The 72089-nt window shown below is 40.5% G+C and overlaps 1 protein-coding gene and 1 pseudogene across 2 annotated transcripts; one reads left to right on the top strand and one right to left on the bottom strand.

The window, feature by feature from the left end:
- Nucleotides 1-36684: 36684 nt before the first annotated feature.
- On the bottom strand, nt 36685-56568 carry LOC308611041 (centrosomal protein of 78 kDa-like; annotated as a pseudogene). The gene is made up of 7 exons: nt 56547-56568; nt 51607-51737; nt 42488-42565; nt 40859-41025; nt 39626-39797; nt 39255-39302; nt 36685-38716 (listed from the first exon to the last, which is right to left on the bottom strand). The product of its transcript is annotated as a centrosomal protein of 78 kDa-like (transcript).
- Nucleotides 56569-57256: 688 nt separating this feature from the next.
- On the top strand, nt 57257-59342 carry LOC308611027 (transcription initiation factor TFIID subunit 7-like). The gene has a single exon (XM_081259976.1). The coding sequence runs from the start codon at nt 57428-57430 to the stop codon at nt 58475-58477; it is 1050 nt and encodes a 349-aa protein (XP_081116102.1). The 5' UTR covers nt 57257-57427; the 3' UTR covers nt 58478-59342.
- Nucleotides 59343-72089: the final 12747 nt, after the last annotated feature.

Raw genomic sequence — 72089 nt, 5'->3', positions numbered from 1 at the left:
GTAGGACGGATGTGACTGCAGACGTACCTCCTACTGTCCCCCCCTTTCTGTTGTCACCCGAGGACTCTTGTGTTACTCATTTCCTGTCTGAAATACTTCTCTATTCCAAAAAGAATATTTAACAATTGCCATTTAAAGTAAAACTACCTGAGGTTGCAGGTGAGCCCCCTCAGGTGTCCTTTACCCCTTGGTCAAAGACTGAACTGAGAGCTGTAGTCAAAGAATTCTCTAAACCTTGGAGGAACCTCCAACATTTTTTAAAGAACTTAGAGTCACTGTCAGGGCGTATGTCCCCAAACTGCTAGATCTTTATCCACTTGTACACTTGTTGGTAGGACTGGGGGAAGCCCCAGAATGGATGTGGGAAGCAAAATGACATAATCCCTAGGATGATATTCAAGATCCTCAACCTAAAAAGGCTTGCAGAATAACAACTAACCTTTTATAAGCTATTCCTAAAATCTTCCCTGCTCACACTTCGTCTGTTATTAATTGGCCTAATGATTGCTCTATTATTCACGCATACAAACAAAAGAGGGGTGAATCTGTGGAAGACTTTAGAGCCAGTTTGGAAGCTCTCTTTTTACAGCAGTTGGTGTTCCAAGGAATAAAAAGGCCACTCAGCCTGCTTTAACTGCCCTCTTTGTAAGTGGATTATCTTCTGAGATGACTGGATTGATAAAAGGGCAGAAAAGAGGGTGGGAGGCTATAGGCCTGACTGAACTCGTGACTATAGCTGAGCATTTTGAAAGGACCTTGGAGCAAGACCACAAACAGAAATCCACCAAGCTCATAGCCTTACAGTTGCAACAGCTCTAAGGCAAGGGACACAAAATGACACCTGGGCCTCCCCCATTACAACCTCCTAGGGGTCCATGATCAATTTGATGACCCAAAGTTGATGTTTCATTTGTAATCAGTGAGGACACTGGAAAAAGAGGTGTCCTCAAAGGTCCTATGCAAACTCTTCACAAATGCTCTGATATCTGTCTCAAAGGGAGGGCCCCCCATGACCCTCTCCCCTAGTTGGCAGAACTCCAGAGGTTCTCTGGTAAACTATTAGCAGCAATGACCTTAAACAGCCCAGAGGAAAATATAATGAAAAACGGCCAAATTTTAGTTGATACTGGAGCTATGCTTTCTACTTGAAACCCCACTCTCATATTTTACTTTGAAATCTACATTAAACTCTAACCCTAACTGTAAACATAATTACCTAACCCTTTAACACCCTACCCCTAGCCCTAACCAGAGCTGTGCTTTCTACTCTAAATCCCACCCTCAAAGAACAACAGGTGCCTCTGAGTAAAGAGGATGTTTCCATAGTGGGAGTACCTAATACAGTTCAGAGAGAATTTTTATCTCAACCAAGATTCCTTTCTGCTATGCAGTATAGCCCCAGTTAATCTATTCAGTAGAGATCTCTTTTCTAACTTCAAAGGGCCAGTACATTTTGCCTCCAGTGGAGATCTCACCTTAAAATTTCCTGATCAACGTGAACCTGATCAGTTATGTTCCTTACAATCTGTCCTGGACCTAAAAGCGGAAGTTCAACAAAAGTTCCCTAATTGGATGGAGATGCCTGCAAATTTGGGGGCTACTTCTGACAGTGTTAACATGAGAAGAATAAAAAAATGCAAACCTATAAATATTCAGATAGATGTAGCTAAACCTCTCCCTAGGTTTCCTCAACAGCTATTAAAGCCTGCGGTCATACAAGGTCCCATAGCTATTGTAGAAGACCTAATTGCCCAGGAGGTAATCATTCGTGTACTCGTCCCTGCAGCATGCCAATCTTGCCTGGTTGGAAACCTGGCAGGATGGCGATTTGTCCAGGACTTGGGAGCTGTTAATAAAAATAGTTTTTCCCTGTTTTCCTGTTGTTCCAAACCTAGCCACCCTTGTGTCACAAGCTTGAACTGACTTGAAATGGTTTACAGTTGGAGACCTTTGTTCACCTTTCTTCAGCATCCCGGAGACCCAACAGCCAATATCTACATGGCTTTACTTGGAACAATCAACAATATACCTGCACTTTTATGCCTCAAGGGTTCACTGGGACTCCTTTTTTCCTCCCAAGTACTTCACCAAGATTTAAGTACCCTCTAGTTCCCTGAGAAATCAGCCTTTTTACCATATGGAGATAACCTCCTGCTGTACTCAGCTACTGTAAAGGTTCCATAAGGCATTCATAAAAGATTCCATTTATTTGCTGCAACAGTTAGCTGAGAAAGAACAAAGGAAAAATTACAATTATCCGTAGACGCTGTTCATTACCTAGGACGTAATCTAAGCACTGAAGAAGGAATTCAGCTATCTCCAGAGAGAATTAGGCTGATACAGGAACTTCCTAGACTCACAACTAAGTGCTAGCATTGTGGATTTCTAGGTTTAGCTGGTTATTGCAAGCTCTAGGTTCCAAATTTTTCTGTTACCTCTTCCACTCTATGAACTTATTAAAGATTTAGTTCCTGAATCCTTTGCTTGGGAAGATAAACATAAGCAGGTTTTTATAAGGCTAAAACAAGCACTGCAAGAACTGCCTGCCTTAGGGTTACCCAAATGATCAGGTTCAGGTTGATCCGGAAACTTTTTTTGTTGTTGTTGCGGTACGCGGGCCTCTCACTGTTGTGGCCTCTCCCGTTGCGGAGCACAGGCTCCGGACACGCAGGCTCAGCGGCCATGGCTCACGGGCCCAGCTGCTCCGCGGCATGTGGGATCTTCCCGGACCGGGGCACGAACCCGTGTCCCCTGCATCGGCAGGTGAACTGTCAACCACTGCGCCACCAGGGAAGCCCGATCCGGATACTTTAAGGTGAGATCTCCATTGGAGGCAAAGTATATTAGCCCTTTTAAGTTCGAAAAGAGATCTCTACTTAATAGATTAACTTTAGGTTATTCAAAACCTTTTACTTTATTTGTGCATGAAAGGCATAATCAGGCCGCGCAGAACTGTGTGAGCATGGTAGTAAACACAGGCCTATTGCCTGTTACAGCATACAACTTGATTCAGTTGCTTTTGCCTGTCTCAGGTGTCTTAAGGTTATAGCCACAACTGCAAATTTAGTGGAAGCCTTGGCAGATTTGACTCTAGGAAATGAAGTTTATTTGCAAACTCCACACCTTGTCCACAGTCTTCTTAACGCTGAATTGACAACATTTCTCCGCAAGTATCACTGGATTAACTTCCTGTGAAATCCTGCTTTCACCACCTAATCTTTAAACGTCACACCGTTCTCAGTCCTGCTACACTACTACCTCTGCCTCACAAAGGTGAGGGCCGTGACTGCCAGGTAACAGTGTCCCATGGGAATTCCCTGGGAGTCCATTGGTTAGGACTCCGAGCTTCCACTGCAGGGAGCGCGGGTTGGATCTCTGGTCGAGGAACTACGATCCCACGAGCCACTTGGCGCGGCCCAAAACAAAAACAAAACAAACAGAAAACAGTGTCCCACTTTGTGACACCGTGTCCTGAGTAAAGATGTTACCAAGTCCACGGTTGCTCTGCTTGCCGCACGACAGGCCATAAATCGGAGATGAGGTGTTGAGGCAAGGAATATGACTTTATTCAGAAAGCCAGCAGACCGAGAAGATGGCAGAGTAAAGTCTCAAAATAACCATCTTATCGGGGTTTGGGTGCCAGTTTCTTTTATAATACAGAGATGGGGAGGAGATGAGGAGGTAAAGTAAGAAGGCCAGAAGTTTTGCGAATAGCCCCTGGAATGGCCAGCCTCGGGGAGGAGATGTGTTAATTTCTTCTTAATTGTAGCCATCCACAGGTGGAAGGAGTCCATATGTTTCCCTGAACAAAGGCACTTTGGTTTAACATTCAGACAGAGGGACAGGGTTCCCCGAGGCAGGCCATTATGTACAGGAACAGACAGTATCCTTTTAGTGAACAAAAGCAGCAGAAGGCAAAGGTTAAAGTAAAAGGAACAGATCCCATGTGGAGTCCGATTTGGCTCTTCCCTGTTACAATTCCCTACTGTCAATGTCCATTCCACAGTCTTGTGGATAAAAGGGGGTGACGGCCCTTCTAATTGCTTCATCAGATGGATCTTTCCGGGAGTGTCCACCATTGGTGCCAGTGTTCCAAACGTTGGGTTTTTGTTTTTTTTGTTCCTCTCTGGAAAGTGTGTCCTTTACACCTGTAGCCTTAAAAAAATATTCTCAGCCTAAAAGTTGAGAGTTACGATCTCTTTGATGGGAATTTTGAGGGCTTCAAGCCTGGGAGGCAGCATCTCAAGTTAAGGAATTCAGCACTTTTCTATGGACGGGAAGATGCCAGAGTCTGGGCTCACCGAAATCATTCATTTGATATGTGCCTCAGCTCTCCGGGGCCTGTATCCTATATTCTCATATCCTGAGTTTCGTCAGGGCTCACCGGCTCACGTTGGGGGGCTGCAGTCGCTAATGACTGATGTGTCAGGAAATATTCCATTTCTCAGATCCTCTCCTCTTGGTCAGGATTTTGACCCATATTTGGGAGACGTTTCAGGATCAAATTTTGTCCCACGGCGCTGGGAGGCTCATCCCAGGTCAGGGGAGAATTCTTGATATGCCACTCCAGGTGCTAGTTTTTGGATTAGGCCCTATTGATAATTAAAGATCTTCTGGATCCTCTATCTAATTAAGACCCAGGAGACATTTTCCCTTGTTGCTTCCTCCTGTACCTAGAATCACACTATTACAATTATTTCATGTTATAAATGTGGTCTATTTCCTCAAGATGTTTAGCCATTGAAGTATTGTTGGAGGCCTGGTTCCATACTGGGTACTGTAAGAGACACCAGTCTTATAAAGTAGACAGGATATAAGTAATGCAGCTAGTAACGTTAACAAAGACACAGTACAGCAGGGAGACACAAAGAGCAAACAATCTGGAAACAAAGAACAATGATCAGTATAACTACTTGTAATCCAATTGCAATAGCGAGCGACCAGAGGTACCATAACTGATTTAGTGAGCCATCCGCTGTTTCAGTGTACCAGCGGTGCGTACTTAGACGTGCATGGCTTAATCTTTGAGACAAGCATATGCTACTGGCAGGATCACCCAGGTAGAGAGAAAAAGATAAATGTTTCAATTCTGCTTACAAGGGTATAATTTAACAAATGACTGTAAATCATAATGAGTTTAAGGGGAGCGTTTTGCTTACACCTGGAAAACACAGATTGAAAACAGTCATTTTTCAGATAGAAACCATAAAAATTATAACCATAATTATAACCAAAATTATAACCATAATTATAACCCTTTTACCCAGGCATGTGCAACTAATCGTTTTTGTTAACAGCTTTATGAAGCCATCAGGTTTCCCATTAGAATTCTTCAAGTTCTTACCCAGTTCACCTTTGTGGTTTGAAAATCAGAAACTTGTATTTATGCAAAGGTCCTTTCTATAAACCTTCTTGAAGAGGAAGCATTTTTGCAAAGGCATCAGCGTGAAACCATGACTGTGTACAATGGTGAAAGACTTAAGAAGGCACGTTTCAATCTGATTACAGTGCAATTGAGAAAGTAACGTGGTTACTGCGGTGACATGCAACACTTTCAGATAATAAAGAGAATTCTGACTGGTAACATTTTACCAGGACATACCAAATTTTAGGAACTCCATAGAATCTGTAGAATACCTGTGTCATTTGGCATACAATAGAACCTAAGAAGATTTATTGCTTATTTGACAACATTTCCCGTGTCATTCAACCTAATTAGTTAATATCTCTCTTTGGGGTGTTTCAGGGGCCCTTTGAAGCACCCCAAAGTTAGCTAGAGGTCAAAGGAACTTCATTATAATTTGATTTGGGAAGTTTTGTCAAAAAAATAAGAAAAGGGTTTAAAACAGTCAGATAGGATCCCATGTCACTGTGAAACAATAGTTATTCACTTAGCCAAAGTAACAATAAAAGATTTCAAAGGCAAGTACAGAACAGATCTCTTAAAAGGTAGAAAAACTTAAAATCTGGTATCAAAGGCAGTCCGAAATCTTAAGAAACCTTGTCTTCTTAACAGAGAGAAAAGCGAAATTCAAGTTGTGCACCAGCTTACTTTTAAAATGTATTTACTCAATTAAACTTATTTTAAACTTAGTCCTGACCACGTACAGAACTCTTTTTTTCAGTGTCCACTTTCCATAAACCTTCTGTCACTTACTTTAGCACAATTCTGACTTTCAAGTGTTCAAATATCTGGAGAGATTAATTTTAGATAGACCTTCCTAAAAGATAAGTATTTTAAAAAGTTCACCTAAAGCTCTTACCTCATTTGCCTTTTCTTTCCTTAAAAGTTTCTTCACATCAAGTTATTTCCTTGCTGACAAATTTGCAACAGATATAACAAGATTTTATTTAGCTTATATTAAATGTAGGCACAATAAAAGTATTATACTTAATGTTGATGACTCTAACAGCATGTCTATATTAATTAGATCAACAAACGAACGTTAATAGCAGGTCTTAATTAATACTGACTATTTCCCAGTTCACATGAACCTGAAGCTCATGTAGCTCAGTTTCTCTTGTATTTAGAATAGTTTGGTGTGTAAGTGCTTACTTTTCTTTAAGCCAATTAAATAGAGCTCATCCACAAATCAACCTCAGCAATGTTATCCAAAGACAAAGACACATACAAGGACACAAACATACAGAGACGTCATGGTTGTCATTTCAGAATTTCAGCACTGAGTCAGGTACAGCCATGTGAAGCCCATCAGTTTAGAAAAAGAGGTTGGATTCAAATTAGGTTTCTGGCAGATGGAACAAATCCAACTCACTTGTCTAGATGGCTGAATTTTTACAGAAAAGACACTTAGGTTTTTTATTTATCCTTGATAAGTCAGTTTCTAAATTACTTTACCCTCTTTCAAAAAGGTGCATTTTAGGGCCTCCCTGGTGGCGCAGTGGTTGAGAGTCCGCCTGCCGATGCAGGGGATACGGGTTCGTGCCCCGGTCTGGGAGGATCCCATATGCCGCGGAGCGGCTGGGCCCGTGAGCCATGGCCACTGGGCCTGCGCATCCGGAGCCTGTGCTCCGCAACGGGAGAGGCCACAAGAGTGAGAGGCCCACATACCGCAAAAAGAAAAAAAAAAAAAAAAAAAAAAGGTGCATTTTAGAAAGATGGCAGAGATGAGAGTTCCTGAGAAGACCAGAAAGGACATTTGCATCTCAAAGATACAGGCAAGTTTTTCCTAGGATGACTTTGTTTCCCCTTTGTTTAATATTTACAAGCCTCTTAAGATAAACAGGGAGGGTTTGGGGAGTGGTATCTATTGGAGAGTCAATCAACTCGTTCCCCACTGTCAAAGTTCCCTGTGGGGAAATTAGAATCGGACGCCTCAAGGCCAAGGGAGTCCCCTGGCCTCTTATAGGATGTCCGCACAAGGGAACTTGCCCTGCTGTGGATGTGGCTCCCAGTCCAAATTGGGTGGCTTGTGGAGTCTTAGATGGTGATACTAAATCAGGCTCCTGTCCTCTGGGGGTTAACACAGAAACTTCTATTTGATCTCCGTAGGTAGGGGAAACAGGAGGTGGTGAATATGATGGCGGCATGGGGAGAGGGTGGGCAGGTGGAACAACTGCCGGTGCAGCTTGCTGTTTTGCAAAACACTTCTAACTGCGAGATCCTATAAAAATTGAGTGAGCCATTTAGGGGCTACCGCCCTTCTGATCCTATATTTTGGGTCCACACCCTATTATAATAGTATACATGTCTTTCTTAGTCATAGGCTCAGGGCTATGTTACACCCATTTATCTACTATAGGCCCCAAAGGGCTCTCCTTCAGGGTTGATGGAGTATTTCCCATTTTGTACACCCAAACGCAAAAGACGCAAACAAATTCTGGCATCAGTGCACACAAAACCAAGACCAAAACCAAGGAACCAGTTCCCAAATCGGTTCTGAGGGGGTGTAGTGGTGTAGAGAGCAGCCGTCTGGTGCAGAAGCCCACAGGCAGCTAGGAGGAGCTGTGTTAGTCCAAAGGGTCCGGGACACATAGTCCATTCTCAGCCCAGAAGGAGCAGCCAGGGGGAACCAGTGGGAGGGCTTGACTAATTGAGCTTTGTGCCTGCTATAAAGCTTATTGTTTAGCTCTTGGCCAGTAAACTATGGAGGGTTTGTACGTGGCTGCATAAATGGGTCTAAGAATGATGGACAAGTGTGGTATTCGTTGCCTCCAAAGTGTGGAGAGACCTAAGTAAGATGTGTTGGGCTTGCTATAGTGTGTTGGGGGGCTGAATAGTTAACAGCTGAGGTTTAGCTGCAAAAGGAATTTCCTGGCTTTTAGAGGATCAGTTAATGCCCAGAAATTTAATAGTTGTGGACAGCCCTTGAATTTTATGTGGGGCAATAAATAGCCCACCTGTATGTTATAGATGGGTCACCAACCATGTTAGGGCCTTGTGCACCAGTCTCCTGAGGGGCTGTGGCTTAGAACCTCAGTTTAGTACCAGACAGTGCAAGGGGACCCCAGGTCTTGCCAGCAAAGACTGTGGGCAATAGCTGGGCTGTTAAGATAGCCAGTAGGCAGACAGGTTAAAACATACTGGGTGCCTTCTGAAGTAAAAGTAGACTGCAGCTGGGACTCCTTAATAACTGGTACTGAATAGAACATAATAGCTAGATTGTCACAGCAAAGTAATTCCCTGGAGCCCTTTGGATATCCTTAATGAACTGGACAATGTTGGAAATGGGAGCCTTAATAGTGGGGATCAGCATTTGTATTTCAATAGTTGATTATAAGTCACCACTCATTAATAGCAGGCTTTAATAGCAGCCAAATGGGGAAATTGAAAAGGAGAAATGGTGTGTTTAATGACTTCTTCTTTTCATAAAATCTGAATTATGGGCTGCAATCCCACAGCCCCCTGTCATACATGTTATTGGGAGATACTTACTGTCTTAGGTGTCAGTCTTATGGGCTCCCAGTTTCAGCTTCCACCAGGAAGGCCAGGAATTTGGGTTTGTTCCAATTGGCGTTGCAGTACATCAAGGCATCCATAGCTGTAACGGGAAAGGGTAGGGCCAAAGGGGCTACCACCACTAAAAGATTTTTAATAAAGATTGTTTCAATAGTGACATTCAATGGAAGTTGAATGCTTTCTACTCCCCTGACTACTATGCCTTGTAATCTAAAGTGTGGCCCTTGCTTATAATTGGAGGGGTTCCCAGGAGGCACTGTAATTTGAGCTCCCGTGGTCAATGAGAGCCATAAGAAAATTTGTTTATGTGTGTCCCAAGGAAAATTAGAGAAGTATATGGGCAAGTGTCCCAGAGGAGGGCCACGCTCCAGGGATCTGCCAGGTCCCTAAGGCAGAGGCGTTGGCAGAGGTCAGGGTACAGGATTCGGAGAGGTGACGGCTACCCATCACTCCAGTCTCCTGAAGAGTCTGCAGCGCCTGAGCAAAAATTTCTAACTTGTGCTTGGGCAGTCTCAAGTTGACATCATTAGGGACCCCCGATCTCCAGAGCTGCCAATACAGGGAGGTCTGTTAGTCATCTCATGAAGGATGGAGCTGTGTGATGGCACCACCCCTTGGTGGAGCTCAGTAAGGGTCCCAGAAGTCCGTATATCCCTTAAGGGTCCTCTGCTGGGTTCCTGGCCAATGGGGCAGCGGGGCCCATGTGCCTTTACTGGCAAGCGAGATTTGGGGCTTCCGAAAACTTATCTTTTTCATATCCAGCTACAACATGGATGCAGTCCCACGCCTGTTGGACTGTATCTGACGTTTCTTTGAATCGTAACAGCGTGGCTCTACAATTAGGGGGAGCACCCTTCTCCCCCTTCCCTTGGACAAATGTTTTCTAGAAAAATTTGCCTTTCAACCATGGTATAGTTACATGTCTCTGTTTCTTGTTCATGCTGGTCATCTGGTGTTTTGGTGCAATGGATGGTGACAGGGAACACCTGGAATGGAGTTTCCTCTTCCTGACTCATACGCTGCCACTTCCTGTTTAGGGTGTCCCAGTCAGCCTGGGTGGGGTCAAGGGATGACTTGCAACAGCAGCAAGAAATGCAGCAACATAGGAGGCACTTACCTCAGCGGCATTTGCCCGTTCAGGGTACCGTGATGCCCCTGGTACAGCTTCCTCTATCATCGGTTAGGGCTGTGTGGGGAACTCTTGGATGTATGTTTCGGGCATAGGATGGTTTGGGGTAATAGTAAAGCTGTGTAGAGACTGTGTATGTGTGATCTGGGGAGAGATGAGGGGCATGAGTGCCTTTGTGAGTGTACGGTTGGTGTAGCATGGTGTGGCTGGGTGGTGGGCTGCTTCTGGGTGTTTTGAGGCTATGTGTGCAGGCATTTGAGAAGAGGTAGGGGTATGCATTTTAATGCTCTGTGTGTTGGATCTGTGTGTATTCAGAGTGCAGGGGTTATACACATGCTCATCCTGTAGGGTAAGAGTCCAGGGAGTGTATTTTTGATGTGGAGGAATTTGCAGAGATTGGGGTTGTCAGTGTAAACTGGGGCTGCTAGCTGTGTGTGTATAATCAGGGGGTGTGACAGAGGCGGTTTATAGTATCTCAAGAGGGAGATGGGTGTGTGTTTGTATTGGGGGTGTGAGGTCATGATGTGTTCTGGGGGGAGTATTTAGGAGAAGGTTGGAAACATTGTGTCTCTCTAATGGTATTTTGTGTTTGTCTCAGCTTCTGAGGCATTGTACATACGTGGATGTTGACATCTGTGTGCGGACTGTATGTGTTCTACTTGGATTTGGGGGGTTGTGTCCTATATTAAGAAGTCTGTGAGTTTGGTTTGAATATATTTGGCTATTGTTGAAGGGTTTGTGTGTTTGCATTGAGGGGTTATATGGGGTTGGGTGGATTTTTGTGGGGTATGAGGATTTAGGTGTTTGATTATCAGGGGCCGTTGGGGTGTGATTTTGTATTCAAGACTGTGGCTGTGGTTTTATTGGGGTTTGTAGTGCATGTATATTGGAGCAGGAGGGTTCTGGGCACACAGTCAGGCATTTGCTCATAAGTAGGGAGTTTGTGTGTTTGAGGATGTTTGGAGCTCTGTGGGGCTCTGTGATGGTGGCACAGGTGACTGTGGGCAGGTGGAGTGTGTGTTGGGCTGGAAGGGAAACTTGAGGGCCTGTTGGGGACTGTGAGGCACCCATGTGAACTCCCACGTGGACTGACCTTTGTTCCTTCTGATCTTCTGTGGCTTGTCCGCATCCTGATCTTCTGTGGCATCTACTCCCCTGGAATGGTCAGCGATACTCTGCTCATTCTTAGCCAGATGAGTCAGGAAATGTCACTTCCTCTGGCAGCTGGATGTGCCTCTTGCAAGTGAGTGGTCCTGGAGTCCAGGGTGCAGGACTGGTGGACAGATGCAGAGTGAAGCTGATTCCCCCATGAGCCCTCTCCTCAGTGAGGTGGCCAGGAGGTCAGGGCTGTATCTCCAGAAGGTCAGACCTGGCCAGTCCTCTCTAGAATGTGCTGGTGAGGCCAACTCGTTGAACGCACCCTGCCAGGAGATAAACAGACCCTGAGGACAATTCCTAAGGGAGAAGTCTATACCTACCCATCTTCCACTTTCTCCTTTGGATGGCCTCTACCACAAGGTAAAAGCTAAGCCCCCTCACACGGCCTTTCTTGGCCTGGTCTTACTGAGCGGCCAGTCTCTCCCCACATCCTGGCTCACTATGGGCCCTCTGGTGATACCAGCAAGAGGGCTCCCTGCATGTCAGTTTTCACCTCCTTCCTTTGGCCCATGCTGCCCTTGCTGTTTGTCCTGCTCTTACTCTCCCAAGGCTAAGTCACCCTGTCCAGGTGGGAAGGATCCACTGAAAATGCACATTTGAGTAATTACTGCATCACCTGAGTCTCTAGCATGTACCAGGCACTATGACGCTTGCCAAATCCCTAAAAACCCCACAAAGCGGATATGCTATTAGTTGAACTTTGCAGATGATGAAGCTGAGGTTCAGAGGTGAGCAACCATGACCAAGTACCCTGTATGTACCAGAATATCAATCAGACTGGTCAACGTATCCAATAAAGCCAAACATTAGTCTGATCAGTACGCCTAGATGCAAGGCTGTAAAGGTGCAAAATATGTCCCAGCACGAGAAAAAGCAGTGCCAAGTACCCCAGCAAAGAAGCAGTGTTCATATCTTGCTTTCTTAATCGAAATAACTGCACATCAACCCACAATTTCCTACTCTGTTAATAGGAGAAAAATACCAATGTGCGTTGTCCTGTAAAACTACCTTAAAAGAATATGTATGATCCCGAGTGCTTTAGTAATGACCCCAAATCACCATCATGAAGTTGGGATACTTCTTAAAACACTGCAAGTCTTACACACTGGCATATAGAATCTGTAAAGTCAGTTCTTTGGGTAATGATGGTAGATAGAAGTGGCCCAGAAGGACAGAAGACAGAAAATAGAGCAGAAACTATTTGTCCAGAGGTGACAATGGGTCATAGCCAAGGTTCAAGCATTACGAGGGAGGTGGTGAAAATAGTAATGGGCATAGAGTGTAATAAGTCAAGGATATCTAATGTAGTTTCTAATGAATGTTTGTGAAAGACATATAACTAAAAAGATAATAGGCTGGGAGGTGAAATAATACAAAACATTTGATATATTTTTTACAAGGATAAAAGAAGATAGAAATGAACATTAAGGAAGTAGGTCTTTAGAAATAGAAATAGAATATAGAAAAACTGTAAGATGGTTACTAACCTCACAATATGATGAGGCAACTTAGATTTATTTTGTTTAAATAAATTGGTAGACTATATTTACAGTAGTTTTAAGTTTAAAGAGAATTTTTGAGCAGAGTATTGAGTTCCCATACACCCCCTCACATCTATTCCCCAAACCACACTTTCCCCTATTATTAACGTCTTGCATTAGTGTGGGGCATTTTTTTACAATTGATGAGCCAATGTTCATACATTATTATTAACTAATATCCATAGTTTACATTACAGTTTACTCTGTTGTATATCCTATGGGTTTTGACGAATGTATGACAAGCATTGACCATTACAGTGTCATACAGAATATCTTAAGTGCCCTCCGTTTTCCAGGATGTCCTATAGCTGAAATCATACAGCATGTATCCATTTCAGTTTGGCATCTTTCATTTAGCAATATGCATTTAGGGTTCCTCCATGTCTCTTCCATTTAGTACTCTTATAGCTCAAGCTGCCATAACATAATACTATAGGCTTAGTGACTTTAACAACTCACAGTTCTAGAGGCTTGGAAGTCTAAGATCACGGTGCTGGCCAATTCAGTGCCTGGTGAGGGCTCTCTTGCTGGCTTGCAGACAACTGTCTTTTCACTGTGTCCTCACATGTTGGAGAGAGACAGAAAAAATTCCCTGGTTTCTTCTTATAGGGGCACTAATAGAGCCTAATCCTCATGACATCATTTAATCCAATTACCTGCCAAAGGTCCCATCTCCAAATACCATCACTTTCTTAGAGCTTGAATATATGAATTTTGGGGGAACAGAATTCAGTTGACAGTCTCATTCTTCTAACAGTATAAACTATGACTAATAAAGAAAGCTCATCATTAAATTATCTCTTTTCTAGCAATACATAGATATTTACGTGCTGTTTTAAACCATTTATATATTTTTTTTACATCTTTATTGGAATATAATTGCTTTACAATGGTGTGTTAGTTTCTGATTTATAACAAAGCGAATCAGTCATACATACACACATGTTCCCATATCTCTTCCCTCTTGCGTCTCCCTCCCTCCCACCCTCCCTATCCCACCCCTCTAGGTGGTCACAGAGCACCGAGCTGATGTCTCTGTGCCACGTGGCTGCTTCCCACTAGCTATCTATTTTACGTTTGGTAGTGTATATATGTCCATGCCACTTTCTCGCTTTGTCACAGCTTCCCCTTCCCCTTCCCCATATCCTCAAGTCCATTCTCAAATAGGTCTGTGTCTTTATTCCTGTCTTACCCCTAGGTTCTTCATGACATTTTTTTTTACATATTAATTGGAGTATAATTGCTTTACAATGGTGTGTTAGTTTCTGTTTTATAACAAAGTGAATCAGTTATACATAAACATATGTTCCCATATCTCTTCCCTCTTGCGTCTCCCTCCCTCCCACCCTCCCTATCCCACCCCTCCAGGTGGTCACAAAGCCCCGAGCTGATCTCCCTGTGCTATGCGGCTGCTTCCCACTAGCTAGCGACCTTATATTTGGTAGTGTATCACAGCTTACCCTTCCCCCTCCCCATATCCTCAAGTCCATTCTCTAGAAGGTCTGTGTCTTTTTTTTTTTTTTTTTTGCAGTACGCGGGACTCTCACTGTTGTGGCCTCTCGTGTTGCGGAGCACAGGCTCCGGACGCGCCGGCTCAGCCGCCATGGCTCACGGTCCCAGCCGCTCCGCGGCATGTGGGATCTTCCTAGACCTCGGCACGAACCCGTGTCCCCTGCATCGGCAGGCAGACTCTCAACCACTGCGCCACCAGGGAAGCCCCAGGTCTGTGTCTTTATTCCTGTCTTACCCCTAGGTTCTTCATCACATTTTTTTTCTTAAATTCTATATATATATGTGTTAGCATACGGTATTTGTCTTTCTCTTTCTGACTTACTTCACTCTGTATGACAGACTCTAGGTCCATCCACCTCACTACAAATAACTCAATTTCATTTCTTTTTATGGCTGAGTAATATTCCATTGTATATATGTGCCACATCTTCTTTTTCCATTCATCTGATGATAGACACTTAGCTTGTTTCCATCTCCGGGCTATTGTAAATAGAGCTGCAATGAACATTTTGGTACATCACTCTTTTTGAATTATGGTTTTCTCAGGGTATATACCCAGTAATGGGATTGCTGGGTCATATGATAGTTCTATTTGTAGTTTTTTAAGGAACCTCCATATTGTTCTCCATAGTGGCTGTACCAATTCACATTCCCACCAGCAGTGCAAGAGTGTTCCCTTTTCTCCACACCCTCTCCAGCATTTATTGTTTCTAGATTTCTTGATGATGGCCATTCTGACTGGTGTGAGATGATATCTCATTGTAGTTTTGAGTTGCATTTCTCTAATGATTAATGATGTTGAGCATTCTTTCATGTGTTTGTTGGCAGTCTGTATATCTTCTGTGGAGAAATGTCTATTTAGGTCTTCTGCCCATTTTTGGATTGGGTTGTTTGTTTTTTTGTTATTGAGCTGCATGAGCTGCTTATACATTTTGGAGATTAATCCTTTGTGCGTTGCTTCATTTGCAAATATTTTCTCCCATTCTGTGGGTTGTCTTTTGGTCTTGTTTATGGTTTCCTTTGCTGTGCAAAACCTTTGAAGTTTCATTAGGTCCCATTTGTTTATTTTTGTTTTGATTTCCATTTCTCTAGGAGGTGGGTCAAAAAGGATCTTGCTGTGATTTATGTCATAGAGTGTTCTGCCTATGTTTTCCTCTAAGAGTTTGATAGTTTCTGGCCTTACATTTAGATCTTTAATCCATTTTGAGCTTACTATTATGTATGGTGTTAGGGAGGGATCGAATCTCATACTTTTACATGTCCCTGTCCAGTTTTCCCAGCACCACTTATTGAAGAGGCTGTCCTTTCTCCACTGTACATTCCTGCCTCCTTTATCAAAGATAAGGTGACCATATGTGTGTGGGTTTATCTCTGGGCTTTCTATCCTGTTCCATTGATCTATCTTTCTGTTTTTCTGCCAGTACCATACTGTCTTGATTACTGTAGCTTTGTAGTATAGTCTGAAGTCAGGGAGCCTGATTCCTCCAGCTCCGTTTTACGTTCTCAAGATTGCCTTGGCTATTCGGGGTCTTTTGTGTTTCCATACAAATTGTGATATTTGTTGCTCTAGTTCTGTGAAAAATGCCAGTGGTAGTTTGATAGGGATTGCATTGAATCTGTAGATTGCTTTGGGTAGTAGAGTCATTTTCACAATGTTGATTCTTGCCATCCAAGAACATGGTACATCTCTCCATCTATTTGTATCATCTTTAATTTCTTTCATCAGTGTCTTATAATTTTCTGCATACAGGTCTTTTGTCTCCTTAGGTAGGTTTATTCCTAGAAATTTTATTCTTTTTGTTGCAGTGGTAAATGGGAGTGTTTTCTTGATTTCACTTTCAGATTTTTCATCATTAGTGTATAGGAATGCCAGAGATTTCTGTACATTAATTTTGTATCCTGCTACTTTACCAAATTCATTGATTAGCTCTAGTAGTTTTCTGGTAGCATCTTTAGGATTCTCTATGTATAGTATCATGTCATCTGCAAACAGTAACAGCTTTACTTCTTCTTTTCCGATTTGGATTCGTTTTATTTCCTTTTCTTCTCTGATTACTGTGGCTAAAACTTTCAAAACTATGTTGAATAAAATTGGTGAGAGTGGGCAACCTTGTCTTGTTCCTGATCTTAGTGGAAATGCTTTCAGTTTTTCACCATTGAGGACAATGTTGGCTGTGGGTTTGTCATATATGGCCTTTATTATGTTGAGGAAAGTTCCCTCTATGCCTACCTTCTGCAGGTTTTTTATCATAAATGGTTGTTGAATTTTGTCAAAAGCTTTCTCTGCATCTATTGAGATGATCATATGGTTTTTCTCCTTCCATTTGTTAATATGGTATATCACGTTGATTGATTTGCGTATATTGAAGAATGCTTGCATTCCTGGAATAAACCCCACTTGATCATGGTGTATGATCCTTTTAATGTGCTGTTGGATTCTGTTTGCTAGTATTTTGTTGAGGATTTTTGCATCTATGTTCATCAGTGATATTGGCCTGTAGTTTTCTTTCTTTGTGACATCCTTGTCTGGTTTTGGTATCAGGGTGATGGTGGCCTTGTAGAATGAGTTTGGGAGTGTTCCTCCTTCTGCTATATTTTGGAAGAGTTTCAGAAGGATAGGTGTTAGCTCTTCTCTAAATGTTTGATAGAATTCACCTGTGAAGCCATCTGGTCCTGGGTTTTTGTTTGTTGGAAGATTTTTAATCACAGTTTCAATTTCAGTGCTTGTGATTGGTCTGTTCATATTTTCTATTTCTTCCTGATTCAGTCTTGGCAGGTTGTGCATTTCTAAGAATTTGTCCATTTCTTCCAGGTTGTCCATTTTATTGGCATAGAGTTGCTTGTAGTAATCTCTCCTGATCTTTTGTATTTCTGCAGTGTCAGTGGTTACTTTTCCTTTTTCATTTCTAATTCTATTGATTTGAGTCTTCTCCCTTTTTTTCTTGATGAGTCTGGCTAATGGTTTATCAATTTTGTTTATCTTCTCAAAGAACCAGCTTTTAGTTTTATTGATCTTTGCTATCGTTTCCTTCATTTCTTTTTCATTTATTTCTGATCTGATCTTTATGATTTCTTTCCTTCTGCTAACTTTGGGTTTTTTTTGTTGTTCTTCTTCTTTCTCTAATTGCTTTAGGTGCAAGTTTAGGTTGTTTATTCGACATGTTTCCTGTTTCTTAAGGTAGGATTGTATTGCTATAAACTTCCCTCTTAGAACTGCTTTTGCTGCCTCTCCTAGGTTTTGGGTTGTGGTGTCTCCATTGTCATTTGTTTCTAGGTATTTTTTGATTTCCTCTTTGATTTCTTCAATGATCACTTCATTATTAAGTAGTGTATTGTTTAGCCTCCATGTGTTTGTATTTTTTACAGCTCTTTTCCTGTAATTGATATCTAGTCTCATAGCGTTGTGGTCAGAAAAGATACTTGATACAATTTCAATTTTCTTAAATTTACCAAGGCTTGATTTGTGACCCAAGATATGATCTATCCTGCAGAATGTTCCATGAGCACTTGAGAAAAATGTGTATTCTGTTGTTTTTGGATGGAATGTCCTATAAATATCAATTAAGTCCATCTTGTTTAATGTATCATTTAAAGCTTGTGTTTCCTTATTTATTTTCATTTTGGATGATCTGTCCATTGGTGAAAGTGGGGTGTTAAAGTCCCCTACTATGAATGTGCTACTGTCGATTTCCCCTTTTATGGCTGTTAGTATTTGCCATATGTATTGAGGTGCTCCTATGTTGGGTGCCTAAATATTTACAATTGTTATATCTCCTTCTTGGATCGATCCCTTGATCATTAGGTAGTGTCCTTCTTTGTGTCTTCTAATAGTCTTTATTTTAAAGTCTATTTTGACTGATATGAGAACTGCTACTCCAGCTTTCTTTTGATTTCGATTTGCATGGAATATCTTTTTCCATCCCCTTACTTTCAGTCTGTATGTGTCTCTAGGTCTGAAGTGGGTCTCTTGTAGACATCATATATATGGGTCTTGTTTTTGTATCCATTCAGCCAATCTGTGTCTTTTGGTGGGAGCATTTAGTCCATTTACATTTAAGGTAATTATCGATATGTGTGTTCCTATTCCCATTTTCTTAATTGTTTTGGGTTCGTTATTGTAGTTCTTTTCCTTCTCTTGTGTTTCTTGCCTAGAGAAATTCCTTTAGCATTTGTTGTAAAGCTGGTTTGGTGGTGCTGAACCCTCTCAACTTTTGCTTGTCTGTAAAGGTTTTAATTTCTCCATCAAATCTGAATGAGCTCCTTGCTGGGTAGAGTAATCTTGGTTGTAGGTTTTTCTCCTTCATCATTTTAAATATGTCCTGCCAGTCCCCTCTTGCTTGCAGAGTTTCTGCTGAAAGATCAGCTGTTAACGTTATGGGGATTCCCTTGTGTGTTATTTGTTGTTTTTCCCTTGCTGCTTTTAATAGGTTTTCTTTGTATTTAATTTTTGACAGTTTGATTAATATGTGTCTTGACGTGTTTCTCCTTGGATTTTTCCTGTATGGGACGCTCTGTGCTTCCTGGACTTGATTAACTATTTCCTTTCCCATATTAGGGAAGTTTTCAACTATAATCTCTTCAAATATTTTCTCAGTCCCTTTCTTTTTCTCTTCTTCTTCTGGAACTCCTATAATTCGAATGTTGGTGCGTTTAGTGTTGTCCCAGGGGTCTCTGAGACTGTCCTCAGTTCTTTTCATTCTTTTTTCTTTCTTCTGCTCTGCAGTAGTTATTTCCACTATTTTATCTTCCAGGTCACTTATCCGTTCTTCTGCCTCAGTTATTCTGCTATTGATGCAATCTAGAGTATTTTTCATTTCACTTATTGTGTTGTTCAAAAAGAGGAAAAGAGGAGAAAATCATAAATCTTGCTCTCAAAGTCCACCTCCTCAAGTTGGGATGATTCCTTGTCTATTCATGTATTCCACAGATGCAGGATACAAGTTGATTGTGGAGCTTTAATCCGCTGCTTCTGAGGCTGCTGGGAGGGATTTTCCTTTCTCTTCTTTCTTTGCACAGCTCCCGGGGCTCAGCTTTGGATTTGGCCCCGCCTCTGCATGTAGGTCGCCGGAGGGCATCTGTTCTTCGCTCAGACAGGATGGGGTTAAAGGAACAGCTGCTTCGGGGACTCTGACTCACTCAGGCCTGGGGGAGGGAGGGGTACGGAGTGCGGGGCGAGCCTGCGGCGGCAGAGGCCGGCGTGATGTTGCACCAGCCCGAGGTGTGCCGTGCACTCTCCCGGGGAAGCTGTCCCTGGATCCCGGGACCCCGGCAGTGGCGGGCTGCACAGCCTCCCCGGAAAGGGAGTGTGGACAGTGACCTGCGCTCGCACACAGGCCTCTTGGCGGTGGCAGCAGCAGCCCCAGCATCCCACGCCCGCCTCTGGGGTCCGCGCTTTTAGCCGCGGCTCGCGCCCGTCTCTGGAGCTCCTTTAAGCAGCGCTCTTAATCCCCTCTCCTCGTGCACCAGGAAACAAAGAGGGAAGAAAAAGTCTCTTGCCTCTTCGGCAGGTCCAGACTTTTTCCCGGACTCCCTCCCGGCCAGCCGTGGTGCACTTACCCCTTCAGGCTGTGTTCAGGCTGCCAACCCCAGTCCTCTCCCTGTGCTCCCGACAGAAACCTGAAACCCGAGCCTCAGCTCACAGCCCCGCCCGCGCCGGTGGCCGAGCAGACAAGCCTCCCGGGCTGGTGAGTGCCGGTCGGCACCCATCCTCTGTGCGGGAATCTCTCCGCTTTGCCCTCCGCACCCCTGTTGCTGTGCTCTCCTCCGCTACTCCCAAGCTTTCCCCCTCTGCCACCTGCAGTCTCTGCCCTCGAAGGGGCTTCCTAGTGTGTGGAAACCTTTCCTGCCTCACAGCTCCCTCCCACTGGTGCAGGTCCCGTCCCTATCCTTTTGTCTCTCTTTATTCTTTTTTCTTTTGCCCTACCCAGAGTGCATGGGGAGTTTCTTGCCTTTTGGGGGGTCTGAGGTCTTCTGCCAGCGTTCAGTATGTGGTCTGTAGGAGCTGTTCCACGTGTAGATGTATTTCTGGTGTATCTGTGGGGAGGAAGGTGATCTCCGTGTCTTACTCTTCCACCATCTTCCCCCAGGCCCCTAAGGAGTTTTATTAGCAACTAATCAAGATGTTTTTTCACAAGGCTCCCGATTAGCTGTTGGTATACTAAGAGTGAATCAGAGTTAGCGTAGTTTCTGATTTCTTTACATTGTCTATGTGGATGATCATATTTTTACTGCTGGGGGTGGCGGTGGTGGGGAGTGAGGGAATGTTGCTTTCCTGCTCCTGATGTTTCAGTCCTGTCAAGAGAGCTCGTAGGGTCCTATCAGCGCTGCTTCTTTACTGACTCTGCCCCAGGGTGATCAAGTGACTTATATAGAAAGCTTGAAAAGAATTAAGTGAGCATGCTTGCCTTGACTAATTCTGTTCTCTCCCTTGAGAGTGTGAGTGTCTTCTGTTTCTCTCATTCTGTGTATTACTAGTTAGTAAATCTGCCCAATTCTGCGGTTCAGTTATGTGATCATTTCATTCAAACTGGATTCTCAAGCCAGGGTTATCAAGAGTAACAGGAATATTCGGCCCTCCATCTTTTCTCTTTTATCTTATTTCCTAATTTATTCCAAACCAAATGGAATTAAGGCATTGTACTTGCTGAAAGGTAATTAGAAGTTCCTGACACTTGGTGCATTACCTGGGAACACTGAGAAATAAAAAGAAAGGAGCAGACATTTTGGAGAGGAAAATGTCCATGTGGAAGATCTTTTGTTACTGCCAAGGAAGGTAGTCTACTGCCTTGGTCTTTAATGTATGGTGGGATGTTGAAACCTTTGACTGTTTGAAAATATTTAGGTTTGTGCAGTAAACTGCTGAAGCTTAGAAAACGTTTAATGCATGCTGTATAAATGTGCCGTGCTTGCTGGGAGACTAATAAACTTGGAGGCTGAACACAATAGAAATTTACGATCTCACAGTTGTAGAGGCCAGAAGTGTGCTGTCAAGGTGTCAGCAAGGCTGCTCTCCCTACTGATGCTCTAGGGGAGATTCTATCCCTTGCCTCTTTCAGCTTCTGGTGGTTGCCAGCTTCCTTGGCTTGAGGCCACGTCACTCAGTTTTGGTCTGTGTCTTCACATCACCCCCTTTCTGTGTCTGTATCTTCTCTTTTGTGTGTCTCAAATATCCCTCTGCCCTTCTTGTATATTAAGGACAATTGTCATTCTATTTAGGACCCATCCAGCTAATATAGGATGGAAATCCCATCTCAAGATCCTTAATGACGTTTGCAAAAACCTTTTTTTTTCAAATGAGGTAACAGTCAAGGCTTAGGACATGGATATATCCTTTTGGGGGCCACCATCCAACCCACTACACCAGCCATAAGATACTTTGATTTTGGCTGATGGCTGCAGCTTATGGTGTGGGAGAGTGGCTGTTTCTTTCGAGCCACTTAAGTAAAGGTCTGATATAAAGAAAAGGGGCATTAGGGAGTTGCAGGTGACTCAGCAATACCTGGAGCGGAATGAATAAGGCACCTGGAGGGTCTTTAGTATACAGAGACCTTTACCTGGCACTTGACTTGAGAGTGTGCAGGAGTTTACAGGGCAGGAAAGTCTCAGGCAGCCGTCCACCTTGCCTTACTCTTCAGGTACAGTTTTTCCCAAGCAGGCTTGACTGAGACAAAGACTCAATTATAAGGAAAACATGTTTTATAGAACTTGTCGGCACTGACACATATGGTCTACCGTAGGCTCAAGTGACGCCCTTCACATGTGGACCCAAGCTGACACTGGATTTGTCAATTATATTGGAGAAAGAAATGTTGTCCTAAAGGCAGCCGCCTTTGGTCTATGTAGTTCCATAGCAGGAGGCAGTGAAAATGGCCATGGCGGCATAGGACTGTCAAATCTACGCCTCAGACCTGGAGGTGTAATGTCACTCGACAGAACCCATAAACAGTTCAGTACTGCAGTGTAAACAACAAGGTCATCAAAGAGGAAGGATAACGCAAGAGTCCATGTGTGACAGATGCTCAGGGCTGTGCACTGCACATGGCAAATTCATAGTGACAAATCAATGTCAAGCTAAAAGTTTCCTCCTGGTTCGAAGTTCGCAGGTCAGAAATTTCAGTTAAATGGCATAGACTAATGGACATTCTAGTGAGGCTAAAACCAAAGAGACTTTATCTTTCTCTCAAATGCCATTGAGTTTCCGCTATGTTCTTTGATCAAAGTCTTTACTGGATTCCGGGAACAAAAATGTGCCTAGTTTCACTCTTCTAAGAGTGGGGGATTGGCTTGCTTTTGAGATTGTTTTTAAATGTTGGGGATAGTGCTGTAAAATCAAATTGTATCTTAGTAACTCTTTAGACTCTTTAAAAGCATGGTTCATGAGAGGGTTGATAAACTGATAAAACAGCCAAGGCCCTGAGAGACCCACACCCGTGTCAGTGACAGAAGTCCAAGCTACAGATACTGAAGGAGCCCTCAGTCCCATTCAGGCAATGAAAGCCCTGTCACTGAGAATGAACCAAATGTACATTTGGGAGGATTGTTTATGGACATTTAGGACTTTGGATTTTTAACCCACAGTAACAAGGAAACTTGATTTCAAAATTGGGATTTAATACTTTGGAACCTTAATTCATAAGAGCGTGTCATGTGTGCCCTTTTAATTTGTCTGTGAAGAATTTGATACTGGCAAAGATGTACTTACAAATTTGCAACATTTCTATGATTTCTGAATTGTATTACTGGATGCTTTTCTGTATTTAATCTTAGTTTGTCATTTGACCTCATCAAATGTCTATGGTTAGCTATGTTGTGGATGGCTGGTAGAACAAAAAGTTGTTTCTGATCATTGGATATGAGTAGCCTTGGAGTTCATTTGAATTAATGCAATTTCTCACCCATATCAGAGACTTCTGGGATGAAACTCTAAGGCATCCACCAGCAGTTCCTGGAGGCCACTCAAACGAGTAGCCCCATAAAAGTGTGAGCAGGGCTGTCCTGATAAAGGTCTATTCTTTCCTGAAGGGAGAGCCATATTCCATTAATTATAGGCTTAAAAGCATCGTTGAGTGGGTTAAGAGATTGAAAACACCAGGGGAGCATTAGTGACAGTTTCCCTTCTCATTCTTACGGGTACCAGCATGTGAAGGGAATTTGATTAGTGTAACTTTTAACCTCCCTGCTCTTATGTTCACTGACACTGGCTAGGTGAGGTGACCTACCTGACGGGCAAAGTTGGGAAGAATAACTGGCCATGCTTTGCTAAGCTCTTCTTTCCTTCATTTTGGGAGTGAGTCTGGTGATAGAGAGACAGAAGTTCTCTGCTCCACTGTGGACATGCCCCTCTCACCTGGCTTTGCCTGGAACCAACTTGCTGCAACAAAGTGGGTAAGTCTGGATAACTCTAGAATTCAGTTGACAGACTCACTTGGCTATGTCATGAAGCCCCATTTTCCAACATGGGCTCTAACGGTAACAAGTGACATAATGTGTGGGCTCCAGTGCAAAATGAAAATATAGTGCCTCTTGTTCAAACTGCAAAGAAAAAGTCTTGTTGAAAGTATTTGCACTGGGGTGCATAGTGTCCTCCCCAAATTCATGTTCACCTGGAACCTGTGAATGTGCCCAAGTAAATTCTTCTTTCAGATAGAATCGAGATAAGATGACATCATACTAGATTAGGATGAGTTCTAAATGGGTTCTGTGGGTTGTTCTCTCTTCTCTTTTTCATACATGTCATCTTTTTCAGCAGACTGTTTGGCTAATATTGGGAAGTAACACGAGTAAGAAAGGATATGATAAGATTCCTTGGACATTCTTGTTTCTTAAAAAACAACACTTTCTTTCTGTGTTAGAAGTAAGTTCAGATTCAAATGGAAAGCATGGCCTCCACATCTGTTAACACCTTCACTTAGTCTTGGATGTGACCAGTAGCACAGAATTCTGGTGGAACACAGCAAGACTCCAAATGGGTACCAAATAAGCATGTCATGGAAAGCACACCATAAGCAGGGTGAAAACTAGATGTGAATGGGGCAGCAGGAATGGTGGCAGACACACATATTGCACACGTCTCCTCTGCTCATGCGTATATTTTATTGTCCCATAAACTTTACTTACAGAACGTAAGTTCAAAGATAAAATCATTAAGAATATTAAGACAGCAATATCAGAGCATGAAACCAAGCAAGTGTGGGGCCCTTCTGAGCATGGTTCATCTGGGACTTGATAAACTGGTAAAAACAGCCAAGGCTGTGAGATACCCACACCATGTCAGTGACAGGAGCCCAAGCTACAGATATTGAAGGGGCCCTCAATACCACTCAGGCACTGAAAGCCCTGTCACTGAGAATGAACCAAAATATAAATTTAGGAGGATAATTTATGGACACTTAGGACTGGATTTTTAACCCACAATAACAAGAAAACTTCATTTCAAAAGAAAGTGTGAGGTCTTCAAGTTTGCTTTCGTTATTGAGGGTCCTTTGTGGTTACATATCAATTTTGGAGTGGTTTCTTCTATTTCTGCAAAAACAGGGGATTTTGATAGGCATTGCATTAAATCTGTAGATAGCTTTGTGTAACATGGACATTTTAACAATAGTTCTTGAACATGGGATGTCTTTCCATTTATTTATGTCTTCCTTAATTTCTCTCAATACTGCTGTAGTTTTCAGTGTACCAGTGTTTCATGTCTTTGGTTAAGCTTATTGCTAAGTATTTTATCCTTTTAGATGGTATTGTAAATGGAATTGTTCTCCTAATTTCTTTTTCAGATTGTTCATTGTTAATGTACAGAAATGCAAGTGATGTGTGTATGTTGATTTCATATTCTGCAAACAAACTTTGCTAAGTTTATTCTAATACATTTTTTGTTCTAATAATTTTTTGTGAAATATTTAGCACTTTCTACATCTTTTTCAATCGTTTCCCTTTCAGCCTAAATGTATCCTTAAATCTAGGGGCCATTTTGACCTCCATCTTAGGCTTTCATCTTATTTCTCAACTTATTCAGTCTTAGTTATTGAGTGTTCTCCTTATTGTTTGCCACTTTGGAGAATCCAACAAAATGTTCTACTCAAGGTGAGACGTCTTTTCTCTTCCGCCTCTGAACCTGAATATCACTTATTACTTACTTCATTCTCTTAGCACTTAGCATTCGAAGTTTAACGGGTGATCTTTCTTAAAGGAGGCCAATATGCTCACCGAATTCAAGACCTCTGGTGAGTTGTGTCAAGTGTATAGGAATCATATTAACTTGTTGGCTGTTAGCACCCCTGGAAACATTTCTAAAGTGGCCTTTGACATTGATATCCAGGTATATTGAGCACCACATTAAAGAGTTTAACAGAATAAGAGTAGGCTGGTCTTTCCTAAAGCAGAGTTTATTCAAGGGTGACCTTTTCGTAACCTGCATCAGGCTCATCCGCATTGAGTCATTGAGTGCCCTCAACCCCCCTAAACTGTAAACTTTTTTTTTTCTTTTTCTTTTTTGTGGTACGCGGGCCTCTCACTGTTGTGGCCTCTCCTGTTTCGGAGCACAGGCTCCAGACGCGCAGCACAGGTTCCAGACATGCAGGCTCAGCGGCCATGGCTCGCGGGCCCAGCCGCTCCGCGGCATGTGGGATCCTCCCGGACCGGGGCACAAACCCGTGACCCCTGCATCAGCAGGCGGACTCTCAACCACTGTGCCACCAGGGAAGCCCCTGTAAACTTCTTATACACAAGAATTATGTTTTATAGCTCTTGTTCCCCTTCCCTATACCTAAACATACCTGGAATAGAAGGTGCCTCTACGAACAGGTGTTGCTTTAGTTTAAACTACATTAAGTACATGTATATGTTCATTTCCCTCTGGGAAAGGAGGCTACTTTCCACAGGATTCAAATATCAAGCCTTTAAACTTCCTTGAACCCATAGATATATAAATAGTTGCATAACTATCCTCCCTCTATACAACTCTAAGATGATCATATCAAAGTATGGTCATTAATTGTTTTTAATTGCAAACAGATAATAAGCAAAGTGTAAGGAATTTCTTCCACCAAAGTAAAGGCCAAAGTTCAAAAAGTCAAATTAATATGGGATTTGTTACTATTCTAAATAGTAAAGAACACTGACAAGAAATAGCACAGTGCTGGTTGCTATTATCATCTTTTCATTTTCCATTACTGTTGTTTATATTATCTTCATGAGATTTCACTGAAATTATCAAGGTTTTTTAATAGTCACTAAAAAACAAAATGCCTTGAAATGCCAATACAAAGAAAAATGAGTCAGAACATGAAAAAGTGTTTTAGACAAGTTGACGACATATATTCTTTGCTCATTTCTCTTTTTGAGACAACTTCCATCTTCTTCACACCCACATGTACAATACACTGAATAAAATACAACCCCATCACTCGATGGTGATAAGAAAAGGAAAGATAAGCCGGTTCCAGAAAATCCCTCTATTCCTAGTATCTTGTTGCATCTGGCAAAAAAGAGCATTTTGAAATATTCTCTAAAGTTTTGTATTTTATTTTATAATAATTTACTTATTTATCTCAATGTAAATATTAAAAACGCATGAGAAATATGTTAACATTCGGCATTTGACTCTTCTTATCTACTTCCTTAATGTTTCCTTTGCCTCCTATGATGATCTTTTGGGATAGACAGCACATACCACTCTCATACTCCCCAGACTCTACAGCCCCATACACATGCAAAATAGCTTGTGTGGGGATGTGTTAACATACACTTGGTTGAGGCAGGAAGGCTGTAGAGTACATCGTTTTTACACCTCAACATTTTAAGAGTTTTTGGAAAGTAACCCTAGTTTGAGTGCAAGTTCCATCGATTTATCAAATGCATTTCAGGTATACCTAGGTATGTCCAGTCAAATGGTAAGGCTATATCACTGGGAGACTATTTACATGCGCAAGTGAAAAGAAATCAGTGAAAGAATATATTATAACCAAGAGTCAGATATAATAGGTCAATCAAATAGAATGTAGATCCCAGGAACATATCCACACATATAAGGACAATTGATTTTTCAACAGAGGTGCAAAGCCAATTTTGAGGAGAAAGGATAGTCTTCTTGACAAATGGTGCTGGAAGCATGTAGTACATGGATATAGTGCCTAGTTCACCATATGCAAAAGTATGACCTTTGATCCCTACTTCACACCATATAAAGAATTAACTAAATGTAGATCAAAACATAAATCTCTAAAACTTGGACACAATCTTTTTGACCTTGGGTTAAGCAAAGATTTCCTAGAGATGACACCAAAAACAAGATCCATAAAAGAAAAAAAGTAATAAATTGGGTTTCATCTTTGGAAGCCATTATTAATAAAAGAAAAGCCACAGGTTGGAAGAAAATATTTACAAATTATATACCTGAAAAGACTTGTGTCTCTAACACGTAGAGAACTCTCAAAACTCAGTAATTAGAAAAACATTTTTTAATTAACAATATGGGTAAGAATATTTAAAAAGAGATCCTGCCAAGGAGGTGTACGGACGCAAATAAGCACATGACGTTGCTCAATGTAATCCATTATTAGCTCTATGGAAATGAACGCCCCAGGAGATACCGCTACACACCTACTGAATGGCTAAACTTAGAAAAGTCCAAGCACACCGAGTACTGGTGAGGCAGTGTAGGAACTGCGCGGCTTTTACATTCTAGTGGGAGGGCAAGAGTGCAGTCACTTCAGTCCGCAGTTCGGCCGTTTCTTCATAAGTTGAACGTACACCTACCGTATGACCCAGCCTTTCTGCACCTGGATATTTACGCAAGAAAAATGAAAGCATATGTGCACACAAAGACTTGTACATGGATCATCATAGCATCTTTATTTCTAATAGACAGAATTGAAACAACCTCGAGCACCCATCAACAAGAGAATGAATAAATATACTGTGGTATACCCATACAGTGAAACACTATTCAGCAAAACAAAGTGATAAACTATTGACACCCACCACAATATGAATTACTCTCCAAATAATTACATTGAGTGAAAGAAGCCAGATAAAAGAGTCCTCAGTGTGTGAATCCCTTTATCTAAATTTCTAGAAAAATGCAAACACGTCTCTAATGAAAGAAAGCATATCAGTGCTCACTTGGGGATGTGGAGGGCTGGAATGTGAGGGGAAAAAAGGGGCTTTATGAATGAGGCATAAACACTTGCAAGTGATGGATATGTTCCTTTTCTTGATTGTGTTGGCAGTTCCATGGGTATATGCATATTTCAGAATTTAAATTGTGTTTTTAAGTATGTGCAGTGTACTGTGTCCATTCTATTTAACAGAGCCATTAAAAAAAGACTAAGAACAGACGTTTGTCTCAACGAATAAATGTAACAAAGAACAGAAAAGTCAACTACAGTATGATCTCTGTCAGTTGAATTTTCCTGTAGTTTATTTCCTCAAAAAATATATCCCAGTTCTTAAAAGAGGTGGGACTCTTAATAAATGGTTAAAAAAACCCAGCAAAGCCATCAGCAGGGTGAGCTCCGGCTACTTTTCAATTGTGAGACACTAGGTGCACAGTGCAGACATGCTAGGGTGTTTGTTCTTCCTGCCCAATATTTTATTTATTTTTTATTTTTTATTTTTTTTTTTTTTGCGGTACACGGGCCTCTCACTGTTGTGGCCTCTCCTGTTATGGAGCACAGGCTCCAGATGCGCAGGCTCAGTGGCCATGGCTCATGGGCCTGGCCGCTCCGCGGCATGTGGGATCTTCCCGGACCGGGGCACGAACCCATGTCCCCTGCATCGGCAGGTGGACTCCCAACCACTGCGCCACCAGGGAAGCCCCCTGCCCAATATTTTAGAGAGGATATGAAACACCCCCGTTAAATGCCTGCAAGTGATGCCCAGAGTGGAGTTTGGAGAATGATGGCTGTGATCTTTAATATGGTTGTGCCTTTGTAAAGAATCTCACTCAGAATTTCCAGGGTAATTTTGGAGTCCATTTTTTGTGTGTTTTTTGGATGATATATATGTAACTCACCTGAAGAATATACCCACGTAGACTTGAAGTTAGGGACCAGCTGGTGTAAATCTGTGTGGTTATCTCCTGACCTAACCTTTTAGCTTCTTTTTGCTCCTTGATTGTAGTTAAGCTTCATCTTGCCTCAGGGACTTTGTATTCGCTGTTCCCATGTTTTGGAAATATTATTTCCAGAAAAATTTTCCATAACTGATTCCTTTCTATTCTTTGGCACTCATCTCTTAAAGATATTTTTTCCTTGATTGTCCTACTAGCCTAACTCAGTCCCAATTTAACAGATTACCTTACTTCTTTCACAGAATAATAATCAAACCAAATATTATCTTTGGTGTCTCTTTGTATTTAGATGAACTTCTTCCCAAAGAACTCAAGCCCCCCAGTGACAGAGGTTGTTACCTTTCTTATCCCTTATTCTGGGTCTTAGAACTGTGTCTGGCATGTAGTAATCACTCGAGGTCTGTTGACTGTGTAAAGAATATGTGAGTAGATGAAGAGATTTGGAGTTATTTGAGGTCGCTCTTAATGATGGCTGGTGTTGGTGATTAAAGTTGTAGGTTTTAGAGTTGGAAGTGATCTTGCTGAGTCTCACAGTTATGGCAAATCTCTCCCTACTGTAGCATCCCTGACAGATGATCAAGTCTGAGCTTGAATAACTGTATATGAAAGACCCTAACCAGGGCACCCTCCTAGCTCTGCCAGGTCAGATAGAATTTTGGACTATTCTCTTTCTCTCTCTTGTAGACAGCCACTGTCATTTGGTAAGCCATAAGCCTTCCTTTGCTTTGACTGTGGTTAGTGTGTTTGCTGGATTTCTAAAATATATTTTTAGTGTTTACTTGTTTAGATTGAAAAGATTGGGCTATATTTTTAAAAGTTTATCCCTCCATTTTGGAAGGCCTTTTAAGTTGAGATATTGCATGCAAGAGAGCTAAGGGAATTCTGGACTCCATATTTTCGTTTTTACCTTTTTTTTTTTTCTCAGACTTTGAACTAACAATGGCTAAGAATGAGAGGCACTCAGACCCGAATATTTTTTCCCTTGTCAAGCACAGAGAATATGGGAAAGAATGAAATTGGGAAATTGTTTTGCTCCTCTTCCTTTCCTCCTTTTTGGTCAGTTACCTTAGTCGTCCACCTCACTTTGTATTTCTAGCCTGGCTTCAGAAGACCTGAATTTGATGAACTACACACTGATGGAGTAGTAGATTGCTAGAAGGAATGGCGGCTTCACAGAATTATTTTCAAGAAGGATGGTCCAGCCAATTTCCTCACTTCCACTGTGAAAGGAGTTCCCTATTCCTAAGAAAATGGACCTATGTCCGACTGACACAGAAGATGGAGATTTATCCCAGTGCATGTATATATGTATATCTATTAAATTTATGTATATATATATAATGCCTAATGGAAACATCTCAGATGTTCTCTTTGGTATTTTTCTTTAATTTTACTTATAAAATTGTGACCATTTTTTAACTCAAAAGAGGAGAACCTTAAAAATTAATTAAGAAGACATCCTCAGTAGTCTAAGGTTCAGAGTGACTTGGCAGAGAAAATTGCTGAATGGTTAGATAATAGTGCTGGTATGCTTGGCTATTGTAACACTTTACATTTGAGTTTCTCTTCCTTGAAATTACAAGAACTATATGACTCAAGAGAAAGATTGATAATTAGGAATATTCTGCTTGCTTTTTTTTTATTATTATTATTTTTGTTGTCGCAGTACACGGGCCTCTCACTGCTGCGGCCTCTCCCGTTGCGGAGCACAGGCTCCGGACGCGCAGGCCCAGCGGCCGTGGCCCACGAGCCCAGCCGCTCCGCGGCATGTGGGATCCTCCCGGACTGGGGCACGAACCCGTGTCCCCTGCATCGGCAGGCAGACTCCCAACCACTGTGCCACCAGGGAAGCCCCTCTGCTTGCTTTTTATATAGCGTATTGAAGAACATTTTAATTATTTGGAGGTCATAGGAAGGAACCTTCATGATCTAAGTTTTGAACAAGTAGTGTTGCAACACAAAGCTATGACTTAAAAAGGAAATTTGAAATGACCTATTTCTTTTGGCATCTCAATCCAGATATCTGTCAGTAAAATGAGTCACTTTTCAGTCAAATGGGTGGTCAGCAATATAATTTTTTATTGGGAAGCTGAAAGACACCATTGCCAAGCAGAGCACCTGCAGTGTTAACATCTATATTTGAGCATCTTTCGTTTTCCCAAGGGGTGCAAGTGAAGAGAAGGCAGGCAGAGAAATGGCACTTGAATAAAGTTTTTCAATATGGATATAACAGAGAGCATTCCCAGAGGCAGGTCAAGTCCAACCCAAGAACAACTCTCTCAGTGCTTTCACAACTAGGTAAAATACAAGACCAGTAGTAACTCAGCTCTCAAATCAGTGCTGAAATCCAGTGGAAGGTTGTTAATATTGATACGGTTAACATACATCAAATAGGATTACTGAATTTTCTGAATCCAACTGAACTCCCAGGATTGTTTGGTTTCATAGGCTGTTGGGCTCAAGACGCATTTGGTTTTAAATAATCCTTCCTAAAATGTTCAGCTTTCAGTCTAATATGATTGAAACCCAGCTTGAGTGTGTCTTATAATACACTGGACAGGAAAGACTATGGGCATTGAATTATTCAAAACATGGCAGGCGAAGGAGTGATATGTGGGGAGGATGTGATCATAGAAATGAGTGAGACTTGATATGTCTTGTTATCTCATTTGATTTACCTGTTAGAACTCTTCCAAATATTAGAGGAAAGAAATCAATATCAATTTTCACCTGTCACGTTCCACACTTCAATGATGAATGAATGTCAAATTTGACCACAGTTTTCTGTACCACCTGCTCTGAAATAATATTTCTGGGCCTTTATTAAAAAGGTAAAATTGTCATTGAATTTCCAAATATGATTCTGCAGTGGCTAATTCAGCTTGTTTTATTAGTAAGCAAGTTCTGATGAGTAATACTAATTTAATAAGCCTGCATGTGAGGTTAAAGTGTCAACTATTCCTGCCGAAGGTGATGAGATATGACTGTGATGAGGTGGTAGGACACTCACCTTCCTGAACGAACCCTGCGAGCACACAGTTCTTGGGAGAAACCAGTACTGCATATAGTAGCAAATCTGATATCATTTTACATGTCTCCTGTAGCAGTGGAATGCGCACACATACAAACATGATCATGGGTGAAAAAACACACATGCGCACCTTAGAGGCTTACATTAATTTCTGAATATAGTTCTCCGGAAAGAAAAAGCTTTACTGATGATTTGTATTTTTATAGTTTATTGTTTTATCCATACTAAAACACTTCATGAAATCACTTCCTGTTTTGTTGTCCATGGAATCCTTTCCATTTTGAGATGCTAAATATAAATCGAAATAATGATTATAGTCCTTGGCCATGAAAGACTAAGTTACAGAGAACCCGGTGACTGGAGGTCAGAGCTGCCACGGAATTATTCTCTGCTCCAGAGACCATCAGAATATCACTGTGTACCCACTTAAGGATAGAATGCTGCTATTGAGAAACGAGCTCTCTTTTATTTCTACTAAAAGGAGAGAACAGTAGGGGACCTTGGCTGCGCGAGTGTATGAGACTTTCTCTGTTTTGTACAATAAGCCAAAAACAATACATGAAATAGCCTCACGCCTTTTGTCTTTTGTACCCAGCTCCTTCCTGTATTGCTCCTGATCCATTACACTTAAATCAACAAGAGTTGCTTGAACATTTTGACAGTTATGTTCCCCATACCCTGAAGCCTTTTTAAAGGGTTACTGAGATAAAGCTATTTCAAAAATACTCCCTCCAAATTTTTTCAGGGTGGCATCAATGAAAGTAACTTAGAGGAAAAAAACTTGAGTTCCTGGCCTACCCCTCTAAGGCCAGGCAAGCATAAACCTTCATAGCAAAACCTAAGTTTGCTCCCAGTTGAGAATTTGGTTTCCACGGTCTTATATAAAAAGTATATGGAGACTTTAATTCCCTATAAGCCCTTTCCAAAGAGTGAATACAGTTCATCATTCGTAAGAGATGATGGAAGTTACAATTTTGTTGAATAGGTGGAATATATATTACATATAATATACATATTTATTTTTAATATATATATATATAATATATATAAAGTTACTATTCAGAGTCCTAAAACGTGGATTTTTCTTACTTACCAAGAATGAACAGTAACTTGATCTCTAAACAATAAAGCACCTGGTCATAACAGAATCATAACAAATATTTGATATCAGAATGAATTCACTGTTCAGGTGTAAAGAGGGAATAGCTTCAGTTTTCCTCTTTCGTGCACCCCATTATTGCATCCTGGACAGAGGGGATTTTCTTGATTTTAATCTAAAGGAGAAATGGTCACTTTTGTTGAGATGGAAATTGACCACCTCAGTAGGCAGAGGCACTGTTTTTATTTGGCTGAATTCATGTTTCTAGTGATAATTCAAGGTGTAATAGGGTTTTCTCAGCCACTCCAAAATCTGAAAATGATAAGCATCTCACCAGAGTTTCAGGATGGCCCATTACCTATTCTGTGGAAAGGATATTCAAAATACCATGCTTCATCAATGTCTTCTTTGACTTGTTAATGAATGGACAACTACTGAGTTAAGACAGTGTCTTATCCTTGCTTCAAAAAAATAAAAACAGAAAACCCCCACAAACACAAAAAAACTGTTAACAATGAAAACTTATTATGCCAGGCCTTAGTATGGCCTGACTTGGAAATTTAGTTTCAGAGGCTTTTGTGAATATACCAAGGAAAGAGGACCTAGGTGTATCTTATTCCCACAGGCCGCCAATAAATATTTGCTTAACGGACAAAATATGAATATATAGTGTAGGAGAGAACCTGACAGATGCTTCACATTATTGAGTGATAGCAATGCCCAAACTCATCTGTGATCAAACACTATGAAAGTATCCTCCTAAGGATAAACTTATTACAAATAAGAAGTGAAAATTCAATTATGCAGATACTTTCAGTGTCAGCTCTGATATGCAAAAAGCATGGAAGTTGTCACTGTATCTTGTCCTTACAAGATAATGCTGTACAAAATGAAAATCAGTGACTTTTCTCAGACGTGATTAATAAAACATGTAACTATGAAAGAATTTTCAAACGGTAATTATGTATGTGTATATATGTGTCTCTGAAAAATCTGGTCAAAGAAAACTGAGGCTATCAGTATAAACTTCTTTAACTTCTATCTCTTCTTACCTTTATTTCCTCCCAAACTTACCAGTATCCATCCAGCTCGAAGGATACAAGTGATTTTTATATACTGTGCAAGGTTTTTTTCTTATTCATATGTCCGTGTTTCCCCAATTCTCTAAATTATTATCTACATCTTCAGGATCTCCTTTATTGGTTCCTTCATTTCAACATATAAAATACAAGTCCTTCTCATTCTAAAAAATTCTTTTTTGCTAATTATTTTCTCTTTTCATCCAAACTCCTTGAGAGCAGCCTATTCCCACTGTCCTCACTAGCCCCGCCTGGCCCCGACAGGCAGCCCTACACCCTCAGTTTATTGCCATCTGACTTTTTGTCCACCACTTCCCTGCACTGCTCTCAGGTCACTGGGGACCTAACTGCCCAAATCCAATGGACACTCACAGTCTCTGAAGGACGACGCTGGCATCTCCTTCCTCCTTCTTGAATCTCTATCACCTCTCTCCTTCCCAGAATTCTTCCTCTGCTTATCACTTAAACGTTGTCAGGACTCACAGTTCTCTGACATCTCATCCATTTTCATGATTTTAATGACTGCTGATATGTGCTGAGGACATTCAAATTTTTATCTTTCCATGTCTTCACGTGCATGTCCAGTTATCTACCAGTTTGTCTTCTGAATTCTACAGGTGCTTCAAAATTCTACATGTCCAGAACTAAAGTCTTTTCCCCACTTCAGTTCTTTATCCCCTATTTCCAAACTCAATGATACCACCACCCAACCTTAGTCACACAGATGGGGGTTCAGCCTCCGCCTCCTACTTCTTCCTTACTTCCCAAGGTCAAGTCTTGCTGGTAATTTCCTAAATACAATTAGAACTTATTTCCTCCCTTCATTTATACCTTATTTCAGACCCCTTTCTTCTTGCTATTACCTGGTCTAGAAGTTACGAAATTGCTCTTCGGTGGAACCAGTTGTTAGACATTCTATTAAAAAAGGACTCTAGGGTCAAATAGCTTTGAGGATGGCTGTGTACCATACGCCTGCTGTGACGATCCAGAATGAACATTAGCCTACAGCAGCCCCGAGAAGCTGTACAGTAAAGGAACCTGATTAACTCTACTTAAGCCAGGTTCTCCCTTCTGCCGGCCTATAAACCTTTCAGTAGGGACAGGAGAGGAGGTGGCAGCGTGAAAATCCCACTTGAAAATATAAAGCACTGCTCCTCAGAAGAGTGGGGCATAATTATCTCCAGGCTTCTTCAGATTCCTCATCCATACTGACGTCAGTGGTCTAAAATGCCACCTGAACTTGTCCTTTCCATTCTTAGCTATTTTCTGAGGAAACCAGCTCCACGCACATGGTTGGTTAAGACCTGCTCTCCTCCTCCTCGCTGCCTCCTTTAGGGGCACTTGCCGCTGCCTGGGGACACTGCACTGATCCTCCAGAGCCTGTGCCTGTGGCTCTGTAACACACCCCTCGCACACTCACGGCTCTGGACTTCCGCTGTCCACTCTGCCTTGAGTATCCTTGCCTTTCACCGGTTGACTCACCAGTTTCTCACGAGTCCTTTAAGACTTAGCTTAGGGACTGCCCCTTTTGATGACTTTTCTTTGCCTCACGGCTCCCCCTCTTCTTCCACAAACACTGACTAAACGCCCTGAATATGCCCGTCACAGCAGGTCACGTGCAGGATGAGACATCTGCTGTGCGTCTTCCCCTCTGACTCCACTGCTAAAGGGCCAACACTACATCTTGCTCATTGTTTCACTCCTCTAACACTCAACCCATGACTAATGAACTAACTAGTACTGTAGTAGCCCTCTTAGTAACAATCAGGCAGGACCTTCTACAAGAAATCTGACACTCCAGCTTTTCTCTGATCTCACCTTTCACTCTGATTGAACTAAAGACTTATCTGTACATGTTTTACCAGGGAGACATAATTTAATCCAGAGATGTCATCACATACTCTTACATACTCTGCCGTTTAAAAATTCTGCTCACAATGGGGGAAGGAGACAGGTGTGCTTTCTGACAGCCCCACTGTTTTTGCACTTCTAGTGGTCACTGGCTTCTCTCTGTGCCTTCCTTAAACCCTTCTTAACAAGGGAACAGGATAACAAAGTAATTAAGAGCCTGGTTACAGCCTATGTGTGAACAGAAACATAAACAGGGACATAGAGAATAGACTAGCGGTTGCCAAGGAGGAGGGGGTGGGAGAGGGTTGGATTGGGAGTTTGGGATTAGCAGATGCAAACTGGTGTATATACAGGATGGATAAACAAAAAGGTCCTACGTGGGACTTCCCTGGTGGCGCAGTGGTTAAGAATACGCCTGCCAATGCAGGGGACATGGGTTCAAGCCCTGGTCCGGGAAGATCCCACATGCCAGAGAGCAACTAAGCCGGATGTCACAACTACTGAAGTCCAGGCACCTAGAGCCCGTGCTCTGCAACAAGAGAAGCCACCACAATGAGAAGCATGTGCACCTCAACTAGAGGAAGCCCGCGTGCAGCAACAAAGGCCAAACACAGCCAAAAATAAATACATACATGCATTTATTTTTAAAAAGTGCATGTATTTAAAAAAAACCCAAAAAGTTCCTACTGTAGAGCACAGGGAACTATATCCTATATCCTGTGATAAACCGTAATGGAAAAGAATATGAAAAAGAATGTACATAAATGTGTAACTGAGTCACTTTCCTGTACAGCAGTAATTAACACAACACTGTAATTCAAGTGTATGTCAATAAAAAATAAAATTTAAAAAAATTGCCAGAAAAATAGTCACATAAGGGGAACTTCCCTGGTGGTCCAGTGGTTAAGACTTTGCCTTCCAATGGAGGGGGTGAGGGTTCAATCCCTGGTCGGGGAGCTAAGATCCCACATGCCTTGAGGCCAAAAAACCAAAATATAAAACAGAAGCAATACTGTAACAAATGCAATAAACACTTTAAAAATGGTTGACAGCATAAAAAATCTTTAAAGAAAAAACTCACATAAATCAGAAACAAATGAAAGATAATAAAGTCCATACATTAAAAAAAAAAAAAAAAGAGCATGGGTTCGGGTCACATTGCAACTTCCCACTTACTTATAGCTGTGTAATTCTGGGCAACTCACATAATGTCTCCTCAGACTGTTCATCTATAAAATGGGGATGGTAAGAGTTCCCTACCTCAGAGCGTTGCTGTAATCCATAAACACGGTTAAGTGCCTTGGTAAATGTTTGAGGCTCTCTGGTTATTATGAATTAAAATATGTCAATGGCTTCTGGCCGTGTGATTTATAATAGTTTGATGTTTAACCAAATGGTAAAACTATTCCATTTATTATTCCCATCTCTTTTTAACCCTTAGCCTGCTTTGTTGTTTATGTTTTCTGCCACCACAGAGTGCTAGTTCCAGGAGAGTAAAGGCTTTATTTTGTTCACTGCTGAAAGCAACAGCACCCAGAAAAGTACTGTACATATGAAGCCCTCAGTAAACACTAGCTGAATGAATGGTGCAAAGTGTTACAAGGAAAAGTACACCCAAACTTTCATTATAATAAAAAAGTATAGATAAAAAAATCTTTCTCTAATGGCTTCCAGTCAAGTAACTGAAAACACCATATGCTATAATAATAACATAAGTAATTTATGAAAATTTGAAGGCAAAAACATAATTTTAAAAGATTTAGACCTACGTTAGGTGTGATAGAGTATGGATGCTTTCTTGAAATTCACAATCAGATCCAAGAGTATCACTTTCAGACTGTTCTAGTACACTGAGTTTACTTTTAGTTGTCTTTGATGACACAGTCACTATTCTACTCTCTTTCTTAACAGAAATGTGTTTTCTCGAAGACTCACTTTTAATTGGTTTATTAACCAAAGAATTATTTTGCCCAATTCCTTTGCTTTTCTGCTTTACAGGTGAGTCAGAGCAGGAATGCAGGTCCTTCCCAGGTTGTTTCTTAGCAGAGTAGTTTTTGGTCTATTCACCTGCTTTGCTCATTTTCTCTGAAGAAGACCTGCTATTTCTAGATAATTCCTCTTCTTTTCTTTGACTTCCAGTTCCAGAAATGACGTCTGCTGAAGGAGAATATGTTCTAGCAATGAAATCTTCAAAAGACTCCTGCCGCTGCTCTGTGACTGGGACCCCCAGGTTGTCTTTGGAAGTTTCTAAGGCCTCCTGAGTAGACGCTGGGACACGGAAGGAGTCGAGAGGCAAAGGAATCCTAGCATCACCTGTAATTTTCGGGAAGTGGAGGGGAAGACAAAAGACAAGACAAAAATTCAGTGATGAACAAAGCCAACCATTAAAAAGTAGAGTTCAAAACTTCAATGTTACTCTGTAATCTTATTATTAACACAGTCAATTGATGAATCAGAAGATTTCAGAGCCAGTTTTTTTTGTAATTATATCTTGCCAAGTGATTCTCAGCTTAACCTAGCTATATCCAAGGCTATGTCCGCTACGTTTTCAGACTTTGGTGATTGGGGTAGTTATTACCCATTTCCTTTCCCTCACTAAAAATAAAACCCTATTCTGTAGGATAATTAATGTCTTTTCTATCCTCCAGGCACATGTAAACCGTATATAGTTTGTGACCAGACTGTGTTCTCAAGCTGTCAGTTCCCAAGACCACTCTGAGATGGGCTGATGGGGGCTCCAAGTAAGGCTGGAGGAAAAGCTGACAGGTTTTCCCCTCCCATTCCCATAACCAGGTGATTCACTCTAATATGTTACCTATTAGCTATGTCTGGACTACTTATTTTAAAAATTATATCAGTATGTGTACCTTCATTAGTGTTCCTTCATTGTAAGCTGACTGCATACAAATAGAAACCTAGATAAAATATGAACAGAATAGACATTTATACAATTTAAAATCTGGATATATTTTCTCTAATGTCTTCTTTCTTCATTAAGGATAGTTTGCTTTAACTCATAAATTTTCTCAAGAACTTCCAGTCTCCTTATTTACAAAAGTACAGTATCATGAAATGGGCCCACATTTACTAATCTCAGATTTCGAAAGGATTCCAGAGTCTTCTAGCTCCCGGGCATGTGAACTATTAGAGACTGATCGTTATTGTTTTCTCGCTGACTTGGTCATTTCCTTTTTGCTAATCACTCTTAGAATCATTAAGTGCTGTTCTGTCCATTTACTTGGCTATTTTGCATTTGTTATGGGGCACCCTGTTTTGATTCTGATTTTCCTTCTTCAAGTGCCTTCTTTTCTTCTTTAGGTGGACTACTAACAGGAGAATTCATCTGGGGACGACCTAGTAAATGAAAATCTGACTGATCTATACCAGCCATTGTGGCCAACTGCCCAAGGCTAGACGAGAGGAGGAAAGGAGAAAAGACAAAGGTTATTATAATCACAGAAGAGCAGTTTAGATTTCCCCAGACTTACAATCATGAAATACTTCTAAAATCTTTTTTTTTTTTTTTTTTTTTTTTTTTTGCGGTACACGGGCCTCTCACTCCTGTGGCCTCTCCCATTGCGGAGCACAGGCTCCGGACGCGCAGGCTCAGCGGCTATGGTCACGGGCCCAGCCGCTCCGCGCCATGCGGGATCCTCCCAGACCTGGGCACAAACCATAGCCCCTGCATCGGCAGGCGGACTCTCAACCACCCCGTCACCAGGGAAGCCCTACTTCTAAAATCTTAAAAGCTAACATCCTACTCCAGACTACAAGCCTCTCTCTCCCCCAAATCCTCAGCCATTTCCAGATTCATCCTCTAGGAGACATCCCACTGTCTCACTAGAAGCTTCAATATGTTCCATGCACCCTGTCCACTGCCTGTCACACCTCCATTCCTACACTTCTTTACCACCTTTCCTCCAGTTTCCAAGAATGTGTTTGTTCCTTCCTTCCCAACACCAACACCAATTCATTCACTGACAAAACACCACTCCATCAACTATCAATCTCCAATTCCCTCTTTCAGCAAAATTGCTCCCGGTTGAGAACCACTGACCTATATCTCCCCTGCAGATTAATAATCATTTTTATGTCTAAGGCAAAGATAACTTTAATTCAAACTTATCAAACAAGCAAAAGAAGTGAAAGATAGGAAAATTCTTATGCATTCCCGACTATTTTCAATGAAAACTGCCTTTAATTTAGTCTTTACAAAACAACTATACCTACTAATTACTCTGTCTACAGGTTACTCTTTTATAATGGGCTCCCCACTCTACCAAAGCAGGCTTCCCTATTTGCATTTCTTAAAAAATTTAATTCCTCATTTTAAAATGTCAACTATATTACCTATAATTACACTAAATTTGGCTAAATATAGCCACGTAAGTGATGAAAATTGCTCCAGTTCCTCAGCAAACTACCATTAGAGTCGCAAAGAGAAGAATGCCATGAAGAGAAATGAACTAACCCAGCATCTTTAAGGAGAACCAGGAAAGCATGGAACTTCTGAAAAGAATTCTCAGTGCTGCCCCAAACACCTTCATCATCCAGGATCATGCTTGTCAATGAGTGGGCATGAAGGGCTTCAGACAAAGAGAAAGTTGTATTTCTTAACTGGGCATTTTCATGTTCCAGCTATACAAGAAGACTGAAAACGTCTGACATGATTTTTTCTCATTGTCATCAAAAGTAGTCTTGCCTTGGGCTTCCCTGGTGGCGCAGTGGTTGCGAGTCCGCCTGCCGATGCAGGGCACACGGGTTCGTGCCCCACTCTGGGAAGATCCCACATGCTGCGTAGCGGCTGGGCCCGTGAGCCATGGCCGCTGAGCCTGTGCGTCCGGAGTCTGTGCTCCGCAACGGGAGAGGCCACAACAGTAAGAGGCTCACATACCGCAAAAAAAACCCCAAAAAATAACAAACAAAGAAAAAGTAGTCTTGCCTAGTTTCAAGGAACAAAACTAAAACACTCAAAATGGAATTATTTTATAATTAATGTAACCCTCCGCCAGTAAAGACAGAGACCATATCACATAATAACCAAAGCCCACAGGCACCCAACAAAGTTTCCTATATAACACTTAGGTGGTATATAAATAAACCCAAGTTACCGTTTTATTAATGATCTTTCACAAAAGATCACATTTCTAACTGGTTCAATTCATAATGGAGCCTCATTCCACATTAGAAAATGACCTGCTTTAAGTTTCCCTTAAATTAGAAAGTGAATTATAGAATCTGATTTGAACAAAACATATTACAACTCTGATGAATGTTAAGAATTAACTTTAGTGAGTAAAATATCTAATGCTTACGTTTAAAAGTCCTAAATCATACCCAACCCAATTTATTAAATGTACGATCACCAATATTTTCTTTGGCTTCTTGAACATATTCACCCCCGTGCACTCTTCCCCTTCCGCTCAGCATCTACGCACTTAAAACCCCCTGTAAGCTCAACTCTCGTATTTCTCAGAAAGGCCGTTAATGTTCATGATGCCCCTTTTGCCTTACATGAGCAGGTACTCAACATTTATTGAATGAGTGTCTGCCAATCCAATGGATGCACTTTCAAAAATTCCTCCCTACACTCACCCTGTGATAAATTATATTTAGATAGAACTTTTTAGATTATGCCCTGCTTTCATGCACATTACCTAATGTAATTCTCATAGTATATATTTTTATCTTTCATTGCATTCTTAGAAGTTTTCCAATATCTTAAATTTATTTAAATGATTCACTTTCCTAATTCATTGCCAGGAGAGTCTCATCATGTCTTTTATGTTACTGTATATACAATACATGCACAGAAAGTGCCTTCTTGAATCAAAGAATCATGAACAGGAAATAAGCTAATGTCGTATAAAAGCACACACACACACACACATACACAAAACCAGATTTTCACATCTTTAAAAACATGCTTTCTGGAATATAGATCATATGATCACTAAATACCAGTAAATGCAAAAGTCCATATGATACCACCGATTTGCAACATATTACAGTTTTAAAGCTTACAAAATATGTGTATATGGCTTAAAATCAAATCAAAATAAAACCAAAACACTCTCAAAAGCAGATGAAACGTGTTTACCTCACTGACTCGTCTATCAGCCTTCAGTCTTATTACTCTTTCCTCCTTTAACTGCTTTAGGCACTCCTCCAGGGTTTCCTAAACAAACAGAGTCAATATTATAAGTAATTCATAGTATAATATCCAAAAGCCTTTCCAGCTATTGGTCTCATCAGGATTTAGGGGCAGAGCCAGAAGTGAACTCAGATTTTAGTCTGCTACTGGTCATATCATACCATGCCAGTGAAATGAATGATCAAAATCTATCAAATTTGCAAAGATTTATTTAAATTCCACTCTTTCCAACATAAATTTGTGGCAGCCCACCATAAAAGGCATATGCATATAACATAGTAAGTCAGAAATAAGAAGTTACGACCAAGAAAGAAAAATTCTATTTTTATTTGTGGGTCTCTTTATAGCAGGAAGTCCTATTAACGAACCTGCTTAGCATACCTGAATTGCATAATTGCAGATTCAAAAGCATGTTTTAAAAAAGTAATCACTTTTAAAGCAATTTACAGTCAAGCACTGTTCCTGGAGTTCCCTGGGTATTAAATAATCGAATCATCAAAACCCTAAGAGGGGGCTTCCCTACTGGCACAGTGGTTAAGAATCCGCCTGCCAGTGCAGGGGACACGGGTTCGAGCCCTCGTCCAGGAAGAACCCACATGCCGCAGAGCAACTAAGCCTGTGCGTCACGACTACCGAGCCTACGCTCTAGAACCCACGTGCCACAACTCCTGAAGCCTGCGCGCCTAGAGCCTGTGCTCCGCAATAAGAGAAGCCACCGCACCGCAACGAAGAGTAGCCCCCCGCTCGACGCAACTGGAGAAAGCTGGCGAGCAGCAACGAAGACCCAACGCGGCCAAAAATAAATTTATAAAACAAAAAACCCTACGAGGAAAGAACGATCACTAACTCCATGTTATTTTACAGATGAGGGAAACAGAGGCAGAGAAGTAGAGTAAGTAGAGCAGCACAGCCAAGGTCACACCACTAAGTAGCAGAGCCACACTGTGGACTCAGGAAGCTGGCTGCCATTCCTGCTCACGGCGGTGGTAGTCTTCCCTTCACCAAGGTCACTGAAATAAAATGAACACTGATAAACTATCTTAGGAGTTTTAGGAACTAAGACACTTCGGTCCTTGAAGTGGGGACACTGCTTGCAATAGGCAGAATTCTGACAGAGCCTCCAAGATGACCACTTACTGAAGTACACAAACCTTCCACTTATCCAATCAAACTCTAAATGTAGGTGCTGTAGTGAAGGGATTTTGCACATGGAATTAAGGTTCAAAATCAGTTGATCTTTTAAGATAGGGAGATTACTTTAGGTGGATGTGGCCTACTCAGGCACCCCACGAAAAGGACCTGAACTCTTCCTGAATTGAAGTACAAAAGGGACAAGAGGGAGACTCTCCATTGCTGGCTCTGAAGAAGTCCAATGCTGCGGCAGAGAAGGCAAGCGAGAGGCCTCTAGGAGCTGAAACTCTCCCCCGACTGACAGCCAGCAAGGAAATGGGGACCTCTGTCCTGCAACTCCAGAATCTGAATTTTGCCAACAAGCCGGAAGAAGCCTGTAGGCATTCTTTCCCAGAGCCTCTGGACGCTAACACAGCCAGACTGACATCTTGATTTCAGCTCTGTGGCCCACACAAACTATGGTGAACATCCAATGTTTGGGGCTCAATATCTTACACTTAAATTTCACGTGCTTTAACACTCTCAGGAGGGAACCCACATGTTCCCGTGTGTATCTGAGCAGGAAGCCCAGTCACGCTGTGCCTGGACTTCTGACCTACAGAACTCTGAGCTAGTCAAATAGGTATTGTTTTCAGTCAGTAAGAGTGTAGTAAAAGAATTAATATTCTACTCAACCTCCAGGTTCGTGAACAAAATAAATGATTGTCATTGTTTTAGGCCACTGTTTTGGGGTGGTTTCTTATGCAGTGATAAACAATCATAATACCTATACTTATGAAAACAGTAAGGTATATTTATACATGTTAACTGCTTTGAACAATCACTTAAAGAATGAGGAACTCTATTACCTGCCATCATTGGGAGAGGAGCTGGTATCACTTTCTGGAGAGTAGCTTTTGGTACCTAACAACAATCCTACATCAGGAGTTTACCCTAAGGAAATCAAAGATGTGGGCAAAGATTTATCTACCAACATGATGTCATAAGATTGTTGATAACCAAACCCTAGAAGAAAGCTAAGAGCCTCCGAATTGGGACTGGTTTAAATAAAAACAGCTCATCGTCTGAAGGAATGCTCTATGAAGCCACTGAGAATGACAAGAGGTCTCAACCAGAGTTCATGAACGGGCTTCAGGAGTGCTACATTCAAAATATATCTGTGCGTTTTTCCTGGGAGATGATGCATAAGCTTAATCAAATTCTCTGATGTAGAAGAGTAGTTAGTGACATGGCAAAATATTTCTGATACTTTTTTAAGACAAAAGAACAGATTAGGTGTGTGTACATGCAGAGGTGGCTTTTATTTCCTTCAAGAAGTTATTCATTGTTTTCAAACATTTGCTCAATGAACATATATTTTTATATTCAGAACATGTTTAAAAAATTGACAGTCTAAGAACTTCAAATTCTTTAATGTTTCATTACTAAAGCCAGTCAAGTTTTCAATGGGGAAAAAGGGGAAAAAATTGCAAAATTCCTCTACTTTTAATATAATGGTTTAGTCAATCTTCTAAAACTGATTTCAAAGAAATTCTAAACAAAAAAACAAAAAACCCTCAGCACGGTCAGAGGAAAGTAGACTAAAATTCCTGACTGGTTCTAAATAGCACATCAAAGTGCAATTACATGCAACAGTTTCTCCCTCTAATGGAGGGAATTAGAACACAGTGTTCAATTTTTGTGAAAAAGTGTACCCTCCTCCTACAAAATATTCAGAATTCATGTCCCTTACATGGAAATATGGAACCAAAAAAGTTAGAAAGTAAAATTGCTTGATATTCTATTACTTAAGTAAGACTAATGATAAGGCTTTGGAATAATTTTCCTTCCTTCCATCTGCTCTCCATTCCACCCTTCTGTACACCAGCTAGGGTGATTTTTCTGGGGCAAAGCTCCCATCATATTGGATATCAAATTTTATGTTCAACTTTTCTCCATTTAACATTGTAATCAATCATTTCTCATATAATCAGGGGATTCATAACCTTGATTTTTTTGTGCGGGCTACAAAATATTCCACTGAGTGGGTTTACTGGTTAACCATTTTACAGATTTAAATTCTTTCCAACTTTTCAGTATTATCAGACAAAATAACCGTTTTTATGCATGAAGGCTTTTTTCCATATTGAGAATAACATTCTTACAATAAATCCATAAAAATGAGTTTGAGATCAAAGCAAATGAACATTTTTAAGGCTCTGAGGTACCTATCTCCAGACTTCTTTCCAAAAGATTTCTGAGATTTTACACTGCCATCAGCGATGTATCACTTGGTATATAACCTCTACTGTAACTGTTGGCTTACTTCCTCACTTAGAGTGCAAGTTATTTGAAGATAGGGGGTGTATTTTATTAAGTGTTTATCCCCAGCACCTGTGCCTAGCACAACGTAGACGGTCAATAAATAATTGCTTAATAAGGAAAATCCCTGCCACACACATACATATAAGATGTACGTGTGTGAAAGACAGACTGTGTGTTTTTCTCTAACTGGATAGATGAAAACTTGTCATCTTCTTTAATGTGCAATTTTTTTGCTTATAATTAGTCATTAAATTTCTCTTTTAGATTATATTGTAAATATTCAGATTCTCTGAGGCAAATGGGCCTGGCACTACCCATTAGTTACATAACCTTGGACAAGTTGTATAACTCTAGGCCTCAACTTCCTCATCTATAAAATGGAGATAAGCTCCCATATTACAGAGCTCTTGTGAGAATTACATGAGTTAAAACACATATAAAATTAGAAGAGTGCTTGGTACATAGAATATGTGCAATTAATGCTGAATGAATGAACATGCAAATGCAAACAGTAGTGAAGGGCTTCAAATGAAACGGTCTCATCCCACTCCCACATCCAGCACTCAAGAAGCGACCGATTCTTTATGCAGTTTTTAATTGTAAAATACGATATGTGTACTGAGAAGTGCACAGAACAAAACTGTCAATGTGACAAAGAAAAAGAGAATACTTACATAAGCACTACTCGAAGCTGAAAGTATTGATACTTGTCAGCATCGCAAAAACCCCCCATATCCTTTTCTCATCACAAGCTCCTTCCCTCTTCCCGGTTAAACACCAACCTCACTTCTTGACAGTCATTTCCTTTAACCTGCATGCATCCCTAACAAAAGAGTTTAGTTGTGTCAACATCTAACTTTATGTACAGGATCATAGTATATGAAGTCTTTTCTATCTTATTTCTTTCTCTCAACGTTGGTTTAAAAAATTCATCCACATTGCTGCCTGTAGCTCTAGTTCATTCAATTTTATTGCTGGATAGTTTTCCCACTGTACAAATACACATCATTTATTTAATTTTTGACTCTTAATGGACATTTGGTTTGTTTTCAGTTTGTGCTAATGCAAATCATGGACAGGAATCCTGCTGTACCCGTTATTCTGGTGCATTTACACAGGGCGGGGGTGAGGGCTGCTGGCTCACAGGCTATTTATATACCTTCAGGTGATGGAGAGGGCTAAATGCTTTCCAAAGTAGTTGTGTCGATTTATACTCCAGTATAAACAGGGTAGAAGATTCCCATAGTACTTCAGGTCTACAATACCTGATACTACCAGACTTTTTATTTATGTATTTGTCAATCTGATTGACATGTAGTTTCCTTGGTTTTGACTCACTTTTCACTTATTACTTCATGAAGTCGTACACTTTTCTGTGTTTACTGGCTGTATGGATTTCCTTTTTTATGAGGTTTACATCAAATATTGTTATTTTTTATTATTTTATTATTATTATTTACTTTTGGCTGTATTGGGTCTTCGTTGCTGCGTGCAGGTTTTCTCTAGTTGCGGCGAGCGGGGGCTACTCTTCATTGCGGTGGCTTCTCTTGTTATAAAGCACAGGATCTAGGCGCGCAGGCTTCAGTAGTTGTGGCACGTGGGCTCAGTAGTTGTGGCTCACGGGCTCTAGAGCACAGGCTCCGTAGTTCTGGTGCACGGGCTTCGCTGCTCCGTGGCATGTGGGATCTTCCCGGACCAGGGCTCGAACCCGTGTCCCCTGCCTTGGCAGGCAGTTTCTTAACCACTGCGCCATCAGGGAGGTCCAACTATTGTTATTTTGAATTCTTCTCCATGTCCAAGTAATACTCTTACATGACTATTTTCTCACTAAATTGGAGGCGTTATCAGTTCACTTTCTAACTTACTAATAAGTAAGGGTTTAGTTCCTCTACACTCTTTCCTATGTCCACACTGCTCAGTAAAGTTATGTCATCATGAGTTATTCCACTGCTCATGATCTCTTTGACTTGTAGTCATATACTTAAAAACCTACATTGTTGATCAACTAGAAGCTCTCTCAACGTCACGCTTTGTAAAATGAGGACATTCTTACCATCTTCCCTTTTTTCTACCTCCTGTCTACCTTCCAAACCCAGCTGTTACGTTGTCAAAGTTGAAATTTATATTCTGTTCTATGTGCAGTTAAGTCTTCTGTTACTTGAGAGTCAGTACGGAGTAAGGTTTAAGAGAACAGGCAGAGAGCCTAAACTCAAAGCCTCGATCCAACCTTAAATTAGGTACAGCCTGGGCAAGTTCCTTCCCTGACTTAGCTTCCTGCTCTCAAAAGTGGGAATGATATTAGCACCAACCTCATAAGGCTATTCAGAGGATTAAATGAGTTAATATATGCAAAAACACTTAGAGCCTAATATATGCTAAGTACATACTAGTACACAATACATTTCAGTACATACCAAGTTAATACTAATACATACTAAGTATAGTTTACTTTAGTTATTTGTGATTACATGCAAGTTGGCAATAAAAGCTGCAAACCAAGACAGTATTGCCATTATTACAATGAAATTAATATTGCCCACTGCAGATGTACTGTGTCTCTGTGTATAGACTATACCTCGTTCCATACTGTGCCAGTGTCACTGCCCTTGTGCAGGGTGACCACATACCCCAAGCCGCCTTGGGCTGTTCCAGTTTATACCTGTTGTCCTGATATTACAGCATTAGAGTGCCTCCTTACACTAATGAAGTGTAAGGAGTTTGGACAAGGTCCGGTTTGGACAACAAATTAGATAGGTGGTCATTACCCCTGTGTGTCACTGAAAAGGGGGACATCTATAGTGTCAAGTTGAAGTGGATTCTTCCCTTCCTCACCAATAGTAGGTTAAAAATCAACCATAGTTCAGTGTGCTTCAGCTTTATGTCCGTATAGCCTTTTCTCCTCTGGAGTTCAAGTTCCTTCTCCTCTTCCTCTCCATCCTCCCTTCCAACAGTGCCTAACACCTAGTAAGTACGATATGCCTCAAGGTGTTTCTAAGCTCTCAATCACACAATCAATAGAAGCCTCTCCACTATAGACTAGCTGCAATCTGCACTGAATCCCCTATTACCTTCCTTCTTGGTTTATTGCCTCATTTTGCTGGATTATGTCTATAAATAGCTTAAGGTGTAGCACAGGAGGTCAATTTTTCAAATTTCTTTGGGTACAAAATATCTTCTTCAGCCTCCACTTATGACTGATAGTTTGGCTGGATACAAACCCCTAGGGTGAAAATTATGTGCCTGAAAAACTTTGGAGGTATCTTTCTAATGCCTTCCAGGATCCATGGTGCTCATGACAAGTATGATAAAGTCAGATTGTAACCTTTTTTTTTAGGTGACCAGTATTTTTCTCTCTGGAATGGATGTATCCTCTCAGTATTTTATTCTATTTTAATTTATTTTTTAAGTATTTGAAAGTTTCACAATGAAGGGTGCCTAGGTATGAGTCTATTCTTACTCATCTTGCATAACTATTTTCAATCTGAGGCCTGATGTCTACTTTCAGCTGTGGGGAATTTTGTTGCCCTTTGACAGCTTCCCTCCATTTTTTTTCTGGGTCTGGACTTTCTAATAGTAACATGTGGGATCTCCCAGATGCAGCCTCTCTAACATATTTCTATCACATTTTCCATTGTGTCTTTCTTTTTTATATACTGAGAAATTTTTTAAATTCCTACTGAATTTATTTCAGCAACCATATTTTCATTTCCAGGAGACCTCTCTTGCTTTCTGACCATTCTCCTTTTCATTAATACCCTAGTCTTATTTTATAGTTGCTAGCTCTTTTTAAACCTCTCTCAGGATGCTAATTAGGGTTTTTTCTTAAATTATTCTGTGCCCTAAATTGTCCCTGGTCCTACTAGGATATGTTTGCACTCTTTCCCCCTCTCTCATGTTGTAAGCTTTACTCAACTAACAGGCAAATGACACTTATTTTCTATTTAAGAATGAGCGCAGAAAGCTCCCTGAAGTCAACGATTGATTGGCTTCTTATGCAGGAAGAAGCGGGGAGTAACTGTAACAGGATCTCCCCCAAAAACAGTTTTCTAGGGTGTAAAAACTCACAGTAGCTGCCCCAGTTCTCGCCAGTTTCACTGTCTTCAAAATGAAATCATCTCATTTCAGGAGGGTTAGGGCGGGGCAGGGAGTCCACTCCTCCAAACACATCCCTTCAATGAGCTCCCCTATTGGTCACACTTTTAACTAACTCCACCCTCTCTCCTACATGCGCACCTGAGCATGGGGCTACTTTTTCAGGTGGGGTCAGAATCCTCCTCAGTTGCACGTGGTCCCTGTGCATATTCTAGGTGATGCTTTTCCTCTGTTCTACTGCTTCAGTTTCACACTCTTCCACCTGTCTTCTTTCAAAACTATGTTGAAATCTCTTGATAGTTGTGTGCATATATACTTAAACACTTTGATACCATCATTGTAGTGTCTTGTCAAAACAGAGAAGAGCTAAAAGGGTTCTCAGTGCATTCTGAATCTGCTATTCTGTGGTCCCAGTGTTTAAACTTCTTGGACTTCCCCACTGTCTATTACTGCTTTTACAAATACAATCTCATGGTCTATTCGTGAAGGAAATGAATACACCACATCTAAAATAACAAGGAATGCGGGTTAGATGCTCTAGGGTCTAGTCATACTCTGCCATTTACTAATAAACCACTTACGTTCTACAAATTGTAGGTGCGCATTTATAAAACGAAAGGGAGTAACTCTACATGAACTATAGATTTCTCCTACTCTAACATTTCATAATTTTCTAAGTTCTTTTCTTAAAATTTCTCTATATTATCATTAATTTTAATTAAAAAATAAAAATCTAACTTTCTCTTTTGAAAATCAAAGAGTAGTTCCCGTAGTCCTACAATAATGGGATAATTAGTTCTGAAACCTGTCAAGTGTCATGTCTCATACGAAGAGAAAATCATATTAAATAATTTGAAAAAATTAAACATGGACTTTGTAGCACAAAGACAAGGTCCCCCACAAATGGTGTTCCTTTATTTACTAGAAATGTTCAGCTCTGCATTAAAGTTGAAATAAAATAAATATATTAATTTTGAGGTGCAAAAATTTCTTATGAAAATCAATTTTTCTTTTCTGTCCATACAAACAAAAGTATGGAATGACATTAGAGGTCAGGTTTATTTGGTAATAGAATGTAGCTTCTTGATATTTTTGATTTTAGGAGAGGAGAATATCAACATCAAAACTTTTTTCAACTTTACTTTTATTTAAAATGAGGCCATATTTTCCTCTTATAAAAAGAGAGTTCAACTAGAACCGTCTATTTTCTCATCTGTAAAACAAGAGCACTGAATCAGCTGACTGTATTCATTCAGAACTCAATTTCCTTATCTTATGATCACTAAGCTTCTCCCTAAATCTAAAATACTAAGCTTCTAAGCAAAGGAAAATATATTACTAACGACATGTTTTGATTTTAGTTTCTTAGAGTTCAAATGTCCACCATTCACCTTGGTCTAAGCTTAAGGAACCATTCAAGGGGATACAATGCAGGTGGGAGGAGAAAACAGAACCCTCACACAAGCTGTGCTGTGTTGCAATCAGCCTTCCGTTTGAAAAATAATCTTCTCTATAGCTTTAAAGTGATAACTTTGTACCTGCAATGCTTCTTGTTTCAAACGGATTTTCTCTGGCTCTTCCTGAACACGTTCTGAGGAATCATCGACCTCTTAGATTTCTGAGGAGGAAGGACTCCCTACTGTCACAGTCACAGGAAATTCTGATGGACCTGAGTGTCACAAGAAGAAGATAGGAAACCACAGAGTTGTTACACTAAAGTGCAAAGAAAGAAGACAAGATTGTATAAAAGACAACACAAGCCAGATACCAAATATCCAAATATTAGAGGACATTTAACAAAAGTGATCTGAAGTATCATTCTTTATAAATGTCTCTCACTGCTCTTTAGTGTAAAACAGGCAATGACTAAGTAAAAGTACAGGAACTTATTTTTGCTATGTTACTGTACAGACCTCTGTTGTACGTGGTTAGGATTAGTAATGGGAATTGCCCATATTATTTTATTAAGTTTCTTTCACAGAAGCCAAGTGAAGATCCAAGGTAAACATTTTTTCTCAGATCAACTTTATACTGCAAATGAAAAATTTATTCTTCACCATCAGACAAAAACAGTCTGGAAGAAAATGTAGTTTTTCAGAGGAAAATACATCAGTAAAGGGACTGATGAATAATCAGGAAGTCAACATATCTAAGCTGTGAATAATAGACATTAGAATTTAAAAAAATAAATCACATACACATACACAACTAAAACTGACCCATCAAAAATTTCATCTTCTCACCACCCTTAAGCCAAAACTAGGGCAACAATTCTCCCAGCAAGCTTCACTGCCACTGCAATGTTGTTCAATAGGACATTTCCAAACATTTAAAAACTGACCTGGCCACAACCCCATAAAAGTCTACAGATCATAAAGAACTGTGCTGGGATTATAAACCACGCAGAAGACAAGTCACTAGGACATCATTTTGACAACAAGCAGCAAACCCTGCAGCATAGGAAAACCCTAACAGGAGAACGAGGTGCACACCCCTCTCTCTGGGAATGCAAGGCCAGGACTGACACCCAAGATGCTCTTCTCTCAACCTCAGCAGTGGTGCCTTTCACAGAGCAACTATGCAGTCTCCCAAGACCACTGGGAAGGAGAGTCTGATACTGACAGTATTAGCTTGCCACGAGGCCATAAGCGAGGGAATGTGTGTGGTCTTGGTGAGAGAGCAGAGGTTTGGGAGATGTTGCTTTATATTGGCTTTCAGATCAGGAATTTGTACATATAGCCCGCAAACAACGTTTCTTGAAAACATGTGAACATTCTTGAGTATGACAGCTCCATGTGAGGGGTCAGAAATGGCAGTCAAGTTCGTTTCACTGGGTAACAGCTGATTTGCGGACTGGAAAACAGGCTTCCTTGTTTACAGACATAACCACAAGGCTGCCAGGTGTGCACTAAATCCACACAAATACACAGTTGCATTGGGAGAGCGACCAAACATGTTTTACATGGATTTATTTCAGAGAGGGAAATGCTTCATGTAAGGCTCTGTCAGTTTAAAAAGCAAGAAGAATGACCATCCACCTTTCCCAATTCAAGCCCTATATATCATAAATATGATAGCTACACACCACCAACTGATTACATACATCACGAGCTTTGATGAATAGAAAGCCCCTAAAAAGATAGCAACAAAACGAAGTTAGATCTTCATGTAAATACATCACCAGTTAAACCCAGTTAATACAACTATTTAGTAGTATGAACAGTATCCATACAGAATTGTGTATAAAAATAAATAAGCTCAAAACAAGGACCTGGAGGGCTCTGCTACGGAGAAAACAGAACAGAATTCAGCCTACTGGCTTGGTAATCACTCTCTGAACTGCTGAGAGGCCCCTTCAGCTCCTATGTTCAGGATGGTTGAGATTTCAGTCTCACTTCTTTAAATGGTGATATTAATCGTTCTCTAATTTACCCCCCTGTGTGAGGAGGATGGACCTGCGATTAAGTGTCTCAGGAAGAAGACAGGAAACCACAGAGCTGTGAAACTCAAGTGCAAACACTGGGGATTCAACACTATAGTTTATGCAACAGCAATTCACATTACCATTTGCAAAAAAGTAGTCGGTTGTCCAGTGGGGATTAGAAACATCCATTTAACATGAGCAACTGAACAGATATTTTACACAGTAACTACTTCAAGTACTATTTAAAATCAATTCTCTTTGTTTTCTTAAGCAATTGTTAATCCCCAATTTCCTGATTACTACCAAGTAAGTCACCTGAAGATCATCTAGAGCCATCTATTTCACTTAGCAAGCCTAAAGCTATAATTCAACCATTTTATTTACTGTTCTGTGACAAAAATTACTATGAACAGCTATCCCCTGGATAAGAAATCAGCTAATGCTAGTTTGACTCACTAAATCTGATTTACTGAGTTAATAAGCCAGTTGATTTAGAATAGGTCTAATGCACATTTTTCATCCATTCTGCATTAAACTATTTCCCATGCCTAAAATGTCTTTTTTCCCATTCATACGTATCCAAATTCCTACTTCTGTGCTGTAGGGCTTCGCTCAACTACACCTGCCTTTAATCAAACTTCTCTCACATGCACAATTGGTGATCATTTTAGTCTCCTCAAGACTCCCACGGAGTTACCTCTGTTGTGACACTTGAGAAACAACTTGAAACTCCCAATTACTTTTAATTTTTCTTCCTTAGAGGGCTCATTAGGCAGAAGCCATGTGTGAGTTACCTTTTTTCCTCTACACAAAATACCAGAGACCACCCACATAATACAAGTTCCAAAATAAAGAACTCTAAATGACTGAAAAAGGGAATGCAAACAGGTTACCTGTTGCTTTTTGCACTTTCTGCAGGACACAATGGCCGGAAACCAGACACTCCAGGTGGTAGCGCTTCAGGAGGGTAACATTCTTTACCAGCAGAGTATTTCCTTCCATTACTTACAGGCTTCTTTGCGGCCAAGACTACGTTTGACAAAGCATGAAAAGAAGGAATCAAGATGCACCAGAGGTCTACAGAGCAAATGTCACACGTGCACACGTCGAAAGGAATCAAAAAGGCACTTGACAACGATGCCAAGCCCATTAAAAAGAGGATCGGTTTTGTACAAAGGTTTTCCATAAGCCAGCATTTTTAAAAAACATAAGTTCTCTACAGTAACAAGTTATTTTAACTAAAACAAAAGTATTGAGATGTGCAGAAATGCAAAAATAAAAGTTTAAAAAAAATCCCAAAGTATGATACATTTTATGTATCATGCAGAAACACTCAAGTTTCCTGAATCTTAGAACACCTTTGGCATTTCTGAATCTCAAGGACACAGAAACACAGATACACCCATGACTTCTGCCAAACAGAATCTTCAGAAGTAGACCAAAAGTTAAATTTAAGATGAATTTTTCTATGGAAAAACAATACAAGTTATAAGGCTGCAAGTTGCTGGGGGGTAGGTGAGTCAATTTTACCCTCCTATAAGCCTGTCAACCTTCACTGCTCCTTTGATTTCATATAGAAAACGCACAAAAAAACAAATGAAACCCACTGGATGAAAGAGTGAAATGTGGAGACTTACCCTATATTTCAGTAGTAAAGAGGCAAGTATCTTTATAGGAAACATTTGGTTGCAAAAACTAGACCTACGTGTTAATATTTTACTTAGAACAAGCCATATATTAAAATTCACATTTAAATATTTAATTTGAATTTACTGAAAACAAACATCATAGGTTAAAATGGTTATATTTATCCTTCAAAGCTACTATATTTTATGTTATTTTATTTATTTATTTTAATAGATCTTGATTGGAGTATAATTGCTTCACAATTCTGTGTTAGTTTCTGTTACACAACAAAGCGAATCAGCCATATGCATACACATGTCCCCATATCCCACCCTCTTGAGCCTCCCTCCCACCCTCCCTATCCCACCCCTCTAGGTCATCGCAAAGCACCAAGCTGATCTCCCTGTGCTATGCTGCTGCTTTCTACTATATTTTAGCAGCATTAGGATGCAGGGTAAAATGGAGTGTATGCGGTAATATAGGACAAATATTTCATAGAGTGTAGCTTATTGATAATCACCACACGATCCTCTGTGATTTACATGCCTCTTAAAAATATATAGGAGGGCTTCCCTGGTGGTGCAGTGGTTGAGAGTCCACCTGCCGATGCAGGGGACACGGGTTCGTGCCCCGGTCCGGGAAGATCCCACATGCTGCGGAGCGACTGGGCCCGTGAGCCATGGCCGCTGAGCCTGTGCTCCGCAACGGGAGAGGCCACAAAAGTGAGAGGCCCGCGTACCACACACGCACACACACACACAAATATATATATATATATATATGTATTAAAATTTTTTTAAATTACACTTTTCTTGTTAGGAGATTAAAAAATTTCTAATAAAAGTTCCCATCTTTTATTAGGCATACATAAGTACAATATAAATGTGACACAATTCACACCATTATTTCACCCCTATACTCACCTGGATCTAGGTATATACCCAGATACTGATTTGCCTTACCTCTATGTCTCCAAATAACTGAGGCAAATACAAAAAAAAAAGCCCAAGAAATAAAATTACTCTTAAAAGAGCTCAATGAGCTTGTATACTGCAGTTACATTTCCACTTTGTTTAATCATGCTAACTAAAAAAAAATGTTTAACTGTTCTCATTCCATGATGCCCTATTATTCTGTACTAATTTTACAGAATTCCAAATATGTTGTACATATACATGTTTTATTTATATATCCTTCCATTTCTAATATCATAGCAAAAGTCAATGTAGCTATTTTAAGAATGCTTTACATAGGATATAAATTTTTAATAATAATATCTAATTAGTGTGATATCACAAATCTTAACTTCTTTGAATGTACTATTTGATTATTAAAATATCACTCTCTTTAGCGGAGGGGGTAGCGGAGGCGCGCGGGAGAATCCATGTCCTTCTTAGAACCGTTTCCTCTAAATACTTTTAAACCAACAGCTCTTGGCGAAAGTCTTCATCCCTTTAAGGCTAAGTTCTCGCGAGACGACAAGACGCCGGATAGCTTAATCGCACGTTGTGCCTGCGCGCGCTGGGGCAGCTCGCACTTCCGCCCGAGGCGTGTTGCGACTCACAGCAGCTGCCGGTCTCGCGTGGTGACGCAGCTGTTTTTTCTCGGCTAGGTCTGCTGTAACGGACGGAGGCCGCCTGAGCTGCGGAGTTGCAGAATCTGGCGTTCGGAGCTGCGGTTCTTGGCGAGATTTCGCGTTGCCCGTCCTCAGCCGTTTCACCGATAATCAGCGGATCGCTTTGCCAAGTGCCGGGAAGAACAAAGGAATTCGGAAGGAGACTCTCGGCTCCCGGCCGCCTTTCTCTGAGTGGCTTCGTTTCCCGCTCGCGCCTGTCCGGAGAAACTGGACTTATAACCGTCACTGGATTGTAAGTACCCGAGGCGAAGAGAGCTCACTACGCCCCGCTTTTTGCGTATCTTTGTTCCGGGAGAGTTTGTGGATTGGGAGTATCTGCTGAGCCTTACTTTCTGTGCCGAAAATCATTCCGTAGGAGCCGCCATTTGCTTTCCCTGCGTTGTCCTGCAGCGGCAGGACAACCTCTATCTAGAGGTTGGAACTTGGCATTGCAGCTAACAGATTTAAATGGACCTGAGTAAGGCAATGCGTCATTAACGACTGGTATTGTCACAGCATATTTAGAAAGACTTGGAACTTAATTCCGAATAGACGCTTAGTTGCTCTTCTACCTAGAACTCTTTGTAATTAAAGACGTCAATTTATAAAGAACTGGTCTTTCTGTTGAAATAGCTGAAATTTTTTAGTGCAACAAGTGGTTATTAGAGAAAAACTGAGTCACAAAGAAGTAAAGATGAGTAAGAGCAAAGATGATGCTCCTCACGAAGTAGAGAGCCAGTTTATCTTACGCCTACCTCCGGAGTATGCCTCTACTGTGAGGCGGGCGATACAGTCTGGTCATGTCAACCTGAAGGACAGACTGACAATTGAGTTACACCCTGATGGGCGTCATGGAATTGTCAGAGTGGACCAGGTCCCATTGGCGTCAAAATTGGTAGATCTGCCATGTGTTATGGAAAGTTTGAAAACCATTGATAAAAAAACCTTTTACAAGACAGCTGATATCTCTCAGATGCTTGTCTGTACAGCTGATGGTGATCTCTATCCTCCTGTTGAGGAACCAGTTGCCACTGCTGATCCCAAAGCAAGCAAGAAAAAGGATAAGGACAAAGAGAAAAAGTTCATATGGAACCATGGAATTACTCTGCCTCTAAAAAATGTCAGAAAGAGAAGGTTCCGTAAGACAGCAAAGAAGAAATATATTGAGTCTCCAGATGTGGAAAAAGAAGTAAAGCGGTTGCTGAGCACAGATGCTGAAGCTGTCAGTACCCGTTGGGAAATAATTGCTGAAGATGAAACAAAAGAAGCAGAAAGTCAAGGCCTTGATATCTCTTCCCCAGGAATGTCTGGCCACAGGCAGGGCCATGACTCATTAGAACATGATGAGCTTCGGGAGATATTCAATGACCTCAGCAGCAGCAGTGAAGATGAAGATGAGACACAGCATCAAGATGAAGAAGATATAAACATCATTGACACTGAGGAAGATCTGGAAAGGCAGCTACAGCACAAGCTAAATGAGTCAGATGAACACCACCAAGAAAACGAGGGAACTAATCAGCTGGTTATGGGAATTCAGAAACAGATTGATAACATGAAAGGCAAGCTCCAAGAGACCCAGGACAGGGCAAAGCGACAGGAGGATCTCATCATGAAAGTGGAGAACCTGGCTCTCAAGAACAGATTTCAGGCTGTGCTGGATGAACTGAAACAAAAGGAAGACCGAGAAAAGGAGCAGCTCAGCTCTTTGCAAGAAGAGCTAGAATCACTCCTAGAGAAGTGAGGAGAGTTTTGATACTTAATTTCATTCCTGACAGTGGTCAGCCTTGAAAGAAAAACTTTGTTTTCATCACCTGGACTAGACAGTAAAACTTTGCAGTAGTTCCCAGTTTCCTCCACTGCCTTCTATTGGATTTGTTTTATAATTGTGAATTTCTATCTCATTTGTTTTTTGGAACCACTTCGGTGGGTGTTTGTCCTGTAGTAAGTAGGAATGTATAGACAGATAAATGTAGGGAAGTTGTAGGATTAGTGGAGTGAACAGTTCAGTTTGGTAATTAATCACAGCTTCACTGCAGGACTTTGCTGCTGTTTCTCCGTTTACCAGAAGCTGCCATTGCTACTCTGTGATGCCATCTGAGATAAATTAGTAGATGCTAGTTTGGTGGCAGTGAAGTTTGTTTACATACGTTTTCCCATGCTGTAGCTATTTTCCCAGTTATTCAAAGCAGTTTTCCACATTTTGCATTGCAAATCATTTCATAAAGTTGTTTTAACAATAAATAAAAGCAAGTAATTTTCACCTTAAAAAAAATAAAATATCACTCTTGAAATAACAATTGGCAGACGATCATAAGCTTTTTTTTGACTTCATAAACACTCTTAACAACTTATTTAATACACTATTGTCCAAGCAAGTTGATTAATAGAGAATCAAAAACATACAACTTGAAGTAGAAAAAAAAAAAGCTGTATTTATGAAGATGTTTACAATAGTTTATTTGAGGTTATTTCCAATTTTTCACCAATTTAAAAAATTGACCTACTCAATGAAACCATGTGAATGCAATGTTAAAAAGTATAACTATGAATCACAGAATTTAAATTTAGTATGAAAAGATAAGAATGGCAAATTATATTGAAGCTATGTGGAATTATGTTTATAGACAGCAGGAAGAGAAAATTAAAATGTAAATATTGCTTGATAGGATAATGGGATTAGAGGTGGTCTTTTAAATTTTTCATTTTTATGCTAATACCTTTATAAAACCCAAAAATCTTCAAACAACACATTTTTTAAAAATTGTGGTAAACGACACAAAACAGAAAATTTATAATTTTAACCATTTTAAAGTGGACCGTTCATTGATATGAAGTCAACAAATTTTTAAAACTTTCAGAGGGCACCTGAATAAAAGATGTGTTGTCCACTGGTGATTTTAATGTATCTGGTATATAACTAAAGTCACCACAAAACCCTTTCTGGGAAATTGGCAGATCATAAACATAAACAATTTATTTTGCTTTTTATTAAACCTTATTGTTTTGCTGTTTCAATATTCAAATTTACTCACAAGAAAGAGTCAGTTTCATATTAGATTTGGTTTCACAAATGCTGCTCCTGCTATTCATTCTTATCACCAAAAAAAAAAAAAGACTATTTGTGACTAACGATAATATGTTACAGAAAATAAAAAGTTAAAAGGTTTTCAATCTGCATATCTGGGAACCTAAATTAAAGCATCACACAACATTTTCAAAAACAGAAAAGCCATTTGATTTGACTAAAATCTTAGTTTTAAGATGGCAGAAAGTACCTTGATAATTTTCTTTTAAGAAAGAAAGAAAACCAAGCCATTAAAGAGAAATTCTTCCAAGAGAACTGAAACATGCTATATACCTCTGACTTGGCACTCCTTCTATCTGGAGAACTTGTTTGGTAACTGTTTTCATCACAGAATGACCTAAAGTAAAATGAATTGAAATTAGAGTAATTATTTTCCAATGAGTGGCTATTTCCATTTAAAACCAAAAGCCAACTAATTATTGCTTTTCCCAGACATTTAAATATGAAATCTACATTATATAATTATACACTTATTTCCCCCTTTGTGTATTCTAATTTCTTCCTCAGAAACCTAAGATGCCATCTTGCAGACTGCCCACAGTGGCTACTATTTTGGCAGCAGCAAAGGTCAACTTGAAACATTTTGCATCTGAAGTGGCTTTGGATACCTTTGGATACAAAGTACAGTCTGAGCACCGTCCAGACGCTTAGATACCTAAAGAGCATCTAAGATATCAAACCAGGGCATCCAAGATAACAAACCAAGTCCTGATATTCCCTCAAAAGCTGCTCCTCCCATCAGCTCCCTTCTTCTAAGTGATACTACCCAGTTGCACACATAATCATCAACGACTTGTCTCCTTGTTACTATTTCCTTCATACCTCACATCTATCTGCAGGTCTTGAGAGCTACACCCTCAAAACACAACCTGAATTCAACCACTTTTCATTTGCTGCAAACTTCCAACCTAACCTAGGCCATAAACATCTCTTATTTGGAGCACTGTGATAGTCTCCTAACTGGTCTCCCTGTTCCTCTTCTTTTTTTTTTTTTTTTTTTTTTTTGCTGTACACGGGCCTCTCACTGTTGTGGCCTCTCTCGTTGCGGAGCACAGGCTCCGGACGCGCAGGCTCAGCGGCCATGGCTCATGGGCCCAGTCGCTCCGCGGCATGTGGGATCTTCCTGGACCGGGGCACGAACCCGCGTCCCCTGCATCGGCAGGTGGATTCTCAACCACTGCGGCACCAGGGAAGCCCCCTGTTCCTCTTCTTTATCCTCCCAAGTCCCTTCTCTATACCAGGTCACCTTATTCAGATACGATTTGGATCATGCCTTTTTCCAGTTCAAACCCCTCTACTCATTTAGAATAATCCACATCTTTACTCTGGCCTTCAAGACTTTACAAGAGCAGACCCCTGGCTAGCTCCTTGACCTCATGTCATACCACACTCTTCTTCACTCAGTACTCTGCCCAGATTGGCCTCCTTGCTTTTCCTTAAATACTCCACCCACCTACATGCCTACATACTCATTGCCTCCTTGTCCTGGAATGTGCTTACTCCACATCTTCCATGGCTTGCTCCTCTCTTCATTCAGGTCTCCGTTCAAATGCCACTTCTCCAGTGAAGCTGTCCCCTAACAAACCTATCCAATGGAGTCCTACCTGCTCTCCCTCACTCTCCTTACATTAAGATAGTTTTGCACTTCCTACTCTCTAAAATTATATGACTTATCTGTTTACTCATTTCTATCTGATGTCCTTCACTAGAATGTAAGTTCCATGAGGGCAAGACTTTTGTCTGTCTGGTTCACTGCTTTATCCCTAGTCCCTAAACCCGTCTCTGGCACACAGAAGATGATTACAAAATTACTTGTGAATCTGACAAATGAATAAAGTACTCCTGGCAAGAATTCAGAGGCTGCACAGGAAAGAAAGAATGCTCTTGGTGGAAGCAGGCTTAGTATCTAGGTTCACCTCTATTCAGAGTAGAGATAAGAAAAATTGACAAGTATAATTCACTTTAGTTAGTACAGTAGCTGCTAAAAACATAAGGGAAGTGCAACACTAGAAAAGTACAGTTGAAGCTTGAACAACATGGGTTTGAACCTCGCGGGTCCACTGACACACGCATAGTTTTCAATACATATGTACTATCGTCCTACATGATCCAAGGTTGGTTGAATCCACAGATGTGGAACCACTGACTATAAACTTATACCCAGATCTTGAACTGTGTAGGGGTCGACACCCCTAACCCCACGTTGTTCACGGGCCAACTGGATATGATGAGGAAAGTTAAACACATTAAGTTTTAAAAAACTGTCAATACCTGAACAAATTGTTTTTGTTTTGCTATGTGTTCATCAATTTAAAAAAAGTGACCACATACCAACAAGCAGATTTTTTCTTATATCCAGAACGAGCAGAGTTCTGTTGGTTTCAGGGGCCTTTAGTAAAGCCTTTGCTCCTTCACTGGTGAGGCCGCACTGCTGCAGGTCAAGTGCTTTCGATGAAAGACAAACGTCACTTGCTAACTCTACAGATTTAACATATAGACAACTCTCATTTTCTCACGTGTGGAAGAGTCCTGCACAAGACAAGTCATGGCAGGTTTGTAATTTTGGGTATGGAAAAAAACAGAGACATATATGCACACACATAATGCATAATCCAATTTAAAAACCTCTTCTTGGATGTGCAGTGATAACCCTGGCTTTAGTACCAATAAATCATACAACGTATTTTACAATTACAGAACTGAAGAATAACTGTATATAACCTATGAGCAAAAAGCATCACAAAATGAATCTCAGTTCATAATTAGCAAGGGCGGCAGGGGCATGTAAACCTCACAAGCAAAACCTGGTGGAGCTCAGAAATGCACTGCATTCTTTTGATCATGATCTTCAGCTCCAAATCACACTTGAAACTAGTTCAAAGGGGAAAACAAAATAGAAGAAATGTAATAACTGTTAGTTTTAGAGGAAAAAAAGACAAATCTAAGAGGATACAAATAATAAAACCTTTCAACAATGTGTGAATAGAGAATACATACTAAAAACCTATCATGAAAGTAGGATGGTCAAGAACCCTCGCAGTAAAAGGTCAGACAAAACCCAGAAAAACTGATCATGAATTCTAGTAGTTCTGGGGCTGAACAACCTACTCATTTAAACCAAAGGGATCATCACTAAAGCACAGGTATTAAAAAATATTACATGAAAGGAAACTATCATGAGTCTTTTGTTTAAGTGTTGTGTGGACCATCACATTAAAATAACTGGAGTCTTTCAACACCCCCATGACACATAGAAATAGCAAGTCAGACATACGGATCTGACAGGATATGATACAACCCTTACAAACTCTCACTACAGAAGAATGGACACAGGGTATAATTAACCAAATAGCCAAATTAATACAAACAGCCAGTAAACCTCACCAGTCAATCAAATGAATACAAAATAAAACAAAATGTGGTTATTGTCCTATCAGATGAAGCCAAGATTCTGTAAGAAAAGCCTTTAAATAATGTCTATACCCTTTGGATCCAACAACTCTTTCTAAGAATTTAACCAAAAGAAATAGTCAGAGATATAGGTAAGGATATATATCAGAGTACTATTTGTAACTGAAAAACTGGACAAAGCTTATATACAAGAATGGATAGGAGAACTCAGCCTGAAGAGGGCTAATGTGCCACAGCTAGCCGGCAGGGAGTCCAGGAAAACTCTGGAGCTGCCGAAGAGGCAAGAGACTTTTTCTTCCCTCTTGGTTTCCTGGTGCGCGAGGAGAGGGGATTAAGAGCGCTGCTTAAAGGGGCTCCACAGACGGGCGTGAGTCACGACTGAAAGCGCGGAGCCCAGTGACGGGCGTGGGACGCTGGGGCTGCTGCTGCCGCCGCCAAGAAACCTGTGTGCGAGCGCAGGTCACTGTGCACACCGCCCTTCCGGGAGCCTGTGCAGCCCGCCACTGCCGGGGTCCCGGGATCCAGGGGCGGCTTCCCTGGGAGAACGCACGGCGCGCCTCGGGCTGGTACAACGTCACGCCGACCTCTGCCGCTGCAGGCTCGCCCCGCACTCCGTGCCCCTCCCTCCCGCCCGGCCTGAGTGAGCCAGAGTCCCCGAAGAGGCTGCTCCTTTAACCCTGTCCTGTCTGAGCGAAGAACAGACGCCCTCCGGCGACCTACACGCAGAGGCGGGGCCAAATCCAAAGCTGAGACCCAGGAGCTGTGAGAACAAAGAAGAGAAAGGGAAACCTCTCCCAGCAGCCTCAGAAGCAGCGGATTAAAGCTCCATAATCAACTTGATGTACCCTGCATCTGTGGAATACATGAATAGACAACAAATCATTCCAAATTGAGGAGCCACGAGTCAGTGCTGTGCCTCTGAGGTGGGAGAGCCAACTTCAGGACACTGGTCCACAAGAGACCTCCCAGCTCCACATAATATCAAACGGCGAAAATCTTCCAGAGATCTCCATCTCAACAGCAGCACCCAGCTTCACTCAACGACCAGCAAGCTACAGTGCTGGACACCCTATGCCAAACAACTAGCAAGACAGGAACACAACGCCACCCATTAGCAGAGAGACGGCCTAAAATCATAAAAAGTCCGCAGACACCCCAAAACACACCACCAGTCGTGGACCTGCCCACCAGAAAGACAAGATCCAGCCTCATCCACCAGAACACAGGCACTAGTCCCCTCCACCAGGAAGCCTACACAACCCACTAAACCAACCTTAGCCACTGGGGACAGACACCAAAAACAACGGGAACTACGAACCTGCAGCCTGCAAAAAGGAGACCCCAAACACAGTGACATAAGCAAAATGAGAAGACAGAAAAACACACAGCAGGAGAAGGAGCAAGATAAAAACCCACCAGACCTAACAAATGAAGAGGTAATAGGCAGTCTACCTGAAAAAGAATTCAGAATAATGATGGTAAAGATGATCCAAGATTCTATTTCCCAGATCCAAAATCTTGGAAATAGAATAGACAAAATGCAAGAAACAGTTAACAAGGACCTAGAAGAACTAAAGATGAATCAAGCATCGATTAAAAACACAATAAATGAAATGAAAAATACTCTAGATGGGATCAATAGCAGAATAACTGAGGCAGAAGAACGGATAAGTGAGGTGGAAGATAAAATAGTGGAAATAACTGCTGCAGAGCAAAATAAAGAAAAAAGAATGAAAAGAACAGAGGAGAGTCTCAGAGACCTCTGGGACAACATTAAACGCACCAACATTCGAATTATAGGGGTTCCAGAAGAAGAAGAGAAAAAGAAAGGGACTGAGAAAATATTTGAAGAGATTATAGTTGAAAACTTCCCTAATATGGGAAAGGAAATAGTTAATCAAGTCCAGGAGGCACAGAGAGTCCCATACAGAATAAATCCAAGGAGAAATACGCCAAGACACATATTAATCAAACTGTCAAAAATTAAACACAAAGAAATCATATTAAAAGCAGCAAGGCAAAAACAACAAATAACACACAAGGGAATCCCCATCAGGATAACAGCTGATCTCTCAGCAGAAACTCTACAAGCCAGAAGGGAGTGGCAGGACATAATTAAAGTGATGAAAGAGAAAAACCTGCAACCAAGATTACTCTACCCAGCAAGGATCTCATTCAGATTTGATGGAGAAATTAAAACGTTTACAGACAAGCAAAAGCTGAGAGAGTTCACCACCACCAAACCAGCTTTACAACAAATGCTAAAGGAACTTCTCTAGGCAAGAAACACAACGAAGGAAAAGACCTACAATAATGAACCCAAAACAATTAAGAAAATGGGAATAGGAACATACATATCGATAATTACCTTATATGTAAATGGATTAAATGCTCCCACCAAAAGACACAGATTGGCTGAATGGATACAAAAACAAGACCCATATATATGCTGTCTACAAGAGACCCACTTCAGACCTAGAGACACATACAGACTGAAAGTAAGGGGATGGAAAAAGATATTCCATGCAAATGGAAACCAAAAGAAAGCTGGAGTAGCAATTCTCATATCAGACAAAATAGACTTTAAAATAAAGACTACTAGAAGAGACAAAGAAGGACACTACATAATGATCAAGGGATCAATCCAAGAAGAAGATATAACAATTGTAAATATTTATGCACCCAACATAGGAGCACCTCAATACATAAGGCAAATACTAACAGCCATAAAAGGAGAAATCGACAGTAACACAATCATAGTAGGGGACTTTAACACCCCACTTTCACCAATGGACAGATCTTCCAAAATGAAAATAAATAAGGAAACACAAGCTTTAAATGATACATTAAACAAGATGGACTTAATTGATATTTATAGGACATTCCATCCAAAAACAACAGAATACACATTTTTCTCAAGTGCTCATGGAACATTCTCCAGGATAGATCATATCTTGGGTCACAAAACAAGCCTTGGTAAATTTAAGAAAATTGAAATTGTATCAAGTATCTTTTCTGACCACAATGCTATGAGACTAGATATCAATTACAGGAAAAGAGCTGTAAAAAATACAAACACATGGAAGCTAAACAATACACTACTTAATAACGAAGTGATCACTGAAGAAATCAAAGAGGAAATAAAAAAATACCTAGAAACAAATGACAATGGAGACACGACGACCCAAAACCTATGGGATGCAGCAAAAGCAGTTCTAAGAGGGAAGTTTATAGCAATACAATCCCACCTTAAGAAACAGGAAACATCTCGAATAAACAACCTAACCTTACACCTAAAGCAATTAGAGAAAGAAGAACAAAAACATCCCAAAGTTAGCAGAAGGAAAGAAATCATAAAAATCAGATCAGAAATAAATGAAAAAGAAATGAAGGAAACGATAGCAAAGATCAATAAAACTAAAAGCTGGTTCTTTGAGAAGATAAACAAAATTGATAAACCATTAGCCAGACTCATCAAGAAAAGAAGGGAGAAGACTCAAATCAATAGAATTAGAAATGAAAAAGGAGAAGTAACAACTGACACTGCAGAAATACAGAAGATCATGAGAGATTACTATAAGCAACTCTATGCCCATAAAATGGACAACCTGGAAGAGATGGACAAATTCTTAGAAATGCACAACCTGCCAAGACTGACTCAGGAAGAAATAGAAAATATGAATAGACCAATCACAAGCACTGAAATTGAAACTGTGATTAAAAATCTTCCATCAAACAAAAGCCCAGGACCAGATGGCTTCACAGGTGAATTCTATCAAACATTTAGAGAAGAGCTAACACCCATCCTTCTCAAACTCTTCCAAACAATATCAGAGGAAGGAACACTCCCAAACTCATTCTACGAGGCCACCATCACCTTGATACCAAAACCAGGCAAGGATGTCACAAAGAAAGAAAACTACAGGCCAATATCACTGATGAACATAGATGCAAAAATCCTCAACAAAATACTAGCAAACAGAATCCAACAGCACATTAAAAGGATCATACACCATGATCAAGTGGGGTTTATTCCAGGAATGCAAGGATTCTTCAATATACACAAATCAATCAATGTGATACACCATATTAACAAGTTGAAGGAGAAAAACCATATGATCATCTCAATAGATGCAGAGAAAGTGTTCGACAAAATTCAACACCCATTTATGATAAAAACCCTGCAGAAAGTAGGCATAGAGGGAACTTTCCTCAACATAATAAAGGCCATATATGACAAACCCACAGCCAACATTGTCCTCAATGGTGAAAAACTGAAACCATTTCCACTAAGATCAGGAACAAGACAAGGCTGCCCACTCTCACCACTCTTATTCAACCTAGTTTTGGAAGTTTTAGCCACAGCAATCAGAGAAGAAAAGGAAATAAAAGGAATCCAAATTGGAAAAGAAGAAGTAAAGCTGTCACTGTTTGCAGATGACATGATACTATACATAGAGAATCCTAAAGATGCTACCGAAAAACTACTAGAGCTAATCAATGAATTTGGTAAAGTAGCAGGATACAAAATTAATGTACAGAAATCTCTGGCATTCCTGTACACTAATGATGAAAAATCTGAAAATGAAATCAAGAAAACACTCCCATTTACCATTGCAACAAAAAGAATAAAATATCTAGGAATAAACCTACCTAAGGAGACAAAAGACCTGTATGCAGAAAATTATAAGACACTGATGAAAGAAATTAAAGATGATACAAATAGATGGAGAGATATACCATGCTCCTGGATTGGAAGAATCAATATTGTGAAAATGACTCTACTACCCAAAGCAATCTACAGATTCAATGCAATCCCTATCAAACTACCACTGGCATTTTTCACAGAACTAGAACAAAAAATTTCAAAATTTGTTTGGAAAAACAAAAGACCGCGAATAGCCAAAGCAATCTTGAGAACGAAAAACGGAGCTGGAGGAATCAGGCTCCCTGACTTCAGACTATACTACAAAGCTACAGTAATCAAGACAGTGTGGTACTGGCATAAAAACAGAAAGATAGATCAGTGGATCAGGATAGAAAGCCCAGAGATAAACCCACGCACATATGGCCAACTTATCTTTGATAAAGGAGGCAGGAATGTACAGTGGAGAAAGGACAGCCTCTTCAATAAGTGGTGCTTGGAAAACTGGACAGGGACATGTAAAAGTTTGAGATTAGATCATTCCCTAACACCATACACAAAAATAAGCTCAAAATGGATTAAAGACTTAAATGTAAGGCCAGAAACTATCAAACTCTTAGAGGAAAACATAGGTAGAACACTCTATGACATAAATCACAGCAAGATCCTTTTGGACCCACCTCCTAGAGAAATGGAAATAAAAACAAAGATAAACACATGGGACCTAATGAAACTTCAAAGCTTTTGCACAGCAAAGGAAACCATAAACAAGACCAAAAGACAACCCTCAGAATGGGAGAAAATATTTGCAAATGAAGCAACTGACAAAAGATTTATCTCCAAAATTTATAAACAGCTCATGCAGCTCAATAGCAAAAAAACAAACAACCCAATCCAAAAATGGGCAGAAGACTTAAATAGGCATTTCTCCAAAGAAGATATACAGACTGCCAACAAACACATGAAAGAATGCTCAACATCATTAATCATTAGAGAAATGCAAATCAAAACTACAATGAGATATCATCTCACACCAGTCAGAATGGCCATCATCAAGAAATCTAGAAACAATAAATGCTGGAGAGGGTGTGGAGAAAAGGGAACACTCTTGCACTGCTGGTGGGAATGTGAATTGGTACAGCCACTATGGAGAACAGTATGGAGGTTCCTTAAAAAACTTCAAATAGAACTACCATATGACCCAGCAATCCCACTACTAGGCATATACCCTGAGAAAACCATAATTCCAAAAGAGACATGTACCAAAATGTTCATTGCAGCTCTATTCACAATAGCCCGAAGCTGGAAACAACCTAAGTGTCCATCATTGGATGAATGGATAAAGAAGATGTGGCACATATATACAATGGAATATTACTCAGCCATAAAAAGAAACGAAACTGAGCTATTTGTAATGAGGTGGATAGACCTAGAGTCTGTCATACAGAGTGAAGTAAGTCAGAAAGAGAAAGACAAATACCGTATGCTAACACATATATACGGAATTTAAAAAAAAAATGTCATGAAGAACCTAGGGGTAAAACGGGAATAAAGACACAGACCTACTTGAGAATGGACTTGTGGATATGGGGAGGGGGAAGGGTAAGCTGTGACAAAGCGAAAGAGAGGCATGGACATATATACACTACCAAACGTAAGGTAGATAGATAGTGGGAAGCAGCCGCAGAGCACAGGGAGATCAGCTCGGTGCTTTGTGACCGCCTGGAGGGGTGGGATGGGGAGGGTGGGAGGGAGGGAGATGCATGAGGGAAGGGATGTGGGAACAGATGTATATGTATGACTGATTCACTTTGTTATAAAGCAGAAACTAATAAAAAAAAATTAAACTTAAAAAAAAAAAAAAGAAGTAAACAAATTTACTTTTACCCCACTGAGCATATATTTTAACAGTAAACATAGAAAAAAATCAAATAAAGTTGTCCAAAAAAAAAAAAAAAAAGAATGGATAAGCTATGTGCACTGTGGCATATTCATATAATGGAATACTGAACAATCACAAAAAATGATGTAGGAGATGCAAATTTACTGACTTGCTAAAATGCTCATACTAAATTAATTGAAAAAAGTTATAAAATTTGGAGTAATCCCACTTGCATAGAAAATGGAGAGGTACTCATTTTTGTAGTTTCACATTTTTTTACAAGTGCTACAGGCCAGTGTTTGTGAGAGGCAGGCTTCCCATCTACTGTTGGGGTGGACTACAAATTGGCATAGCCTTTCTGGGTGGTAATTTGGCCATGTGTATCAAATGTCTTAAAAATAGGTCACACTTAGTCATTCCACTTGTAGTACCTTATTCTACAGAAGTAATCCCGATGGACACAGAGATGTATATACAACATATTCACATTGTTTCTGACAGGGAAAAGCAAACTGTCTAAATAGAATTGCAAAGAATTGATTAAACTATGGGACATCAATACGACGCAATACTACATGATACATCTTTAAGTGAAAAAAGCAGGAATGTGAAATAGCAAGTATACTACAATTCTATTTTTGTAATCCCTAAGTGTACATATATATTTGTAGAAGAAAAAAAGACTGAAAGTATATACGCCAAAATGAACAGTGATTATATCTGGGTATTAAAATTATAGGTTCTCTTGTAACTCTGTATTTTCTGTAAAGGATATATGCAACTCTTAGAGAAAGTTTAAAAGCAAAATAAAAGCTATCAGTAAAATGAGGCTTTAAAACATCCTATCACAATAGTATCATGCCAAAAGCTAAGCATATTAAAAATTCAATATTTTCAATTTTAGAATTTCCCTCTAAGCCATAAATCCTCACTAAGAGATTCTGCCAAAGCACTTGCACCCAGGTCACCAATGAGCGTGTTGCAGTTCAGAGTGATGCGCCTCAAACCAGCCATGCAGTCAAGATCACGTCTCCTGGAATGAAGACTCTCAGCCCAGGTTTCTTCATGCCTTCTGGTAGTCGGATACTTCAAAGATTTAATGGGATGAAATTAAGATGCTTGAATAAGGAAACAGGGTGTGCCTGAGTATGGCTTCTTATGTCAGAGATTTACACACACACACAGATCAAGCATATATGCCAGGAGCATCAACCTGAGAACTTCAACAGTCACTTCTGGTTTACGAGTCCAGTGAGTGACCCAGATTCTGCTCGGTCAGTGATTAGATTCTAGCCACTGCATTTCCTGTTTCTGAACACTTATGTAAAGTTGGACAACTCAATTACAGTCTATGAATTATTTTCCTTATCTTCTAAGTCAGGGAATTGGTTCTAAATTCTATCTTTGCTGAGGCCCTATATTTCATCATCCTGTCCTCCAATGGCCTCCAAACACCTGACTGGGCAAATCATAAGAAAACTTTTTAATATGCATCTTATTTATTAACAAATTATATACACAAAGTTCCATACATAGAATTTATGTACATGATAAACTACACAGATTTTTTAAAATAATACAAAGGTAAAAATGTTCTAATATTTTCTTTTCCTAACTCCTAAGGCATTATTTTATTTTACTTATTTTTTTATAAAGATTTATTTATTTATTTGCTTGTTTGTTTGTTTGGCTGTGCCGGGTCTTTAGTTGCAGCATGCCGGATCTTTTAGTTGTGGCATGTGGGCTCTTAGTTATGGCAGGCACGTGGGATCTAGTTCCTTGAGCAGGGATCGAACCCAAGCCCCCTACATTGGGAGCACATAGTGTTAACTGCTGGACCGCCAGGGAAGTCTCAAGCATTATTTAAAAAACTGTATTTACAAAATGTATCTCACATGCTACCTAGGGTGTGCACACAAGCTTTAGAGGCCTGGACTATGCAGAGCCAGTTTGATGTGCCTTGGGAAAATAATGGTTTGACATTTAAGCAAAAGTACTGTCTTGAAGATATTCAATTCTTTATATTCATAAAGTAAATTTTGGTAACAGGGAACACTGACTGTCAATGAAAAAAGTCTTATTACATTCCTGAAAATGTAAAAGACTCAAAGTGCCTTTGTTACTCTATAAGGAAAATCATTAGTGTCATTTTTCTATTAACAATAACTTATTAAAGCTCCAAGCAGAAACAACAGCAATCACTTACACAGAGCTTAGTATGTGCCAGGCACTATTTATACAAATAAGTGCATTTAAACCTCATAATGAGGCATAGAGGTTAAGTGATTTGCCCATGGTCACTAGCTATGAAATGGGAGAAAGGGAATTTG

The sequence above is a fragment of the Mesoplodon bidens genome, assembly GCF_964165515.1.
Source record: "Mesoplodon bidens genome assembly, contig: HAP1_SCAFFOLD_240, whole genome shotgun sequence".
Lineage (NCBI taxonomy): Eukaryota > Metazoa > Chordata > Mammalia > Artiodactyla > Ziphiidae > Mesoplodon > Mesoplodon bidens.
This window is presented reverse-complemented; position numbering and strand designations above follow the sequence as displayed.

Coding starts and splice junctions, on each gene's coding strand:
- LOC308611027 (XM_081259976.1), top strand. CDS start 57,428: ATGAGTAAGAGCAAAGATGATGCTCCTCACGAAGTAGAGAGCCAGTTT.